This window comes from Oncorhynchus clarkii, unplaced genomic scaffold (assembly GCF_045791955.1).
Source record: "Oncorhynchus clarkii lewisi isolate Uvic-CL-2024 unplaced genomic scaffold, UVic_Ocla_1.0 unplaced_contig_12657_pilon_pilon, whole genome shotgun sequence".
Taxonomy (NCBI): domain Eukaryota; kingdom Metazoa; phylum Chordata; class Actinopteri; order Salmoniformes; family Salmonidae; genus Oncorhynchus; species Oncorhynchus clarkii.
Genome location: NW_027258432.1, coordinates 134 through 72,222, shown reverse-complemented (window position 1 = coordinate 72,222; position 72,089 = coordinate 134). Strand labels below are relative to the sequence as shown.

Genomic DNA, 72,089 nt, shown 5'->3' with positions numbered 1-72,089 from the left:
ATAGCCATGTTATTACCTGGTACTTCCTGTATGTACCCATGTTATTACCTGGCACTTCCTGTATATAGCCATGTTATTACCTGGTACTTCCTGTATGTAGCCATGTTATTACCTGGTACTTCCTGTATATAGCCATGTTATTACCTGGTACTTCCTGTATGTAGCCATTTTATTACCTGGTACTTCCTGTATGTAGCCATGTTATTACCTGGTACTTCCTGTATGTAGCCATGTTATTACCTGGTACTTCATGTATGTAGCCATGTTATTACCTGGTACTTCCTGTATGTAGCCATGTTATTACCTGGTACTTCCTGTATGTAGCCATGTTATTACCTGGTACTTCCTGTATGTAGCCATGTTATTACCTGGTACTTCCTGTATATAGCCATGTTATTACCTGGTACTTCCTGTATATAGCCATGTTATTGCCTGGTACTTCCTGTATATAGCCATGTTATTTCCTGGTAATTCCTGTATATAGCCATGTTTTACCTGGTACTGGCATTTCCTGTATATAGCCATGTTATTAGCTGGCACTTCCTGTATATAGCCATGTTATTACCTGGTACTTCCTGTATATAGCCATGTTATTACCTGGTACTGGCACTTCCTGTATATAGCCATGTTATTACCTGGTACTTCCTGTATGTAGCCATGTTATTACCTGGTACTTCCTGTATATAGCCATGTTATTACCTGGTACTGGCACTTCCTGTATATAGCCATGTTATTACCTGGTACTTCCTGTATGTAGCCATGTTATTACCTGGTACTTCATGTATGTAGCCATGTTATTACCTGGTACTTCCTGTATGTAGCCATGTTATTACCTGGTACTTCCTGTATATAACCATTTTATTACCTGGTACTTCCTGTATGTAGCCATGTTATTACCTGGTACTTCCTGTATATAGCCATGTTATTACCTGGTACTTCCTGTATGTATCCATGTTATTACCTGGTACTTCCTGTATATAGCCATGTTATTACCTGGTACTTCCTGTATATAGCCATGTTATTACCTGGTACTTCCTGTATGTACCCATGTTATTACCTGGCACTTCCTGTATATAGCCATGTTATTACCTGGTACTTCCTGTATGTAGCCATGTTATTACCTGGTACTTCCTGTATATAGCCATGTTATTACCTGGTACTTCCTGTATGTAGCCATTTTATTACCTGGTACTTCCTGTATGTAGCCATGTTATTACCTGGTACTTCCTGTATGTAGCCATGTTATTACCTGGTACTTCATGTATGTAGCCATGTTATTACCTGGTACTTCCTGTATGTAGCCATGTTATTACCTGGTACTTCATGTATGTAGCCATGTTATTGTTGCTCATTGTGTATTTTTTTAAACTTTATTATTAAGTGTTATTACTTTTCTATTAGTTATCTGTTGTCTTTCTCTCTGCGTTGTTGGGAACGGCCTGTAATTATGCATTTCACTGTTAGTCTTCATCTGCTGCTCATGAAGCATATGAAAAATAAACTTGTTTTTTGATTTAATAATAAGCTGTGGTGGATGTGAATGAATACCAGCACAGATGGCTGACATTTTGGCTCAGAATGTGTCAGTTTCACCCACCATATATCAGCGATCACAGTCCAATATTCAACTCAGTTCTTCACATTTTCTTTTGGGAGCCTTCATCACTAGAGAGCTCTTCACTTGAATCACAGGAGAACTGAATGGGGAAGAATACTGGCGTAGCACACACTGTTGGCTGACTGTGGATCTATCTCCCAGATGTGTTTGGGCCAGGTCAGGGCAGATTCCAAACACACACACACACACACACACACGACACACAAACAGACACACAGACACACAGACACCCAACACACACACACACACACACACTCACATGACACACACACATACGACACACAAACAGACACACAGACACACAACACACACACACACACACGACACACACACACACACACACACACGACACACAAACAGACACACAGACACACAACACACACACACACAGGCCCTCCCCTACTTGACAGCAGTTTGGAAACAGTAATGATTTATAGAGTGAATCACAGAGCCACTGATTATGTGAAAACAGTCACAGAGTTAGAAAGACAACACTGATTCTAACTAGGTGGACTTCACTTCTCCAGTCACAGAGTTAGAAAGACAACACTGATTCTAACTAGGTGGACTTCACTTCTCCAGTCACAGAGTTAGAAAGACAACACTGATTCTAACTAGGTGGACTTCACTTCTCTAGACACAGAGTTAGAAAGACAACACTGATTCTAACTAGGTGGACTTCACTTCTCTAGGCACAGAGTTAGAAAGACAACACTGACTCTAACTAGGTGGACTTCACTTCTCCAGGCACAGAGTTAGAAAGACAACACTGATTCTAACTAGGTGGACTTCACTTCTCCAGGCACAGAGTTAGAAAGACAACACTGATTCTAACTAGGTGGACTTCACTTCTCTAGACACAGAGTTAGAAAGACAACACTGATTCTAACTAGGTGGACTTCACTTCTCTAGACACAGGGTAAGAAAGACAACACTGACCCAGTTTAGATATGCACGGCACATTCTTCTGGACTTCATTTGGTCAGTGATTGGTGACTTCGACAAAGGCCACGGTATCTTACAGCTGGACCAGCTTTACCACAAGGTCCTGAAGAAGGAACCAACTCTGGTAGAATCAAACAAAGAGACAAAGCAGTGTTTCCCCCCCCATGTGTTCTCTAGTGTTGTTTCAACTAAATCGTCAGTGGCGCAGCGGTCTGAAAAACACTGCATCTCAGTGCGAGAGGCGTAACTACAGTCCCTGGTTCGAATCTAGGCTGCATCACATCCGGACAGTGATTAGGAGTCCCGTAGGGTGAGCCACAATGGGCCCAGCGTTGGTCAGCGGGAGGCCGTCATCGTAAATAAGAATGTGTTCTTAACTGACTTGCCTGGTTAAATAAAGATTAAATAAACATAACAACAGAACCTGACGGAAGGTGTCTACATCGCTTATGAACATGAACAGGAAGATGATTCCTCACTGAGCCATTGATGAACAGGAAGATGATTCCTCACTGAGCCGTTGAACAGGAAGATGATTCCACACTGAGCCGTTGAACAGGAAGATGATTCCTCACTGAGCCATTGAACAGGAAGATGATTCCACACTGAGCCATTGATGAACAGGAAGATGATTCCTCACTGAGCCGTTGAACAGGAAGATGATTCCTCACTGAGCCGTTGAACAGGAAGATGATTCCTCACTGAGTCGTTGAACAGGAAGATGATTCCTAACTGAGCCATTGATGAACAGGAAGATGATTCCTCACTGAGCCGTTGAACAGGAAGATGATTCCTCACTGAGCCGTTGAACAGGAAGATGATTCCTCACTGAGCCATTGATTAACAGGAAGATGATTCCACACTGAGCCATTGATGAACAGGAAGATGATTCCTCACTGAGCCGTTGAACAGGAAGATGATTCCTCACTGAGCCGTTGAACAGGAAGATGATTCCTCACTGAGCCGTTGAACAGGAAGATGATTCCTCACTGAGCCATTGATGAACAGGAAGATGATTCCTCACTGAGCCGTTGAACAGGAAGATGATTCCTCACTGAGCCGTTGAACAGGAAGATGATTCCTCACTGAGCCGTTGAACAGGAAGATGATTCCACACTGAGCCATTGATGAACAGGAAGATGATTCCTCACTGAGCCGTTGAACAGGAAGATGATTCCTCACTGAGCCATTGATGAACAGGAAGATGATTCCTCACTGAGCCGTTGAACAGGAAGATGATTCCTCACTGAGCCATTGATGAACAGGAAGATGATTCCTCACTGAGCCATTGATGAACAGGAAGATGATTCCTCACTGAGCCATTGATGAACAGGAAGATGATTCCTCACTGAGCCATTGATGGACAGGAAGATGATTCCTCACTGAGCCATTAACCAGGTGAAGAGGAGCTGAGCGAAGTCATTAACGATGTGATTACCAGGTAGAAGAGACATGAGAAATCAGTTATCAGTATGGTGAGCTGGACTAACAGGCCAATAGTTATCAGTATGGACTAACAGGCCAATAGTTATCAGTATGGACTAACAGACCAATAGTTATCAGTATGGTGAGCTGGACTAACAGGCCAATAGTTATCAGTATGGTGAGTTGGACTAACAGACCAATAGTTATCAGTATGGTGAGCTGGACTAACAGACCAATAGTTATCAGTATGGTGAGCTGGACTAACAGGCCAATAGTTATCAGTATGGTGAGCTGGACTAACATGCCAATAGTTATCAGTATGGTGAGTTGGACTAACAGACCAATAGTTATCAGTATGGTGAGCTGGACTAACAGACCAATAGTTATCAGTATGGTGAGCTGGACTAACAGAACAATAGTTATCAGTATGGTGAGCTGGACTAACAGGCCAATAGTTATCAGTATGGTGAGTTGGACTAACAGACCAATAGTTATCAGTATGGTGAGCTGGACTAACAGGCCAATAGTTATCAGTATGGTGAGCTAGAATAGTTATCAGTATGGTGAGCTGGACTAACAGGCCAATAGTTATCAGTATGGTGAGCTAGACTAACAGACCAATAGTTATCAGTATGGTGAGCTGGACTAACAGGCCAATAGTTATCAGTTTGGACTAACAGGCCAATAGTTATCAGTATGGACTAACAGGCCAATAGTTATCAGTATGGTGAGCTGGACTAACAGGCCAATAGTTATCAGTATGGACTAACAGGCCAATAGTTATCAGTATGGTGAGCTGGACTAACAGGCCAATAGTTATCAGTATGGACTAACAGGCCAATAGTTATCAGTATGGACTAACAGACCAATAGTTATCAGTATGGTGAGCTGGACTAACAGGCCAATAGTTATCAGTATGGTGAGTTGGACTAACAGACCAATAGTTATCAGTATGGTGAGCTGGACTAACAGACCAATAGTTATCAGTATGGTGAGCTGGACTAACAGGCCAATAGTTATCAGTATGGTGAGCTGGACTAACATGCCAATAGTTATCAGTATGGTGAGTTGGACTAACAGACCAATAGTTATCAGTATGGTGAGCTGGACTAACAGACCAATAGTTATCAGTATGGTGAGCTGGACTAACAGACCAATAGTTATCAGTATGGTGAGCTGGACTAACAGACCAATAGTTATCAGTATGGTGAGCTGGACTAACAGAACAATAGTTATCAGTATGGTGAGCTGGACTAACAGGCCAATAGTTATCAGTATGGTGAGTTGGACTAACAGGCCAATAGTTATCAGTATGGTGAGTTGGACTAACAGGCCAATAGTTATCAGTATGGACTAACAGGCCAATAGTTATCAGTATGGACCAACAGGCCAATAGTTATCAGTATGGTGAGCTGGACTAACAGGCCAATAGTTATCAATATGGACTAACAGGCCAATAGTTATCAGTGTGGTGAGCTGGACTAACAGGCCAATAGTTATCAGTATGGTGAGCTGGACTAACAGACCAATAGTTATCAGTATGGACTAACAGGCCAATAGTTATCAGTATGGTGAGCTGGACTAACAGGCCAATAGTTATCAGTATGGACTAACAGGCCAATAGTTATCATTATGTTGAGCTGGACTAACAGGCCAATAGTTATCAGTATGGACTAGCAGACCAATAGTTATCAGTATGGTGAGCTGGACTAACATGCCAATAGTTATCAGTATGGTGAGTTGGACTAACAGACCAATAGTTATCAGTATGGTGAGCTGGACTAACAGACCAATAGTTATCAGTATGGTGAGCTGGACTAACAGAACAATAGTTATCAGTATGGTGAGCTGGACTAACAGGCCAATAGTTATCAGTATGGTGAGCTAGACTAACAGACCAATAGTTATCAGTATGGTGAGCTGGACTAACAGAACAATAGTTATCAGTATGGTGAGCTGGACTAACAGGCCAATAGTTATCAGTTTGGACTAACAGGCCAATAGTTATCAGTATGGACTAACAGGCCAATAGTTATCAGTATGGTGAGCTGGACTAACAGGCCAATAGTTATCAGTATGGACTAACAGGCCAATAGTTATCTAACAGTATGAGCTGGACTAGTTATCAGTAGGCCAATAGTTATCAGTATGGTGAGTTATCAGGACTAACAGGCCAATAGTTATCAGTATGGTGAGCTGGACTAACAGGCCAATAGTTATCAGTATGGGCCAATAGTTATCAATAGTTATCAGTATGGTGAGCTGGACTAACAGGCCAATAGTTATCAGTATGGACTAACAGGCCAGACCAATAGTTATCAGTATGGTGAGCTGGACTAACAGACCAATAGTTATCAGTATGGACTAACAGGCCAATAGTTATCAGTATGGTGAGCTGGACTAACAGGCCAATAGTTATCAGTATGGACTAGCAGACCAATAGTTATCAGTATGGTGAGCTGGACTAACAGACCAATACTAACAGGCCAATAGTTATCAGTATGGACTAACAGGCCAATAGTTATCAGTATGGTGAGCTGGACTAACAGGCCAATAGTTATCAGTATGGACTAACAGGCCAATAGTTATCAGTATGGTAAGTTGGACTAACAGGCCAATAGTTATCAGTATGGACTAACAGGCCAATAGTTATCAGTATGGACTAGCAGACCAATAGTTATCAGTATGGACTAACAGGCCAATAGTTATCAGTATGGTGAGTTGGACTAACAGGCCAATAGTTATCAGTATGGACTAACAGGCCAATAGTTATCAGTATGGTGAGCTGGACTAACAGGTCAATACAAAGGCCCTTCACACAGATACATGACATTGTATTGTAATTTACGTCACGATGAATACTGTTATTGTTCTCAGTGAGTGACTGACTGAGAAGGATGAACTGTATCTCTCCAACTCTCTTAATGAGTGTTGTATTTAGGGATCAGAGTGATGACCTGACTGATTGATAGGGGTGATAGGTGCGGTTTTACACGGATGAATTTCACCAATGGAGGCGTGAACTGAAAGGAACTATTTATAAAGATTTGCCTTTGTTTAGAAAGTGAAGCGTCTCCATTAGAGAACAGGATGGTTTCACTAACTGATACTTTCACTGGGATTTAAATAAATATTTAAGATTAAGATTAAGATTTAAAAAGAATACATCTATATTTCTTCCTGTGTGTGTGTGTGTGTGTGTGTGTGTGTGTGTGTGTGTGTGTGTGTGTGTGTGTGTGTGTGTGTGTGTGTGTGTGTGTGTGTGTGTGTGTGTGTGTGTGTGTGTGTGTGTGTGTGTGTGTGTGTGTGTGTCTTAATGCCTAATCCATCACACATATATATATATCGGCCCAATTTAAATAGTTCTATTTGTTATTTTCTGTTTTCTGTTTTATTATTTGTCCCTTCGAATGTTTGCTGCTGTAGATTTGTATTTGTTTCGTTTAGAGGGTTATTTCACGGGGGTCATTTTCACCTATTCAAAAAAAAGATAAATAAAAATGAATGATTTAATAGCACTGTCAGTCGTGCTTGATAAGCGCCGTCTCCAGACGAGTGTAATCTTTCATGGAGCTGAAGGACGTGATGAGCGGTAAGTGAGACAGTGAAGATCTGTCGTCAAAAGTGGGTATTCTAGCTTCTTCTTATCGTATCCAATCGTTTTACTTAACTTGATAATGACCCACTTTCAATCATTAACGCCAGGGGGTCCAAGGTCCACTGAGTGTCCTGAACGAATCCTGTACGGAATGCTGTGGTCTGTGGAATGCAGACTGGTATCCAACGAACTGTAGCCTAATCCTAAATGCAGATTCAAATGGTGGAAACCCTTTGTGTAAAACACATCAAACCAAGACCAAATGTTCCAATGAGACGATGCTCTTTTATTATAATTCATAATGTTTTTTGGCATTCATCATATAGGTTCATTTTACATTTTAAACATGTTTCTATAACATTGGCAACATTGGCATTGTAAAAAAAAAAAAACGTTAAAAAGTGCTTCCTTTTCCTTTAATGTAAAAGTCTCTATATCTTAGCATTTGTTTAATAGAATCCAATAAGAGTCTAGAACATTCTAGAACATGTATAGAAGCCAATAAGAGTCTAGAACATTCTAGAACATGTATAGAATCCAAGAAGTCTCAGCCAGTGGTAAAGTCCAAAGTCTCACTTCACAGAGAGAGAGAGAGAGAGAGAGAGAGAGAGAGAGAGAGAGAGAGAGAGAGAGAGAGAGAGAGAGAGAGAGAGAGAGAAGTCAAAAAGGCACTGCATGATGACATCAGGCTTGTAAAGGGAAGGGTGCTCAGGGAAAAAGAACAGTGACAGTCGAGTTGACACTGTGGAGAAGCAAAGCTCCAAACAGTATTTCACAGCTGAACCAGTGAGAAAACAGGTCAAAGGGTGGGATCTTCTTCGTGTGAAATCATCAGACAGAAGATGAGGGCAACAAACATTGCATAGTTATACTTTCCTTGAAGAAGAAAAAAAAAAGGTGCAATCTAGAACCCTTTGAAGAACCCTTGTTGATTCCAGGTAGAACCCTTTCGGTTCCAAGTAGAACCTTCCACAGAGGGTTCTACAGTACATGGAACATAAAAGGTTTTTTTACCTGGAACCAAAAATGGTTCTCCTATGGAGACAGCCGAAGAACCCTTTTGGAACCCTTTTTTCTAAGAGTGAAGAGGAACCCTTTTCACATTTAAAAAATAAAATCACTTATACATAAATAGAAAGCTATACTTTTGAGTTTATAAAGAGTTTTTATTTACACTGAGAGGCGTGTTCAGATTAGTACCCAAAAACATATGGAAGAAATACAAAATGTGCCTCATTCCGTTGTATTTTGAAGACATTTACAAAACTGCTCGTGAAGAAGCAGGTACCACAGTATAACACGTTTGCAGTCGTTTGCTGCGGCGTTGAATTCCGTCCAGAGATCTCCCCGATGTGTGAATGCTGACACAGCAGACAGCAGCAGGATACGTGTTCTAGCTGTCACCTTTACATGATCTTAATGTCTGAACAGCAAATACATGGAAACACTCTGATCACCGCTCAGATTGGGTTTTGTTTTGCATAAAAAATAAACTCATGTGGAAAGCTGTGTGCACTTTGCAGTTGAATAATACACTGTAGCTCTATAAGTCAAATGCACACATGTTTAGTTTAGTAAGACAAGAACATGGTATTGAGATGCTAACGTTAAAACATGAACATCGAGCAGGCTAGTGATTATTGTGAAAATCATGCCCCTGTTCCTTCAGCTGCACTGATATGTTGTTTTTGCGTGGCTAAACACACAATGTTATATAATAAAAAGGCACACACGCGCGCACGCACACACACACACACACACACACACACACACACACACACACACAAACAACACAGGTCCACTGTTAAAACGTGGAGAAATGAGCTTATTGTTTAAAGTACAGAAGGCGTGTATACCTCAGCTGCCCTGTCTCTCCTGAAGAAACAAACTGTTGCAGTCACAATCTGTCAGATCAATCTATAGCGTGTAGGCTATATCCAGGAGACGTGTACAAGTAAGTGTTTAAAAGTCCCCAATGTAAAAGCTACTATAGTCCGTGTTCACTGGCAGTTGGCCAATGGTTTGAAAGATCCATCGGGAAGTTGTCTGAAGATGCCCCTTAACGTGTCCAGTTCTCGGGTAAGATGTTCCACTCTCTTCCGCAGTCTTTCGTTGTCCGACGCCAGCTCGATCACTTTATGCTGCGTCTCAACATTGCGCATTTTCGCCTTGTCTCTACTCTTCCTCACCGCGACGTTGTTCCTCTCCCGCCTCAACCGGTACTCCGTGCTGGCCTTGTCGACGCGTTTTTTGGATTTACCCCGGTCTCGGTCTCGGTCGTCGCGTCCCATCATCTTCATGGATCCAACGGAGGACATGCTGCCGTCCCTGTGGTGTGGACTCGGGACGGGCGTCGGTGGAGGCGTCGGGTGTCCCGGTTGGAGATGCATGGTCGTCTGCGCGCAGTGCGCAATCTGGTACTGAAGATGGGATAGGTGCTGTGGCAGATGCTGGTGGGAATGGTGGTAGGTTGGAGGCATAGAATGGCTCATTTCATCTTCTTCTCTGGGCTCTTGCTTTATCGCCACAGGTCTGATTCTCGTGGACTGGTTATCGTAAATGGGTTCAAGTTTAGATGTGTCCATATACCCGGGAATACAACCATAGCCCTGCTGCTGATGCTGCTGCTGCTGCTGTTGGTGGTGCGCCCCCGAGCCAGAGCTCACCCCGTGGGGGTAGGATTCGTACTCACTGTTCGCCAGCTTGAGTTTCTCTTGCTTCGAGCTGTTGTGGAATAGATCAGCCAGGAACTCGTCGTTGAAGGCTGCAGGGTCGATGTAAGCGCTGATGTCAATGGAGTTTTCGTTCTCACAGATCTCGCCGAGGTCTCCTCCTGCTCCGGGTCCAGCAGCGGAGGGGTCTTTGTAGCAGTAGGCGCTTTGCTGACTCTGACTCTGGGCTAGGCTGGTCATTAGGGGTCGTGGGGCGACCTCATAGAGGTTTGGTTGCTCCATGGAATATCTATAACCCGCCAGACATGGTGAGGAGCTGCGGGAATCCAGCTTGCTCACAGTACCGGAGGAAGCCGCACTGGCTAGACGAATAAACAGGACAGCTCCTTCACAGGTGCGCTCTCCAGGTATGAAGTAAAACTCTAACTCGCCACGAGAAGCTATAAACTAAATGTCTTGAATAAAGCCTAGTGACTTTCCCTGGTACGACTGGTTTCTCGAGACTATAGTTCTAACGGACACTGTTTTAGCTGCAGGTTGAACTACTCCAGGCTGCTGAACCTCACAACTGTCAAAGAACTCTCCTCTCTCCTATATATGCAGAGGGAAGGGGGCGGACGCGCAGCACGCAGGGTCCTATTGCGCGCCTTTAGGCAGCAGTAGGTTATAGTAGACTAGACTGGCGATCCAAGGCCAAATCACTTTACACCTTGGGTGACTTAAAAATGATTTTGAAATACATAATAATATATTAATATTAGCAAAACACATTTGATTTGACATTATTTAAATATGTTTTAATTTGTATGACAAATGGATTTATTTTCATGATATATAATCTCATTCGAACAGTTTCCCCTTGTGCATTTGAACACCACACGTCCCCAGCAGAGCCACGCAACAGCCTCATTTCAATATATAAGACAAGCTATTTTGATAATTGAGTGTCCCAAAATATTTAGCATATTTTACATGAACTATTATTTGGTTATTAAACCGCTGTTCCATCGACGCTTCTACATCGACGCTTCCCTCCACTCGAACCACTAGTCTACCTGCCTCCCCTACTAGCCGTTAAAGTGACGTTAATAATATATATACCATCGACGCTTCCCTCCACTCGAACCACTAGTCTACCTGCCTCCCCTACTAGCCGTTAAAGTGACGTTAATAATATATATACCATCGACCCTTCCCTCCACTCGAACCACTAGTCTACCTGCCTCCCCTACTAGCCGTTAAAGTGACGTTAATAATATATATATACTATTTAAACATAAGTTATTTCATAACGTATTAATACAAAATATATTGTATTTTATTTTATCCACATATTCCCTTTCTCTTTCATATGTATCAATACGATGGAGGTGGAGGGTTAACGCCAGTTTCACAACAGATTTGGTAGAAACACAATAAATATTGGGCACATAATAAATTAGGCCTAATTGTCAAAAGGCCAATATGCAAATACACGTGCACGGTGCCACTCATTTATCAATTCACAATCTTTAAATCAATACTTATATTGGATTCTATGTGCAAAGTGCACCGATGAGAATCATACATGATAATACACAGAGCAGTTAATCTCTCTCAGCTCTTCACAGACTCGATACCTGAGACATCAACTGACAGTGTCCGCAGCACGGACAGCAGCACGCGACTCGCTGCTTCCTCTGCGGAAGAGCAGGCTCGGCTACCTGTTGCGCGCTTTCCGATAGACTAGGGGATTAGCCAATACACCGGATCCGGAGGGGGCAGAGCGCTCGTCACCCGGCGTCGTGAGTTTACTATTTTAGGGGGGGGCTTGCTTCGCTCCATAATGGATAAATACCTGATCAAATGTGAGAGATAGATAGATCGCCCTGTTTTAACTGACGCATTAACATTCCAAAAGTAAAGAGACGCTGACAGATCGAGTCCAGTGGAGGCTGGCGAGGGGGAGGACGGCTCATAATAATGTCTGGAAACGGAAAAAATGAAAATGGCATGTTTGATACCATTCCACCAAAATTCTGCTCCAGCGGTTACCACGAGCACGTCCTCCCCAATTAAAGTGTTAGCAACCCCCCTCCCCTGTGCTTGAGTCCGATCTGAACCGCGTCGAATTGTTAACAATAAAGAGAGCCGCATAGTTTATTAGTAAGGCTAAACGACATAGAAGGATACAATACTTTGGTGTTTTACAAGGTTTTTACATTTAGGATTAAAAGGGTTTATGTGCATACTTTCATTTACATCATAAACTTGTTCTTGCGATGTAACGTTATGCGGAATGAAGTAGGCTACTCGTGTAATAACGCGTCATGGGTTGTGTGAGCGTGCATGTTTAACCAAGGCACAGAGGAACCACACCAGGCACCAGACAGAAGACTCATGTCAACGGGCAGGGAGCTCCCTCTGTTGTTGCAGCAAGGAAACCCTTCCAACTGAGCACAAACGGAGAGCGGTGTTTCATAGCTCTCGTCCGGGGCGTTAGGAGCAGCTCGCTTAACGGCTCAGCGACAGCAAGCCGCATGTAACACCCTGGACCAAAGCTAGATATTTCTCGCAGTCGCATATAACGAACCAAAGGCAACAGGCTAGACCTATTCAATACGTCTAGTCTACTTGGAATGTCTTGGCTCAGTATTCTATACCTTCTACACATTAAAGCTTTTCCAAAATAACCTAAATCTTTAATACTAGTGGAAAATTGAAATCAGACCAATAAAGAAAGACTGATTGAAGGCCAGGCACAGCAAGCCAATTTATTTACCTTTATCTTGACTAGGCAGGTCAGTTATGAACAAATTCTTATTTTCAATGACGGCCTTCTGGGGAACAGTGGGTTAACAGCCTTGTTCAGGGGAACAGTGGGTTAACTGCCTTGTTCAGGGGAACAGTGGGTTAACTGCCTGGTTCAGGGGAACAGTGGGTTAACTGCCTTGTTCAGGGGCAGAACGACAGATTTTTTTACCTTGTCAACTCAGGGAATTAGATCTTGCAACCTTTCAGTTACAAGTCCAACGCTCTAACCACTAGGATACCTGCCGCCCCTCCACTCTAACCACTAGGCTATCTGCCTCCCCTCCACTCTAACCACTAGTCTACCTGCCTTCCCTCCACTCTAACCACTAGGCTACCTGCCTTCCCTCCACTCTAACCACTAGTCTACCTGCTTCCCCTACACTCTAACCACTAGACTACCTGCCACCCCTCCACTCTAACCACTAGTCTACCTGCCGTCCCCCCACTCCTACCACTAGTCTACCTGCTACCTACCCACCAATGTCAGCACACTGGCCACAGCGGACTGACCCCATTATCAGATCTGTGTAGATGTTCATACACACCTCAGTCTACATCTCTAAATGGAAGATACACATCGTCCCTCTGAGCAGGAACATGGAGAGAAGACCTTCCCAACTGGACGGCTGCAGGCAGACTCTCTACTGTTGTAGTAGACAGTATTGAACCATATCTCAGGTCTATTTAGGGTTGGTCTGAATAGTACTGCGTCAATGATTCAACTCATTATCTTGACTGAGCGATAAAGATTTGTCCTCCATTCCTTAAACATGATTTATAAGTTTAGGGAGGGGGTAGGGGCACCGAGAGGGAGGGAGGGGCACCGAGAGGGAGGGGGAGGGTGATTATTGGCAAGTAGATCTTGACAGGGCATCACCACGAAGAGATACAGAGTGAGGTAGATGACTGAGAGGTGAACCACTGCAATGAATGTTTGCTTTGTGTCGAGGCTGTTAAAGGTAGGTGATGTACTATTGTCCCTCCCCATGCCCCGAGTGGTGGCTCCACCCTGTTCTCTCTCTCTCTGGGTGTTTGCACAGGTCTTTAAATAAGCTGTGTTCATTGACTCAGCCTTCAGAGCAAGCCAAACAGAAATAGAACTTGGCACTGTGCTCACCTAGTGACAGAATGACAGGCTAGCCAATCAAAGGCCTCACTGAACAAAGCTGGCTTGCTCCCCTCTCCATACAGAGCTGTTTACTGAGCTCTGGTTAGAACAGTGAGTCAGGACTGAGTTAGATAACCAAGTCCCCCTCGATAAGTACCAAATGGCACCCTTTATCCCTATATAGTGCACTACTTCAGACCAAAGCACATAGGGAGACCCATTGTGCTCTGGTCTAAAGTAGTGCACTATATAGGGAATAGGGTGTCATTTGAGTGTGTGATGAGTCCAGTTGAACACCTTGTTCTGTGTTTGGGGGGGGGGGGGGGGGGGGCATGGTCATATTGGTAACCAGGTTGGTAACCAGGTTTATCTGTCATTTCTCATCCATTTCCTGCTTTGTAATTGTTTGGAATCAGACAGTCCATTAAATGGATCATATATAGTCTAGAAGCTGAGCTACTGAACCAGTAGATCTCATGTGAAGAGACATGTAGTTCAATCCTTTATATCTAGATCTGTAGAATGACCATCCATATCACTCAGACAGACCGTCCGCACTGAAATCAACCTCTATTCCAACTGGGATCCCCCCCCCCCCCCCCAAGGTCTCTGAGCAAAAAAAACATTTTTTTTTGTTGTTGGACGTAAAAGACTAAAATAATTAATTTATTACTAAAAACACCAGCCAATCAGCTCCAAGTGATTTAAATATTGTAAATCTGTTCCCGTGTATAATAAAGAGATGTGATCATGAAGTGCCTTGTAAAAGTATTCATCCCCCTTGGCGTTTTTCCTATTAAGCTGCATTACAACCTGTAATTAAAATTGATTTTTATTTGGATTTCATGTAACGGACAAACACAAAATAGTACAAATTGGTGAAGAAAAAATATGTTGTTATAACTTAATTAATAACTTAATTCCCCCTCCCTTCTAAATAACATCTGGTGCAACCAATTACCTTCAGAAGTCACATACTTAGTTAAATAAAGTCAACCTGTGTGCAATCTAAGAGTCACATGATCTGTCACATGATCTCAGTATATATACACACCTATTCTGAAAGGCCCCAGAGTCTGCAACACCACTAAGCAAGGGGCACCACCAAGCAAATGACACCATGAAGACCGAGGAGCTCTCCAAACAGGTCAGGAAGAGAAAGAGTCCAAAGATAACCCTGAAGGAGCTGCAAAGCTCCACAGCGGAGATTGGAGTGTCTGTCCATAGGACCACTTTAAGCCGTACACTCCACAGAGCTGGGCTTTACGGAAGAGTGTCCAGAAAAAAGGCATTGCTTAAAGATAAAAATAAGCAATTATATTTGGTGTTCGCCAAAAGGCTTCCAAAACATATGGAAGAAGGTACTCTGGTCAGTTGAGACTAAAATGTAGCTTTTTGGCCATCAATGAAAATGCTATGTCTGGCACAAACCCAACACCTCTCATCACCTTGAGAACACCATCCCCACAGTGAAGCTTGGTGGTGGCAGCATCATGCTGTGGGGATGTTTTTCATTGGCAGGGACTGGGGAAACTGGTCAGAATTGAAGGAATGATGGATGGCGCTAAATACAGGGAAATTCTTGAGGGAAACCTGTTTCAGTCTTCCAGAGATTTGAGAGTGGGACAGAGGTTCACCTTCCAGCAGGACAATGACCCTAAGCATACTGCTAAAGCAACTCTCGAGTGGTTTAAGGGGTAACTGTACATGTCTTGGAATGGCCTAGTCAAAGTCCAGACCTCAATCCAATTGAGAATCTGTGGTATGACTTAAAGATTGCTGCACACCAGCGGAACCCATCCAACTTGAAGAAGCTGGAGCAGTTTTGCCTTGAAGAATGGGCAGAAATCCCAGTGTCTCGATGTGCCAAGCTTGTAGAAACACACCCCAAGAGACTTGCAGCTGTATTTGCTGCAAAAGGTGGCTCCACAAAGCATTGACTAGCATAGTAGTTAGTATAATGGTTATGTACACTTGTTTCTTGTTTGTTTTACAATAGAAATAACATTTTGCATCTTCAAAGTGCATGTTGTGTAAATCAAAGGATACAACCCCCCCCACCCAATAAAATCAAATCTATTTACATTTTAGGTTGTAAATCTATTTAAATGTGAGGTAAGGTATGGCAACAAAATAGGAAAAATGCCAAGGGGGGGTGAATACTTTTGTATACAAATGTAACCAAGGTTTGAAATGATTATGTTTTAGTCTTTTATTATTATTTTGGGCTTCTTGTGGTTCACTAATGATTTATTTCATTATGTTCTAGCCCTGACCATCCGTCCAGAAAGAATGGGCCCGCAGCTGAATTTAGTTCCTGATTCCTGCGCTATTCCATATATATATATATATATAATAAATCTAAATTCAATTGAGATGCAGCCTAGTGTGTGTTTACAATTCCCATAAAACATTGATTACACACACACAAAAACAAAAATGCTTGGTTGAAAGTTTGTACTCAATTTTAATTTACAAATGCACGTTACCCCAATATAATCTTATATAAAAAGAGCAAGTCTAGCTAAGAGAAAATGCTGCCCAGCAACATGCAAACCAAAAAACAAATATTCATGGAAATATTTATCAAAATTTGTCACATTTTTTTAAAAAATTTTGTACAAAATATTTTGCTATTGAATTTCAGACATTATTTTCAATTGTAGATCTTCTGTTCAACAACACAGAACAACATGAAGAGAATGGTTTCAATATGCCAATATTTGCTATCGTTTCTCTTTGCTGTAGTGCAACAAAATAAAAACAACACATATTTGAACAGTGCCCCCCCCCCCCCCCCCCCCCATGCAAACCACTTCCATCATGCTGCTTTTTAAAAAATACAAGTTGTAGAAAAAACAAAGATTACAAAACAAAACAAAAACAACAATTGAAAAGATGCTTCAGAGGTTCTGAGAAAGAAAAAGGCCCTGTTTGGTGTGGCTAATACTGGTAGCCTGAGGTACAGACGGCTACAACAGCACTCCAAGAGACACCCTAGGTGTTATATAGTGCACTGCCTGTTGACAAGGCTCTACTCAAAACAAAAAGTAGTGCACTATAAAAAAAATCGGGGGACAGGGTGCCATTGGGGACGCATCCTATAAATAACAGACACTCAATGTCGACTCCTCTGGCCAAATACGCATCCACATCATCATCATCATCCACATCACATCAGAATATGCCGTTGTTTCAGAGGAGACAATCCTACAGCTGGATAATAACTCAAGTCTGACAACAGAAACAAAACACACAAAATATACATTCTGATAGCCTCTGACTGAGCCTGCCTTTCTGTCTACACATTCTGATAGCCTCTGACTGAGCCTGACACCACTGGAGGCGGGAGCCAACGTGCCTCGCTCTGTTCTAGCTAGCCGGGGCTAATTAGGAGGTGATTTAGCATCCCCAACGCCCAGACAGACAGAATGGCTCATTGTCCTGTTGTTCTGTCTTTCTCTCCAGGTTTTAGGGTTGGTTTGGAGAAAGGCTTAACTTTGAATTAGCAGCGGCCTGTGACGCCGTGCGAAACGTCTGGAGTTTAATCCCACGGAGGTTGCATGATAGTCTGGGCTGTCTAGTCTGGGCTGGGACACTCCTTAACTGCGAACACACCTCTGTCCCCCCCTCTCTGTCTGTATCCCAAATGGCATCCTAATTCCTTATTTAGCGAACTACATTTGTACCTTTTTTTTTTTGACCAGCGCCACATAGGGGATCGAAACTAGTGCACCGTCTAGGGAACAGGGCGCTGTTTGAGACCTCTGTCTCTCTGGGTCTCTGACTGAAAGGGCTGGTCTGAGGCCTGTTGGAACTATGGGTAAATAAACACAGTGACTGACTGTATCTCACACAGGCCTGAAAACTCGAGATTATGAAAAGCTGACGTCAACAACACAACATGTCTTGAGCAACAACCAAAAAAAACAAGAGAAGAAGAAGGTTTAAGCTGATCTTAAGTTTTGGGTCCAATCTCATCTCACCTCTTTGTATTTGACTCTTGATATTTACAGTCCTCTTCTACCCAAAACAGCTCAAAGCAGAAGTAAAGCCATTCGATTAGGACACAAAAAAATGATATATATATATATTTAAAAATAAAATGTACAACGTGTGCATATCTGAAGCCAACAGATGCATCCAAAAAAATAAAAAAACAGGCATCATTCTGACTAACTTCAACCGTAGTGAATGTACTGACAATACTACAAACCAAAATAATAAAATATATACTTTCCCCCCCTCACATCATCTTAACTAGTGAATAGTTTATCTTGTGACTCAACACAACAGGGTCTCTTTAGAAAATGTCTCCAAATTGTTAAAAAAAAATAAAAAAAAAATGGACAATTCCTGACCTGAAACTCTTAAAAAAAAAATCATTGTGAACCAATCGGAACGCACAAAGAAGACAACAGTGAAATCTCTCTGCCAGTATATATCATCTCTGGGAGGAGCGAGAGGAAGAAACTCCAGTATGGTTAAGAAGCAATGGCGAGCTGTCTATTTACCATCACCCTGGTTGACTCAAAATGGCACCCTATTCCCTTCATAGTGCACTACTTTAGACCAGGGCCCTATGGGGAATAGGGTGCAATTTGGGAAGTACACAACCACGAGGTTTCATATTTCATGTCCCTGCCCTCTTCTCACTGGCTGTTGTTGTTGTTGTTACACGCTCCATTGTTGTTGTTGTTGTTGTTGTGGGCGGGGCTGGCCCCCTCCGCGCCAGGCGCTTGGACGTTGTCGGCCAGGTTGTGGGCGTGTTCCAGGAAGAGGTCCTTGAGGACAGACAGCTCTTTGCTGAGCAGCTTGATCTTGGCCTCCAGCCTCTCGTTCTCCTCTTTCAGCTCGTTGACACGTTGCTGCGTGTCCTGGGCCTTCTGCTTGGATCTCATCCTGCTCTTCTTCACCGCCAGGTTGTTCCGTTCCCGCCGTTGACGGTACTCGTCACTGTCCTTGTCCCCCGACGTCTTCTTCATCTTGGCCTTGCCTCCTCCTCCTCCTCCTCCGGCTGGGGTCGCAGGGACTAGCTGGGGTACCAGCTGTAAGCTTCCTCCTGGTGGTCTTGATGTTGTTGTTGTTGTTGTTCCACTAGCCTGGCCCTGGATCACACTAACAGTCCCCCTGTTCTGCTCCGTGTTTATCGTCTGCTGCGACCTCTTGCTCATTTGGTTCGGATCTGCTGACCGCTCGCCTCACCGTCCGTCTGCTATGACTGGCGTGCTGGTTGGGTGGCACTCTGGATGAATGGGTGTCTGGACGCACTCCTGTAGACTGGAGTTTCTGGAGTCTGGAAGGACAACGGAAATATGTTAGTTTTTCCCCGAGAAGAGAAAAAAGGTAAGAAACACATTGATAGGGGATTCATTATTAAAATAGGCTACAAACAGGTGACAGTTAAGAACATTCTAGACTATGAGCTTTTAGTCGGAACTAATTGAGTCAGGGTAGTCAGGGAAATAGCAGGACTCAACATCAGTAGCACAATTTATTATTTTTTTTACATTTAACTAGGCAAGTCAGTTAAGAACAAATTATTATTTACAATGACGGCCCACCCGGGCCATACAGTCTCCCAATCATGGCCGGTTGTGATACAGCCTGGAATCGAACCAGTGGCTGCAGTGACGCCTCTAGCACTGAGATGCTGCGCTACTCGGAGCCCCATATCCTTTCTAGTAATCTTGATTTCACCATAAATAAATTAAGATCTGGGTCCACATGGGTTATGAGAAGAGATGCTAGAACGAGGAACTCCACCCTCTCTATTTACAAGTTAAGGACAAGTCTACGGGTCAAATGCCTCCCCCCCAATCAGAAATTCTAAATATTCTATCCATCTGTGAAATCGTGATTTGTCCAAATAACCAGTGAGGGAAAATCCAAGCACTGGAACTATTGGTGCCCATAGTATGAAGACGGATCTACAGTCCCATGTATGTTCACAGTCTGACCCACCAGAGATCACGTCTATTGTAAAACACACGATGGGGGATTTATGAAAACAAGCTACATTGATGCAAACACATATCTAGAATATGTAGCTAAATAATATTGCGCATTTCATACTGACGGATTTTGTTGTTGTTGTGTAAACAGATCTGAGACAAAGTGGTGGTCTGGTTTAAGCCCCTCCCCCAATTTGCATTCATTCACCCAACATTTATCTGTCATCACAAACATATGTTATTCTCCTTGAGGGAATTCACCCACCAAAAACATGTATCTATCATCACCAGCATGTTATTCTCCCTGAGGGAAAGTGAAAAAATCATAGTTAAATGTTAGTCTGATAAGGTCACACAGGGAGTTGTGTGTCTGTGACATCTCTCTCTCTCTCTCTCCCCGTCGGTCAGTTCTGCTGTCTGCTAGTTAACGGTAGTGTTGCCGGTGATTGCATCATCGCATCCCTCCCTCCGTACATGGCAGATCTGCTTTGTGCCACCGGAGAGGAACTCCGTAGCCATGCAGTGGTAAGCAACAAAAACCCAGACGTTTTGGGATAAAATAAAATAATTATACCGGTGAATTCACTAAAAAAAACACTAACACACAACGTTTTGACGTGAGACTAACTAGTTAACTAATTAGAACGTGTATGGAAATAGACAAACAAAGAGCCTATATAGAGAGATTTGGCAATAGCAGGAGGCGTGGAGCTTGGCTAACTAGACAACTGGCTAACAGCTAGCTAGCATTTCCTTACAACCGAAAATAACCTCACCTAACGTCAAAAAACACACACTTTGAACGCCACGTCACTATATACTTTTAACATAGTTCATCACACCGCTGTTTAGTAAACTAAACTTTTATTTTAAGCATACCTGGCCACAGTTGGTGTCTAAATTAGCACGAATATGCCGTACAGTTTGTGGAGTCCATTTAGCCTAGCTAGCTATTACCCTTTTTCCCCCCCATAGAAGATGACTTGGGAAAAAACATACCAAATCAACGACGTTACCTTGTCTGCTTTTTGTTTTAGGTGTCGTCAAAAGTATAACAAGTTGGGAGTAAATGTCCGTATTTTTCGTTGACCAAATAAGTTAGTTGATGAAGTCTTGTGTATGTTTTGTTGCTGCTCCAAGTATTGCGAAATCGTTTTGACCATATAGGGGCATCTACCAGCCCAGCCAATGAGCTTCGGCGGTGAGGATGGGTGACGCAATAAACTGCTTGAGTGAAAGGTTGAACAACCAATGGGATGAACTATATTTGCATTTAGCTAGTGTTATTTATGTCATATGAAGAAGGAAAAAATATGTCGTGAGTTCACACAATGAATTCGTTACCACTATTCGTTCATTGCTAATGACCTGTTTCGGGGAAGAGACGCACAATTCCAACAGTTGACATGAGTTAAAAAAAAAAAAATTAGTTCAATTATTTTTTTAAATACTTAAATATACAAAATTGCTCTTGATATATCATATAATAACGCAGTTGTGCATGTAAATAGCCTGCCATGTGTGATCTCCACATCTTTGGTGCGGTAGCATCATCTTGGATCATCCACATTGTGCAGCACAGACACAGATTCACACAGACACAGATTCTTAAAGTCGCCTTCAACTAAAACATTGTACTCTTTTTAGCCAAACAAATCCTTTTCAAATCATGTTGGGAAGCATAGATTCCAGCTTTTTTATTACAAATCTCTCTCTCTCTCTCCTTCCTGTTCAGTACATTCCTGTGAACAACAGACCATAAAAGTATAGTTTTAATAGACGTATAAGAGGAAGTGTTTAGTTTGGCTAATATGATTGGACAGAAGTGGTCGACCCATGTGGGAATCAATCCAATAACAATCTCAACATTATAGAATATTTCTGTGTGACAGACCACTAGGTGGTGCTAGACTACGCCACCACTTCAATTGATAAGGAGCCAAGGGGAACTCCAAAACATATAAGCCTTCAATTGAATGAAGATAATCAATATGGGGCGGCAGGGTAGCCTAGTGGTTAGAGTGGAGGGGAGGCAAGTAGACTAGTGGTTAGAGTGGAGGGGTGGCAGGGTAGCTTAGTGGTTTGAGTGGAAGAGAGGCAGGGTAGCCTAGTGGTAAGAGTGGAGGGGCGGCAGCGTAGCCTAGTGGTTAGAGTGGAGGGGCGGCAGGGTAGCCTAGTGGTTAGAGTGGAGGGGCAGCAGGGTAGCCTAGTGGTTAGCGTGGAGGGACGGCAGGGTAGCCTAGTGGTTAGAGTGGAGGGACGGCAGGTAGACTAGTGGTTAGAGCATTGGACTGGTTACCGAAAGGTTGAAAGATCAAATCCCGAGCTGACAAGGTAAAAAATCTGTCGTTCTGCCCCTGAACAAGGCTGTTAACCCACTGTTCCTAGACTGTCATTGTAAATAAGAATTTGTTCTTAACTGACTTGCCTAGTTAAATAAAGGTATAATATCACATCTGATTATACATATGTATCCCTTTCTCCCACCTGCTCTCTCTCTCTCTCTTAGTGAACCTTTTGCACCTGGTATTCCGTTTGTGTCAACAGTGACCAGAGCCACCATGGAAATCGAGGCACCAACAGCATCGATGGATCCCAAGTTTAAGGATGGCATCGTCGTCCGTGCTGGTGAAACGTTTGTTATCCGAGCGGATATCCTGGGGACGCCACTCCCCAGAGTCAAGTGGTTGAAAGACGGAAAAGAAATTGATAAAACCGCCCCGAGAACGGAGGTCGTAAAAACGTTTGAACGTACCGTTCTAACAGTTCTAGATTGCGTCAGAGTGGACGGCGGACAGTTCGTCCTGAGTCTCAGCAATGTGGCCGGAAAGAAAGATATACCTGTCAATGTTAAGGTTCTTGATAGACCTGGTCCACCTGATGGGCCATTGAAGATAACTGGTGTGACTGCAGAGAAAGCCACGCTTCACTGGAGTCATCCGTTACAAGATGGCGGTGCCAGTGTCACCCATTATATCATTGAAAAGAGGGTAACCAACCGCGTGTCATGGACTGTAGTCCAACCGGAAACCCAAGCAGTCAGCTACAAAGTGACTAAACTTGTACCCGGCACTGAGTACATCTTCAGAGTGAAAGCGGTGAATAGGTTTGGCACTGGTGAACCTCTTGAATCAGACCCGGTTACTGCATGTTGTCCTTTCAAGCCTCCCAGCTCTCCTTCCACGCCTGAAGCAAGTGCTATAACAAGCGACTCAATGGTCCTTACATGGAATCGTCCAGAAAACGATGGCGGCTCAGAAATAGATGGTTATATCGTTGAAAAACGCCATAAAGACGGTGTTAGATGGACAAAGTGTAACAAGAGAAGACTTAACGATATTCGGTTCAGGTGCACCGGACTCGCCGAGGGGCATTCCTACGAGTTCAGAGTATCTGCTGAGAATTCTGCTGGTGTTGGAGTGCCAAGTGAACCAACAGGATATATCAAAGCTTGTGACCCCTTATATCCACCAGGTCCTCCTTACAACCCTGGGGTGACAGACCAGTCAACCACAACCGTGTCCATCTCATGGACAAAACCCATCTATGATGGAGGAGCAGCCATCAAAGGATATGTTGTTGAGATGAAGGAAGTAACGCAGGAAGAGTGGACGACCTGTACACCGCCAACTGGTGTTGAAGAAACACACTTCACTGTGAAAACACTGAAGGAAAACGGAGAATACAACTTCCGCGTCTGTGCGATTAACACGGAAGGAGTTGGGGAACCAGCGGATGTACCAGGGACTGTAGTTACATCTGAAAGACTTGAGGCACCTGAGATTGAACTAGATTCAGACCTTAGGAAAATGGTGTCAGTTCGGGCGTGTGCAACACTGCGTCTGTTTGTCCCATTCAAAGGAAAACCTCAACCTGTAGTCAAGTGGTCCAAGATGGAAGGTCCTCTTACTGAGCGTGCACACATTGAGGTCACAAGCACCTACACAGTCCTTGTCATCCACACCGTCAACAGACTTGACACTGGCAAGTATGCGTTGACTCTTGAGAACGTCAGCGGTATGAAGTCTGCTTTCATTAATGTCACAGTGTTGGATTCACCAAGTGCCCCTGAGCACTTTGAAGTCAAGGACATTACTAGAGATTCTGTATCACTGTCCTGGGAGCCTCCACTGATTGACGGCGGAGCTAAGATCACACATTACATTGTGGAGAAGAGAGAAGCTCAAAGACGTGCCTTTACCAGTGTTTCAGAGAACTGTGGAAGAAATAGAATGAAGATTGACAACCTTATAGAAGGGGGACTTTATTACTTCTGTGTACGAGCTGTTAATGAGCTCGGTGTGGGTTTGCCAGCGGAAACACCAGAACCAATCAAGGTATCCCAAGCTCCTTTGCCTCCTGGTAAAGTCACTGTTGTAGATGTTACTCACGACAGTGTGAGTCTGTCATGGCAAAAGCCTGACGACGACGGTGGTAGCAGAATCAAATGCTACGTAGTGGAAATGCAAGCCAAGAGCGATGACAAATGGACTGTGTGTACTGAGATACGGGGATTGAGATCGACTATTGATGGACTCTTAACAGGTGAGCAATATTCATTTAGGATTAGTGCAGTCAATGAAACAGGCAAGAGTGAACCTAAGCTACTGGCAGAGGCTGTCGTAGTAAACGACGACACAGTGGAACCCATCATAGATCTGATGTGTAACACATTCAGTGTCAAGGCAGGAGACGACCTGAAGATCGATGTTCCATTTAGAGGCAGACCTGAACCTGAGGTTTCATGGAACAAAGATGGTGTTGAATTGAAGGAGACAACCAGGGTTAGCTTTCTAACATCTAATAACTCATCACTAATCACTATCAGAAACACAACCAGGGAGGAATCAGGGAACTATGAGATCACCTTAACCAACACAGTTGGTAGAAAATCAGCGATAATAGCTGTGGTCATCTTGGATAAACCTTGCCCACCTGGTGCAATCAAGGTAGATGAAGTCAACGCTGACTATATTTCACTGTCTTGGGATCCCCCACTCTACGATGGTGGATGTCCAATCAGCAACTACGTAGTAGAGAAGAGAGATACTACCACTACAACATGGAAGACTGTTTCATCCACAGTTGCCAGAACGTCTATTAAGGTTCCTCGTTTGACACAAGGCACTGAATATCAGTTCCGAATTGCAGCTGAAAACCGTTACGGAATGAGCCATGCTGTAGAGTCCGCTTCAGTTGTTGCACAGTACCCCTTCGAGACACCTGGCCCTCCCACTACCCTCCATGTTGCCCAGGCTACAAAGTCCTTCATGTTGGTTACATGGAATGAACCAGCCAGTGACGGTGGAAGTCCAATCATCGGTTATCACCTGGAAATGAAGGACTATAGCAGTATTCGCTGGACAAAAACTAACAGAGGACGTCTCATTGCTGAAACAGAATTTAAAGTGAATGGGGTTGAAGAAAACTTGCAGTATGAATTCCGTGTTGCTGCTGAGAATATTGCTGGCGTTGGACCGTACAGCAAAGCCACTGAGCCTATAGCTGCAAGAGATCCATGTGATCCTCCTGCTAACCTTACAGTCACAGACATCACAAGATCTTCAATTTCTCTGACTTGGTCCAAGCCAGAGAATGACGGTGGAGCCAAGGTGACTGGCTACATTGTTGATCACAGGGAGCTTCCAGATGGTTGTTGGCTGAAGTGCAATTTCACCAATCTCCAGGATACTTGCTATGACATTGAAGGCCTTACGGAGGACATTCAATATGACTTCCGTGTTATTGCAAAGAACTCTGCTGGAGTACTCAGTGAGCCGTCGCAATGCACAGGTGCCGTCACAGTCAAGGATAACGTTGTTCTACCTCGCATTGTCTTGGATAACAAGTATAAGAAATTAGTCGTTGTCAAAGCCGGAGATGTTCTGAGAATTGATGCAGATATTTCTGGGTGCCCACGTCCAGTCATTTCCTGGTCAAAAGATGGTGAAAGGATTGAGATCAAGGCAAGAATAGAGATCACTTCAACACACACTACCACCACATTACTAGTCAGAGACACTATCCGAAGAGACTCGGGTCAGTACACTGTAACAGTGCAGAACATTGCTGGTACAAGGTCCCTGTCTGTAAACTGTAAGGTTCTTGACCGCCCTGGATCATCCTCTGGGCCATTGCATGTGACTGGTCTGACCGCAGAGAAATGCACTTTGACCTGGGGACCACCTCAAGAAAACGGTGGTGCGGAAATTCTGCGCTATATAGTTGAGAAATGTGAAACCAGTCGTGTCACCTGGACTTCAGTATATGAAGACACGAAGGCTACAACATGCAAGGTCACCGGACTGCGTAAAGGAAGGGAATACATCTTCAGAGTAAAGGCAGTGAATGAATATGGAGAAGGAGAAGCCTTGGAGAGTGAGCCAACCAAGGCCACAGATCCATTCACTGTCCCTGCTGCACCGACAGATGTTGAAGTCACCAGCATAACAAGTGAGACAATGACAATCTGCTGGAGAAGACCTGAGTCCGATGGAGGAAGCAGCATTTCTGGCTACGTTATTGAGAAACGAGAGAAATCAGGAATGCGCTGGGTACAGGTGAACACAAAGCCTGTGAATGACCTTAGGGTCAAGGCATCCAATCTCTGTGAGGGATGTGAGTATGAGTACAGAGTCTATGCAGAAAATGTTGCAGGCTCGAGTCCCCCAAGTATTCCTTGCAAACTGACAAAAGCGGAGGATCCACAATTCCTGCCGTCCCCACCAGCTAAACCCAAAGTCATTGACTCAACCAAGACTTCTGTAACTCTTTCATGGAATAAGCCGTTGTTTGATGGGGGAGCTGCCGTAACAGGATACTGTGTTGAATATAAGAGAACGGATGAGGAGGACTGGTTCGTCAGTGTTTCAAACACAGAGAACACTGAATCCACTGTCGTTGGTTTGACACCTGGTGCAGAATATATATTTGTCGTCAAATCCATCAACAAGATTGGTGTCAGTGAGCCAAGCCCTCCTACTGATCCACAAGCAGCTGAGGACCGAGAAGAGGAACCACAGTTTAATATCAGCAATGAGATGAGAAAGACTCTTCTTGTAAAGGACGGCAGTTCATTCACCTTAACTGTGCCGTTCAGCGGCAAACCTGTTCCTAACGTTATGTGGGACAAGGCAGATGTTGACCTGAGAGTGAGGGCCAGTATTCATACCACTGATACCGTCACGTCTATCACGGTGGAACAAGCAACAAGAGACGACTCTGGAAAATACACAGTGACTTTACAAAACGTTGCTGGAAAAGTCACATGTACGTTGAATGTCAGGGTACTTGACTCTCCTGGTCCACCGTGCCGTGTTGCTGTCAAGGATGTTACCAAGAGCTCTGCAACAGTTGCCTGGGATACCCCAGAAAACGAAGGTGGTGCTGCTGTCACCAACTACCTTGTTGATATTCGTGAGGTGAACAACAAGAGATGGACCAGAGTCACAGATTCATGTCCTCGTCTGACCTACAGAGTGTCAGATCTACAAGAAGGAGGTGTGTACTACTTCAGAGTCACTGGTGAAAACCAGTATGGAATCGGCTTGCCAGCTGAGACCAAATACGGAGCAATGATTACAGACAAGAGTGACCCGAAGCCACTGGCCAAGCCAGTAAAGGACGACACAATAGAACCCATCATAGATCTAATGAGCAACTCATACAGTGTCAAGGCAGGAGACGACCTGAAGATTGATGTTCCGTTCAAGGGTATACCTGAACCTGAGGTTTCATGGAAGAAAGATGGTGCTGAGTTGAAGGAGACAACCAGGGTTAGCTTTCTAACATCTAATAACTCATCACTAATCACTATTAGAAACACAACCAGGGAGGAATCAGGGAACTATGAGATCACCTTAACCAACACAGTTGGTAGAAAATCAGCCATAATAGCTGTTGTCATCTTGGATAAACCTGGCCCACCTGGTGCAATTAAAGTAGATGAAGTCAACGCTGACTATATTTCACTGTCTTGGGATCCCCCACTCTACGATGGAGGATGTCCAATCAGCAACTACGTAGTAGAGAAGAGAGATACTACCACTACAACATGGAAGACTGTTTCATCCACAGTTGCCAGAACGTCTATTAAGGTTCCTCGTTTGACACAAGGCACTGAATATCAGTTCCGAATTGCAGCGGAAAACCGTTTCGGCATGAGCCATGCTGTGGAGTCCGCTTCCGTTGTTGCACAGTACCCCTTCGAGACACCTGGCCCTCCCACTACCCTCCATGTTGCCCAGGCTACAAAGTCCTTCATGTTGGTTACATGGAATGAACCAGCCAGTGACGGTGGAAGTCCAATCATCGGTTATCACCTGGAAATGAAGGACTATAGCAGTATTCGCTGGACAAAGACTAACAGAGGACGTCTCATTTCTGAAACAGAATTTAAAGTGAATGGGGTTGAAGAAAGCTTGCAGTATGAATTCCGTGTTGCTGCTGAGAATATTGCTGGCGTTGGACCGTACAGCAAAGCCACTGAGCCTATAGCTGCAAGAGATCCATGTGATCCTCCTGCTAACCTTACAGTCACAGACATCACAAGATCTTCAATTTCTCTGACTTGGTCCAAGCCAGAGAATGACGGTGGAGCCAAGGTGACTGGCTACATTGTTGATCGCAGGGAGCTTCCAGATGGTTGTTGGCTGAAGTGCAATTTCACCAATCTCCAGGATACTTGCTATGACATTGAAGGCCTTACGGAGGACATTCAATATGACTTCCGTGTTATTGCAAAGAACTCTGCTGGAGTACTCAGTGAGCCATCGCAATGCACAGGTGCCGTCACAGTCAAGGATAACGTTGTTCTACCTCGCGTTGTCTTGGATAACAAGTATAAGAAATTAGTCGTTGTCAAAGCCGGAGATGTTCTGAGAATCGATGCAGATATTTCTGGGCGCCCACGTCCAGTCATTTCCTGGTCAAAAGATGGTGAAAGGATTGAGATCAAGGCAAGAATAGAGATCACTTCAACACACACTACCACCACATTACTAGTCAGAGACACTATCCGAAGAGACTCGGGTCAGTACACTGTAACAGTGCAGAACATTGCTGGTACAAGGTCCCTGTCTGTAAACTGTAAGGTTCTTGATCGCCCTGGACCGTCCTCTGGGCCATTGCATGTGACTGGTCTGACCGCAGAGAAATGCACTTTGACCTGGGGACCACCTCAAGAAAACGGTGGTGCGGAAATTCTGCGCTATATAGTTGAGAAATGTGAAACCAGTCGTGTCACCTGGACTTCAGTATATGAAGACACGAAGGCTACAACATGCAAGGTCACCGGACTGCGTAAAGGAAGGGAATACATCTTCAGAGTAAAGGCAGTGAATGAATATGGAGAAGGTGAAGCCTTGGAGAGTGAGCCAACCAAGGCCACAGATCCATTCACTGTCCCTGCTGCACCGACAGATGTTGATGTCACCAGCATAACAAGTGAGACAATGACAATCTGCTGGAGACGACCGGAGTCCGATGGAGGAAGCAGCATTTCTGGCTACGTTATTGAGAAACGAGAGAAATCAGGAATGCGCTGGGTACAGGTGAACACAAAGCCTGTGAATGACCTTAGGGTCAAGGCATCCAATCTCTGTGAGGGATGTGAGTATGAGTACAGAGTCTATGCAGAAAATGTTGCAGGCTCGAGTCCCCCAAGTATTCCTTGCAAACTGACAAAAGCGGAGGATCCACAATTCCTGCCGTCCCCACCAGCTAAACCCAAAGTCATTGACTCAACCAAGACTTCTGTAACTCTTTCATGGAATAAGCCGTTGTTTGATGGGGGAGCTGCTATAACAGGATACTGTGTTGAATATAAGAGAACGGATGAGGAGGACTGGTTCGTCAGTGTTTCAAACACAGAGAACACTGAATCCACTGTCGTTGGTTTGACACCTGGTGCAGAATATATATTTGTCGTCAAATCCATCAACAAGATTGGTGTCAGTGAGCCAAGCCCTCCTACTGATCCACAAGCAGCTGAGGACAGAGAAGAGGAACCACAGTTTAATATCAGCAATGAGATGCGAAAGACTCTTCTCGTAAAGGACGGCAGTTCATTCACCTTAACTGTGCCGTTCAGCGGCAAACCTGTTCCTAACGTTATGTGGGACAAGGCAGATGTTGACCTGAGAGTGAGGGCCAGTATTCATACCACTGATACCGTCACGTCTATCACGGTGGAACAAGCAACAAGAGACGACTCTGGAAAATATACAGTGACTTTACAAAACGTTGCTGGAAAAGTCACATGTACGTTAAATGTCAGGGTTCTTGACTCTCCTGGTCCACCGTGCCGTGTTGCTGTCAAGGATGTTACCAAGAGCTCTGCAACAGTTGCCTGGGATACCCCAGAGAACGAAGGTGGTGCTGCTGTCACCAACTACCTTGTTGATATTCGTGAGGTGAACAACAAGGGATGGACCAGAGTCACAGATTCATGTCCTCGTCTGACCTACAGATTGTCAGATCTACAAGAGGGAGGTGTGTACTACTTCAGAGTCACTGGTGAAAACCAGTATGGAATCGGCTTGCCAGCTGAGACCAAATACGGAGCAATGATTACAGGTATGCCAGAACTGATAATCCAAATGTAAGCGTTCCAATATATTTTTTTCATTTTTTTTTTTTTTTTTAAACCACAGTTTTTTTCATTTTTTTCCTTCTTGATTTCAGAAAAACCCAGCCCACCACAAACCATCGAAGTCACCGAGGTCACCAAGGAAAGCGTGTCCTTGTCATGGATTAAGCCCGAGAATGACGGAGGGAGCAGAATCACCAGTTATCGAGTCGATGCTCTCGAGAACGGTCAGGATAAATGGGTGAAGTGTGGTGTCACCAAGACCGTCCACTTCGTGGTGTACGACCTGAAGGAAGCTACTCAATACTTTTTCAGAGTTCGTGCTGAAAACCACGCTGGATTCAGTGACCCTACAGAAATGGCTCTCCCTGTGTTAGTTAAAGGGCAACTTGGTGAGTTGTTGCCCAAACCTACATGTACAGTTACTAAGGGTAGAGAATTGCTGAGCATAAACCAAGATAGATCGTTTCCTACATTCATAATCCAACGATAGGAAGTTTACCACATTCATAACCAAGACACATAGTTTACTACATTCTGGAATACAAATTCTTACATCTAGATTGTTTAATTCAACAAGTCTTCATCTATCTTTCAACAGAACCTCCTGAAATGAACATGAACAAGTTTCCTGACAATATGGTCTACGTCAGAGCAGGATCAAACCTAAAATGCCAGATCCCACTTACTGGGAAACCTGCGCCAAAGATTTCTCTTTCAAAGGACGATGTCGTGTTGAAGTCAACGATGAGATTCAACTCTGAAGTAACTCCTGAATATCTTATCATCAGTCTTCGTGAGAGCACTGCTACTGATTCAGGAAGGTACGACATATGTGCCTCCAACACCAGCGGAGCCTCCAGGTCTTTTGTGACCATCGTGGTCCTGGATAGACCCAGCGCCCCAGTTGGTCCTATTGGAATGTCTGAGGTGACCGAGGACAGTGTGAGTCTGACGTGGCTTCCTCCTCGGTATGACGGCGGAAGCCCCGTCACAAACTACATAATAACCAAACGAGAAACGACAAACGCCGACTGGACCGAAGTCTCGTCGGTCGTTGTGAAATGCACAATGAAAATCATGAAGCTCATAACAGGACTGGAGTACCAGTTCAGAATCAGGGCTGAAAATCGCTACGGCATCAGTGAGTACATCGACTCTGCAACCGTCAGAGTGGATCTCAACTACAGTAAGTTTTATACTACTCTATACACGTTTTATCTTTGTATTTTCTCTCTCTCTCTATATATATATATATATATACATGTATATACATGTGGCGGCAGCGTAGCCTAGTGGTTAGAGTGCTGGACTAGTAACCGAAAGGTTGCAAGATCGAATCCTCCGAGCTGACAAAGAACAAATCTGTCTTTCTGCCCCTGAACAAGGCAGTTAACTCACTGTTCCTAGACCCACTGTTCCTAGACCAGTTAACCCACTGTTCCTAGACCAGTTAACCCACTGTTCCTAGGCCGTCATTGTAAATAAGAATTTGTTCTTAACTGACTTGCCGAGTTAACCCACTGTTCCTAAAGGTAAAATGGTTACATGTTCCTAACAGACCACTGTTCCTAGGCCGTCATTGTAAATAAGAATTTGTTCTTAACTGACTTGCCTAGTTAAATAAAGGTAAAGTACTGGTACATGTAACCACCCCTTGAACTGATAAAGAATACCTGGCAACGTGTTATTGTGACAGACCACTAGGGGGCGCTGTACTATGCCACCCCTTGAACTGATAAAGAATACCTGAGAACGTGTTATTGTGACAGACCACTAGGGGGCGCTGTACTATGCCACCCCTTGAACTGATAAAGAATACCTGCCAACATGTTATTGTGACAGACCACTAGGGGGCGCTGTACTATGCCACCCCTTGAACTGATAAAGAATACCTGGCAACGTGTTATTGTGACAGACCACTAGGGGGTGCTGTACTATGCCACCCCTTGAACTGATAAAGAATACCCGGCAACGTGTTATTGTGACAGACCACTAGGGGGCGCTGTACTATGCCACCCCTTGAACTGATAAAGAATACCTGAGAACGTGTTATTGTAACAGACCACTAGGGGGCGCTGTACCCCTTGAACTGATAAAGAATACCTGGCAACGTGTTATTGTACAGGCTAAAAGACACTGTAAACATACCGATTAACGCTAAATGTTATTTGCTTTCGTCTATAGCCGTCCCTGAATCTCCGTCACCCCCTACCGTTACGTCTGTAACCAGAGAAAGCGTCACCGTCGCCTGGACGGAGCCGACCTGGAATGGAGGAAGACCAGTCGTTGGATACCATCTTCAGATGAAGGACAAGAACAGCATCCTGTGGCAGACGGTTAACAAAACCGTTATCCGTGCCACACACTTCAAAGTGACCAACGTCATCGTTGCTGGTCTCATCTATGAGTTCAAGGTGGCAGCGGAAAACGCAGCTGGATGCAGTCCCCTTAGCAAGATCTCAGACGCTGTACTGGCCATTGATGCTTGTGGTAAGGCGACTTTCGTTACTTTCAGTAGTGGTTGGTCCATCACATTTCTATATCACCTAGTGGTTGGTCCGTCACATTTCTTTATCACCTAGTGGTTGGTCCATCACGTTTCTTTATCACCTAGTGGTTGTCCATCACATTTCTCTATCACCTAGTGGTTGTCCATCACATTTCTCTATCACCTAGTGGTTGTCCATCACATTTCTCTATCACCTAGTGGTTGTCCATCACATTTCTCTATCACCTAGTGGTTGGTCCATCACATTTCTCTATCACCTAGTGGTTGTCCATCACATTTCTTGTCCATCACATTTCTCTATCACCTAGTGGTGGTCCATCACATTTCTTAATCACCTAGTGGTTGTCCATCACATTTCTCTATCACCTAGTGGTTGGTCCATCACATTTCTTAATCACCTAGTGGTGGTCCATCACATTTCTTAATCACCTAGTGGTTGTCCATCACATTTCTCTATCACCTAGTGGTTGGTCCATCACATTTCTTAATCACCTAGTGGTGGTCCATCACATTTCTTAATCACCTAGTGGTTGTCCATCACATTTCTTTATCACCTAGTGGTTGTCCATCACATTTCTATATCACCTAGTGGTTGTCCATCACATTTCTCTATCACCTAGTGGTTGTCCATCACATTTCTCTATCACCTAGTGGTGGTCCATCACATTTCTTAATCACCTAGTGGTTGGTCCATCACATTTCTCTATCACCTAGTGGTTGTCCATCACATTTCTCTATCACCTAGTGGTTGGTCCATCACATTTCTCTATCACCTAGTGGTTGTCCATCACATTTCCTATATTTACAACTGTATTTTAACCTATAAATCTTTGTTGTTGTTGTTTGTTGCAGAGCCTCCAACCAACGTGCGGATCACTCACATCAGAAAGTCTTCCGTCAGACTTGAATGGCTGAAGCCTACTTACGATGGTGGTAGCAAGGTAACGGGATACCTGGTTGAGAAGAAAGAGGGCGAAAGAGACAGGTGGACGAAGGCCAACTTAACCAACGTTTCTGACACACACTACACTGTGACCGAGCTGAACGAGTGTGTGGTTTACGAATTCAGAGTCGCGGCTAAGAATGCAGCGGGATCAGTCAGTGATCCGTCCGTCACTGCCGGCCCGGTGATGTGTGTGGACACGGACGATTACCAAGGAGATTAGATGGTTTGATTTGATTTTGTAATTGTCAGAGGCTTTGCTAGTATTGTTGTTGGGACGGCAGGTAGCCTAGTGGTTAGAGTGGAGGGACGGCAGGTAGACTAGTGGTTAGAGTGTTGCCTCTACTCTCTCAGCAGGTAGACTAGTGGTTAGAGTGGAGGGACGGCAGGTAGCCTAGTGGTTAGAGTGGAGGGACGGCAGGTAGCCTAGTGGTTAGAGCGTTGGACTAGTAACCAGCAGGTAGCCTAATGGTTAGAGCGTTGGACTAGTAACCAGCAGGTAGCCTAGTGGTTAGAGTGTTGGACTAGTAACCAGTAGGTAGTCTAGTGGTTAGAGCATTGGACTAGTAACCAGCAGGTAGCCTAGTGGTTAGAGCGTTGGGTCAGTAACCAGCAGGTAGCCTAGTGGTTAGAGTGTTGGACTAGTAACCAGTAGGTAGTCTAGTGGTTAGAGCGTTGGACTAGTAACCAGCAGGTAGCCTAGTGGTTAGAGCGTTGGGTCAGTAACCAGCAGGTAGCCTAGTGGTTAGAGCGTTGGGCTAGTAACCAGCAGGTAGACTAGTGGTTAGAGCGTTGGACTAGTAACCAGCAGGTAGCCTAGGGGTTAGAGCGTTGGACTAGTAACCAGCAGGTAGCCTAGGGGTTAGAGCGTTGGACTAGTAACCAGCAGGTAACCTAGTGGTTAGAGTGTTGGACTAGTAACCAGCAGGTAACCTAGTGGTTAGAGCGTTGGACTAGTAACCAGCAGGTAGCCTAGGGGTTAGAGCGTTGGACTAGTAACCAGCAGGTAGCCTAGGGGTTAGAGCGTTGGACTAGTAACCAGCAGGTAGCCTAGTGGTTAGAGCGTTGGACTAGTAACCAGCAGGTAGTCTAGTGGTTAGAGCGCTGGACTAGTAACCAGCAGGTAGCCTAGTGGTTAGAGCGTTGGGCTAGTAACCAGCAGGTAGTCTAGTGGTTAGAGCGTTGGGCTAGTAACCAGCAGGTAGTCTAGTGGTTAGAGCGTTGGGCTAGTAACCAGCAGGTAGTCTAGTGGTTAGAGCGCTGGACAAGTAACCAGCAGGTAGTCTAGTGGTTAGAGCATTGGACTAGTAACCAGCAGGTAGTCAAGTGGTTAGAGCGCTGGACTAGTAACCAGCAGGTAGCATATCGGTTAGAGCGCTGGACTAGTAACCAGCAGGTAGTCTAGTGGTTAGAGTGTTGGACTAGTAACCAGCAGGTAGCCTAGTGGTTAGAGTGTTGGACTAGTAACCAGCAGGTAGCCTAGTGGTTAGAGCGCTGGACTAGTAACCAGCAGGTAGTCTAGTGGTTAGAGCGTTGGACTAGTAACCAGCAGGTAGTCTAGTGGTTAGAGCGCTGGACTAGTAACCAGTAGGTAGTCTAGTGGTTAGAGTGTTGGACTAGTAACCAGCAGGTAGCCTAGTGGTTAGAGTGTTGGACTAGTAACCAGCAGGTAGTCTAGTGGTTAGAGTTTTGGACTAGTAACCAGCAGGTAGCCTAGTGGTTAGAGTGTTGGACTAGTAACCAGCAGGTAGTCTAGTGGTTAGAGCGTTGGGCCAGTAACCAGCAGGTAGTCTAGTGGTTAGAGCGTTGGACTAGTAACCAGCAGGTAGTCTAGTGGTTAGAGCGTTGGGCCAGTAACCAGCAGGTAGACTAGTGGTTAGAGTGTTGGACTAGTAACCAGCAGGTAGACTAGTGGTTAGAGTGTTGGACAGTAACCAGCAGGTAGTCTAGTGGTTAGAGCGTTGGGCCAGTAACCAGCAGGTAGTCTAGTGGTTAGAGTGTTGGACTAGTAACCAGCAGGTAGCCTAGTGGTTAGAGCGTTGGACTAGTAACCAGCAGGTAGTCTAGTGGTTAGAGCATTGGACTAGTAACCAGCAGGTAGTCTAGTGGTTAGAGCGCTGGGCTAGTAACTGAAAGGTTGCTGTATTGAATCCCTGAGCTGACAAGGTAAAAATCTTTCGTTCTGCCCCTGAACAAGGCAGTTAACCTACAGTTAACCTACAGTTAACCTACTGTTAACCTACTGTTAACCTACTGTTAACCTACTGTTCCTCCTACTGTTCCCCAGTAGTGCCGTCATTATAAATACGATTTTTTCTTAACTGATTTGACTAGTTAAATAAAGGTTTAATAAATTTTTTTATAAAACTCTCGGCCTCAGTCAGTCTCTGTCTTTCAATTAAATTTAAAGGGTCTCTCTCTTTCTCTTTCTCTCTCTCGGTTGATTTTTCTCTCTCTCTCTCTCTTTCTCTCCTCTAATACCATTCCACTATAATTTGTGAATAATAATCAAGACAATAATAATAATAACAACAGTAATACTAATAATCAATAACAATAATAATAATAATAATAACAATAATAACAACAGTAATACTAATAATCAATAACAATAATAATAATAATAATAATAATAATATTAACAACAGTAATACTAATAATCAATAACAATAATAATAATAATAATAATAATAATAATAATAATATTAACAACAGTAATACTAATAATCAAGACACTAATAATAATAATAACAACAGTAATACTAATAATAGTAAGTAAATGACTGCTTAATATTTGTATGTTGTTATTTAGTGTAACTCAGGCTGGCAGGGAAATAACCATCTGGCTTCAAGAAGAGCCACTGCTCCTGGCAGGTAAATAACCATCTGGCTTCAAGAGGAGCCACTGCTCCTGGCAGGTAAATAACCATCTGGCTTCAAGAGGAGCCACTGCTCCTGGCAGGTAAATAACCATCTGGCTTCAAGAGGAGCCACTGCTCCTGGCAGGTAAATAACCATCTGGCTTCAAGAGGAGCCACTGCTCCTGGCAGGTAAATAACCATCTGGCTTCAAGAGGAGCCACTGCTCCTGGCAGGTAAATAACCATCTGGCTTCAAGAGGAGCCACCGCTCCTGGCAGGTAAATAACCATCTGGCTTCAAGAGGAGCCACTGCTCCTGGCAGGTAAATAACCATCTGGCTTCAAGAGGAGCCACTGCTCCTGGCAGGTAAATAACCATCTGGCTTCAAGAGGAGCCACTGCTCCTTCGCCCATCGACAGTTTATCGTTTTTCCTCTGGGTTTATTAAGAAGATACAATTTTGAATAAATGTAGTAATTTCTTGGTGAGGAATAGTTCTCACAGTAAAGGAAAATGTGCATCTCTGTTTCTACCTCCCGTCGTGCAGCAACCACAAACACAGCAGGTAGCCTAGTGGTTAGAGTGTTGGACTAGTAACCAGCAGGTAGCCTAGTGGTTAGAGTGTTGGACTAGTAATCAGCAGGTAGCCTAGTGGTTAGATTGTTGGGTCTGTCTCTACCTCTGTCTCTATCTCTACCTCTGTCTCTACCTCTATCTCTACCTCTGTCTCTCCCTCTACCGCTGTCTCTCCCTCTGTCTCTCTACCTCTGTCTCTATCTCTGTCTCTACCTCTATCTCTACCTCTGTCTCTCCCTCTACCGCTGTCTCTACCTCTGTCTCTATCTCTGTCTCTACCTCTATCTCTACATCTGTCTCTATCTCTACCTCTATCTCTACCTCTACCTCTACCTCTGTCTCTATCTCTACCTCTGTCTCTATCTCTACCTCTGTCTCTACCTCGCTCTGTCTCTACCTCTGTCTCTACCTCTGTCTCTACTTCTACCTCTGTCTCTACCTCTGTCTCTATCTCTACGTGTCCCTGCATCTCTCCTCAGTGGGTCCTGCCAAAGAGAGAGATCCATCCTGCCAGTATCATCCTCCCTCCCATTCGCCCTCCCTCCCACCCGGTGTGTTCTCACAGCTGGGCTGATAAGTCATCTTTAAGGAGTGGAGGACAGCTGATAAGTCACCTTTAAGAAGGAGGACAGCTGATAAGTCATCTTTAATGAGGAGGACAGCTGATAAGTCATCTTTAAGGAGTGGAGGACAAATCTCTGGCTCTCAGACCAGAGTATGAATCAAAGGAATTGTGCATTTTGATTAGTCAAACCAGTTATTGGACTTGGAGGGCCCATTTGATGCTATGACCTATGAGTCAGAATACCTGTATAACCCTCACCCTGCAGAATAACTGGAAACCTGGCTGGGACTGTGTGTACAATATCAAGCATCTCAGAATAGTGGTGCTGATCTGGGATCAGGTCTCCCCTTGTCTGTGTAGTCTTTTTAACAATGATCTAAAAGGCTAAACTGATCCAAGATCACCACTCCTACACTGAGACCTGATCCTACATCAGCACTCCTACCCTGAGACCTGATCCTAGACCACCACTCCTACCCTGAGACCTGATCCTAGACCTGATCCTAGACCACCACTCCTACCCTGAGACCTGATCCTAGATCACCACTCTTACCCTGAGACCTGATCCTAGATCACCACTCCTACCGTGAGACCTGATCCTAGATCACCACTCTACCCTGAGGCCTGATCCTACACCTGATCCTAGATCACCACTCTTACCCTGAGACCTGATCCTAGATCACCACTCCTACTCTGAGACCTGATCCTAAATCACCACTCCTACCGTGAGACCTGATCCTAGATCACCACTTCTACCCTGAGGCCTGATCCTAGATCACCTCTCCTACCCTGAACCTGATTCTAGACCTGATCCTAGATCACCACTCCTACCCTGAGACCTGATCCTAGATCACCACTCCTACCCTGAGACCTGATCACCACTCCTACCCTGAGACCTGATCCTAGATCACCACTCCTACCCTGAGACCTGATCCTAGACCACCACTCCTACCCTGAGACCTGATCCTAGATCACCACTCCTACCCTGAGACCTGATCCTAGATCTGATCCTAGACCACCACTCCTACCCTGAGACCTGATCCTAGATCACAACTCCTACCCTGAGACCTGATCCTAGACCACCACTCCTACCCTGAGACCTGATCCTAGATCACCACTCCTACCCTGAGGCCTGATCCTAGACCTGATACTAGATCACCACTCCTACCCTGAGACCTGATTCTAGACCTGATCCTAGATCACCACTTCTAACCTGAGACCTGATCCTAGACCTGATTCTAGATCACCACTCCTACCCTGAGACCTGATCCTAGACCTGATCCTAGATCACCACTCCTACTCTGAGACCTGATCCTAGATCACCACTCCAACCCTGAGACCTGATCCTAGATCACCACTCCTACCCTGAGACCTGATCCTAGACCTGAGATCACCACTCCTACCCTGAGACCTGATCCTAGACCTGATCCTAGATCACCACTCCTACTCTGAGACCTGATCCTAGACCACCACTCTTACCCTGAGACCTGATCCTAGATCACCACTCCTACCCTGAGACCTGATCCTAGACCACCACTCCTACCCTGAGACCTGATCCTAGATCACCACTCCTACCCTGAGACCTGATCCTAGACCTGATCCTAGACCACCACTCCTACCTTGAGACCTGATCCTAGATCACCACTCCTACCCTGAGACCTGATCCTAGATCACCACTCCTACCCTGAGACCTGATCCTAGACCTGATCCTAGACCACCACTCCTACCCTGAGACCTGATCCTAGATCACCACTCCTACCCTGAGACCTGATCCTAGACCACCACTCCTACCCTGAGACCTGATCCTAGATCACCACTCCTACCCTGAGACCTGATCCTAGACCACCACTCCTACCCTGAGACCTGATCCTAGATCACCACTCCTACCCTGAGACCTGATCCTAGACCACCACCACCACTCCTACCCTGAGACCTGATCCTAGATCACCACTCCTACCCTGAGACCTGATCCTAGATCACCACTCCTACCCTGAGACCTGATCCTAGACCTGATCCTAGACCACCACTCCTACCCTGAGACCTGATCCTAGATCACCACTCCTACCCTGAGACCTGATCCTAGACCACCACTCCTACCCTGAGACCTGATCCTAGATCACCACTCCTACCCTGAGACCTGATCCTAGACCTGATCCTAGACCACCACTCCTACCCTGAGACCTGATCCTAGACCACCACCCCTACCCTGAGACCTGATCCGAGACCACCACTCCTACCCTGAGACCTGATCCTAGATCACCACTTCTACCCTGAGGCCTGATCCTAGACCTGATCCTAGATCACCTCTCCTACCCTGAGACCTGATTCTAGACCTGATCCTAGACCACCACTCCTACCCTGAGACCTGATCCTAGACCACCACCCCTACCCTGAGACCTGATCCGAGATCACCACTCCTACCCTGAGACCTGATCCTAGACCTGATCCTAGACCACCACTCCTACCCTGAGACCTGATCCTAGATCAGAATTCCTACTCTGGAACACTTGGGTTCATACAGTTGTTACCCAGAAACACAAGGTTAGTCCTGACTCTCTCTAGGTAATAATTAGCATACGATGAAACAGAAGTACAGTAATTAGATGCATGCTAAGTACGTGCCTATGAATATTGATAGTGGTGCTGTCGTCCCTGGGGTGTTTTGTTTCTGGGTTAAATGGAGGGAAGGGGGGGGGGTATCCCTGCTTTACCCGAGGCTGTCACAAGACAAGAATCTAACCAGCAACTAGCTAACACTTCTGCAATAAAACTCCTGAAGTCCTAACTCATTCACTAATGTAATGCTTTTCTCAAAAGCCCTTATACACAATATACCCAACATTCAATTCTACCCAGCAACTAGCCTGTACTAGCCTTTCCAAACAACAACCCATTGATAGGGCTACACAATGTTGGAAACTCCAGAGACACCCAGTAACTACCATATAGCAATAACTCCTGGAATCTAGAGACACCCAGTAACTACCATGTAACAATAACTCCTGGAATCCCATATAGACACCCGGTAACTACCATGTAACAATAACTCCTGGAATCTAGAGACACCCAGTAACTACCATGTAACAATAACTCCTGGAATCTAGAGACACCCAGTAACTACCATGTAACAATAACTCCTGGAATCTAGAGACACCCAGTAACTACCATGTAACAACAACTCCTGGAATCCAGAGACACCCGGTAACTACCATGTAACAATACCTCCTGGAATCTAGAGACACCCAGTAACTACCATGTAACAATAACTCCTGGAATCTAGAGACACCCAGTAACTACCATGTAACAATAACTCCTGGAATCTAGAGACACCCAGTAACTACCATGTAACAATAACTCCTGGAATCTAGAGACACCCAGTAACTACCATGTAACAATAACTCCTGGAATCTAGAGACACCCAGTAACTACCATGTAACAATAACTCCTGGAATCTAGAGACACCCAGTAACTACCATGTAACAATAACTCCTGGAATCTAGAGACAGTAACTACCATGTAACAATAACTCCTGGAATCTAAAGTAACTACCATGTAACAATAACTCCTGGAATCTAGAGACACCCAGTAACTACCATGTAACAATAACTCCTGGAATGTAACAATAACTCCTGGAATCTAGAGACACCCAGTAACTACCATGTAACAATAACTCCTGGAATCCAGTAACTACCATGTAACAATAACTCCTGGAATCCAGAGACACCCAGTAACTACCATGTAACAATAACTCCTTGAATCTAGAGACACCCAGTAACTACCATGTAACAATAACTCCTGGAATCTAAAGACACCCAGTAACTACCATGTAAAAATACCTCCTGGAATCCAGAGACACCCAGTAACTACCATGTAACAATAACTCCTGGAATCCAGAGACAACCAGTAACTACCATGTAACAATAACTCCTGGAATCCAGAGACACCCAGTAACTACCATATAGCAATAACTCCTGGAATCTAGAGACACCCAGTAACTACCATGTAACAACAACTTCTGGAATCTAGAGACACCCAGTAACCACCATATAGCAATAACTCCTGGAATCTAGAGACACCCAGTAACTACCATGTAACAATAACTCCTGGAATCCAGAGACACCCAGTAATTACCATGTAATAATAACTCCTGGAATCCAGAGACACCCGGTAACTACCATGTAACAATAACTCCTGGAATCTAGAGACACCCAGTAACTACCATGTAACAATAACTCCTGGAATCCAGAGACACCCAGTAACTACCATGTAACAATAACTCCTGGAATCTAGAGACACCCAGTAACTACCATGTAACAATAACTCCTGGAATGCAGACACCCAGTAACTACCATGTAACAATAACTCCTGGAATCCAGAGACACCCGGTAACTACCATGTAACAATAACTCCTGGAACCCAGAGACACCCAGTAACTACCATGTAACAATAACCCCTGGAATCTAGAGACACCCAGTAACTACCATGTAACAATAACTCCTGGAAGCCAGAGACACCCAGTAACTACCATGTAACAATAACTCCCGGAATCTAAAGACACCCAGTAACTACCATGTAACAATGACTCCTGGAATCCAGAGACACCCAGTAACTACCATGTAACAATAACTCCTGGAATCCAGAGACACCCAGTAACTACCATGTAACAATAACTCCTGGAATCTAGAGACACCCAGTAACTACCATGTAACAATAACTCCTGGAATCTAGAGACACCCAGTAACTACCATGTAACAATAACTCCTGGAATCTAAAGACACCCAGTAACTACCATGTAACAATAACTCCTGGAATCTAGAGACACCCAGTAACTACCATGTAACAATAACTCCTGGAATCTAGAGACACCCAGTAACTACCATGTAACAATAACTCCTGGAATCTAGAGACACCCAGTAACTACCATGTAACAATAACTCCTGGAATCTAAAGACACCCAGTAACTACCATGTAACAATAACTCCTGGAATCTAGAGACACCCAGTAACTACCATGTAACAATAACTCCTGGAATCTAAAGACACCCAGTAACTACCATGTAACTATAACTCCTGGAATCCAGAGACACCCAGTAACTACCATGTAACAATAACTCCTGGAATCCAGAGACACCCAGTAACTACCATGTAACAATAACTCCTGGAATCTAGAGACACCCAGTAACTAACATGTAACAATAACTCCTGGAATCTAGAGACACCCAGTAACTACCATGTAACAATAACTCCTGGAATCTAGAGACACCCAGTAACTACCATGTAACAATAACTCCTGGAATCTAACTACCATGTAACAATAACTCCTGGAATCCAGAGACACCCAGTAACTACCATGTAACAATAACTCCTGGAATCTAGAGACACCCAGTAACTACCATGTAACAATAACTCCTGGAATCTAGAGACACCCAGTAACTACCATGTAACAATAACTCCTGGAATCTAGAGACACCCAGTAACTACCATGTAACAATAACTCCTGGAATCTAGAGACACCCAGTAACTACCATGTAACAATAACTCCTGGAATCTAGAGACACCCAGTAACTACCATGTAACAATAACTCCTGGAATCTAGAGACACCCAGTAACTACCATGTAACAATAACTCCTGGAATCCAGAGACACCCAGTAGAGACACCCAGTAACTACCATGTAACAATAACTCCTGGAATCTAGAGACACCCAGTAACTACCATGTAACAATAACTCCTATAATCTAGAGACACCCAGTAACTACCATGTAACAATAACTCCTGGAATCTAAAGACACCCAGTAACTACCATGTAACAATAACTCCTGGAATCCAGAGACACCCAGTAACTACCATGTAACAATAACTCCTGGAATCCAGAGACACCCAGTAACTACCATGTAACAATAACTCCTGGAATCTAGAGACACCCAGTAACTACCATGTAACAATAACTTCTGGAATCTAGAGACACACAGTAACTACCATGTAACAATAACTCCTGGAATCTAAAGACACCCAGTAACTACCATGTAACAATAACTCCTGGAATCCAGAGACACCCAGTAACTACCATGTAACAATAACTCCTTGAATCTAGAGACACCCAGTAACTACCATGTAACAATAACTCCTGGAATCTAGAGACACCCAGTAACTACCATGTAACAATAACTCCTGGAATCCAGAGACACCCAGTAACTACCATGTAACAATAACTCCTGGAATCTAGAGACACCCAGTAACTACCATGTAACAATAACTCCTGGAATCCAGAGACACCCAGTAACTACAATGTAACAATAACTCCTGGAATCTAGAGACACCCAGTAACTCTGGAATCCAGAGACACCCAGTAACTACCATGTAACAATAACTCCTGGAATCTAGAGACACCCAGTAACTACCATGTAACAATAACTCCTGGAATCTAGAGACACCCAGTAACTAACATGTAACAATAACTCCTGGAATCTAGAGACACCCAGTAACTACCATGTAACAATAACTCCTGGAATCTAGAGACACCCAGTAACTACCATGTAACAATAACTCCTGGAATCTAGAGACACCCAGTAACTACCATGTAACAACAACTCCTGGAATCCAGGACATACCCTCTACTGTAAATGCTTCCCACACAAAACTTCAGTCTTCTCAGAGACAGACACACCAGGTCACCTGCTGAAACAGTCTTCCCTAGAGACAGACACACCAGGTCACCTGCTGAAACAGTCTTCCCCAGAGACAGACACACCAGTTCACCTGCTGAAACAGTCTTCCCCAGAGACAGACACACCAGGTCACCTGCTGAAACAGTCTTCCCTAGAGACAGACACACCAGGTCACCTGCTGAAACAGTCTTCTCCAGAGACAGACACACCAGTTCACCTGCTGAAACAGTCTTCTCAGAGACAGACACACCAGGTCACCTGCTGAAACAGTCTTCCCCAGAGACAGACACACAAGGTCACCTGCTGAAAGTCTTCTCAGAGACAGACACACCAGGTCACCTGCTGAAACAGTCTTCTCAGAGACAGACACACCAGGTCACCTGCTGAAAGTCTTCTCAGAGACAGACACACCAGGTCACCTGCTGAAACAGTCTTCTCCCAGTTCACCTGCTGAAACAGTCTTCCAGAGACAGACACACCAGGTCACCTGCTGAAAGTCTTCTCAGAGACAGACACACCTGTTGCTGTGTGGAAACAGTCTTCCCCAGAGACAGACACACCAGGTCACCTGCTGAAACAGTCTTCCCCAGAGACAGACACACCAGGTCACCTGCTGAAACAGTCTTCCCCAGAGACAGACACACCTGTTGCTGTGTGGAAGAGTTCTGTACAGGAGATAAGAAATGATGACGTCACCTCCAGTACAATACACCGGTGTCCTTTCCAGTCAGCTAACTGTCTCAGTGCCAAGATGTCAGGCTGGTGAATAGCTGCCAGTCTAGCTGATAGTCCCCAGGTTCTAGATCATAGATAAAGTGTGTGCCAAATGTCACTCACCCTATGGACCCTGCTTCAAAACTAGTGAACTAGATAGGGAATAAGGTTGTCATTCTGGGACCAGGTCGTTAGCTATGTGCCAGTTTTTTTTGAGGTATTACAGAGAGATGAGGTGTCTGTTTCGGATTACATTATAACAGATGAATGACCATTAAAATCAGCCTTTCTCCTGATGGTCACCTGGTATTACAGAGGTGTCCTTTCACCTGATGGTCACCTGGTATTACAGAGGTGTCCTTTCTCCTGATGGTCACCTGGTATTACAGGAGGTGTCCTTTCACCTGATGGTCACCTGGTATTACAGAGGTGTCCTTTCACCTGATGGTCACCTGGTATTACAGGAGGTGTCCTTTCACCTGATGGTCACCTGGTATTACAGGAGGTGTCCTTTCACCTGATGGTCACCTGGTATTACAGAGGTGTCCTTTCTCCTGATGGTCACCTGGTATTACAGGAGGTGTCCTTTCACCTGATGGTCACCTGGTATTACAGAGGTGTCCTTTCTCCTGATGGTCACCTGGTATTACAGGAGGTGTCCTTTCACCTGATGGTCACCTGGTATTACAGAGGTGTCCTTTCACCTGATGGTCACCTGGTATTACAGAGGTGTCCTTTCACCTGATGGTCACCTGGTATTACAGAGGTGTCCTTTCTCCTGATGGTCACCTGGTATTACAGGAGGTGTCCTTTCACCTGATGGTCACCTGGTATTACAGAGGTGTCCTTTCACCTGATGGTCACCTGGTATTACAGGAGGTGTCCTTTCACCTGATGGTCACCTGGTATTACAGGAGGTGTCCTTTCACCTGATGGTCACCTGGTATTACAGAGGTGTCCTTTCTACTGATGGTCACCTGGTATTACAGGAGGTGTCCTTTCACCTGATGGTCACCTGGTATTACAGAGGTGTCCTTTCTCCTGATGGTCACCTGGTATTACAGGAGGTGTCCTTTCACCTGATGGTCACCTGGTATTACAGAGGTGTCCTTTCACCTGATGGTCACCTGGTATTACAGAGGTGTCCTTTCACCTGATGGTCACCTGGTATTACAGGAGGTGTCCTTTCACCTGATGGTCACCTGGAATTACAGGAGGTGTCCTTTCACCTGATGGTCACCTGGTATTACAGGAGGTGTCCTTTCACCTGATGGTCACATGGTATTACAGGAGGTGTCCTTTCACCTGATGGTCACCTGGTATTACAGGAGGTGTCCTTTCACCTGATGGTCACCTGGTATTACAGAGGTGTCCTTTCACCTGATGGTCACCTGGTATTACAGGAGGTGTCCTTTCACCTGATGGTCACCTGGTATTACAGGAGGTGTCCTTTCACCTGATGGTCACCTGGTATTACAGGAGGTGTCCTTTCACCTGATGGTCACCTGGTATTACAGGAGGTGTCCTTTCACCTGATGGTCACCTGGTATTACAGGAGGTGTCTGCTTTGCTTTGATTATGTATGACAAATGAAGTCTGACATAGACAAATGAAGTCTGACATAGGACATAGACAAATGAAGTCTGACATAGGACATAGACAAATTAAGTCTGACATAGGACATAGACAGATGAAGTCTGACATAGGACATAGACAAATGAAGTCTGACATAGGACATAGACAAATGAAGTCTGACATAGGACATAGACAAATGAAGTCTGACATAGGACATAGACAAATGAAGTCTGACATAGGATATAGACAAATGAAGTCTGACATAGGACATAGACAAATTAAGTCTGACATAGGACATAGACAGATGAAGTCTGACATAGGACATAGTCAAATGAACTCTGACATAGGACATAGACAAATTAAGTCTGACATAGGACATAGACAAATGAAGTCTGACATAGGACATAGACAGATTAACTCTGACATAGGACATAGACAGATTAAGTCTGACATAGGACATAGACAAATGAAGTCTGACATAGGACATAGACAGATTAACTCTGACATAGGACATAGACAGATGAAGTCTGACATAGGACATAGACAGATGAACTCTGACATAGACAAATTAACTCTGACATAGGACATAGACAGATGAACTCTGACATAGACAAATGAACTCTGACATAGGACATAGACAGATGAACTCTGACATAGGACATAGACAGAGGATGTCTGACATTGGACATAGTCAGATGAAGTCTGACATAGGACATAGACAAATGAAGTCTGACATAGGACATAGTCAGTCAGACTGTTAATGAGTAACAGGGCTTTGCTTTGATTATGTATGACAAATGAAGTCTGACATAGACAAATGAAGTCTGACATAGGACATAGTCAGTCAGACTGTTAATGAGTAACAGGGCTTTGCTTTGATTATGTATGACAAATGAAGTCTGACATAGTCAAATGAACTCTGACATAGGACATAGACAGATGAAGTCTGACATAGGACATAGACAAATGAAGTCTGACATAGGACATAGACAAATGAAGTCTGACATAGGACATAGACAAATGAAGTCTGACATAGACGAATGAAGTCTGACATAGGACATAGACAAATGAAGTCTGACATAGGACATAGACAGATTAACTCTGACATAGGACATAGACAGATGAAGTCTGACATAGGACATAGTCAAATGAACTCTGACATAGGACATAGACAAATGAAGTCTGACATAGGACATAGACAAATGAAGTCTGACATAGGACATAGACAGATTAAGTCTGACATAGGACATAGACAGATGAAGTCTGACATAGGACATAGACAGATGAACTCTGACATAGACAAATTAACTCTGACATAGGACATAGACAGATGAACTCTGACATAGACAAATGAACTCTGACATAGGAAATAGACAGATGAACTCTGACATAGGACATAGACAGAGGATGTCTGACATTGGACATAGTCAGATGAAGTCTGACATAGGACATAGACAAATGAAGTCTGACATAGGACATAGTCAGTCAGACTGTTAATGAGTAACAGGGCTTTGCTTTGATTATGTATGACAAATGAAGTCTGACATAGACAAATGAAGTCTGACATAGGACATAGACAAATGAAGTCTGACATAGGACATAGACAGATGAAGTCTGACATAGGACATAGACAAATGAAGTCTGACATAGGACATAGACAAATGAAGTCTGACATAGGACATAGACAAATGAAGTCTGACATAGACGAATGAAGTCTGACATAGGACATAGACAGATGAAGTCTGACATAGGACATAGTCAAATGAACTCTGACATAGGACATAGACAAATGAAGTCTGACATAGGACATAGACAAATGAAGTCTGACATAGGACATAGACAGATTAACTCTGACATAGGACATAGACAGATGAAGTCTGACATAGGACATAGACAGATGAACTCTGACATAGACGAATGAAGTCTGACATAGGACATAGACAGATGAAGTCTGACATAGGACATAGTCAAATGAACTCTGACATAGGACATAGACAAATGAAGTCTGACATAGGACATACACAAATGAAGTCTGACATAGGACATAGACAGATTAACTCTGACATAGGACATAGACAGATGAAGTCTGACATAGGACATAGACAGATGAACTCTGACATAGACAAATTAACTCTGACATAGGACATAGACCGATGAACTCTGACATAGACAAATAAACTCTGACATAGGACATAGACATATGAACTCTGACATAGGACATAGACAGAGGATGTCTGACATAGGACATAGTCAGATGAAGTCTGACATAGGACATAGACAAATGAAGTCTGACATAGGACATAGTCAGTCAGACTGTTAATGAGTAACAGGGCTGTGACATCACAACCTAGTGGTTACTGGAACAATATGGGGTGTTTTATTTAAGGTCAACAGAGAACAATGTAGCCATGTCATTAAACGACTAAACTAACCTGTCATAAATGTGAATTGAAGAGAAAAACCTCTGTCTATCTCACACCCACACCCATCCTCCCATGTACCATGGTACTATAAATATCCTGGCCAGATCTTTCAACATCGAGTCTAAAAATAAAACATGCTCTATCACTGTTTTCCCCCTCACAAGAATGTTTCCTTGACTGTGTCCTGAATGCCACCCTGTTCCCTATGTAGTGCACTACTTTTGACCAGGGCCCAAAATTAGTGCACTATATATAGGGAATAGGGTGCCATAGGGCTCTGGTCTAAAGTAGTGCACCATATAGGGAATAGGGTGCCATAGGTCCCGGTCTAAAGTAGTGCACTATATAGGGAATAGGGTTCCATAGGGCTCTGGTCTAAAGTAGTGCACCATATAGGGAATAGGGTGCCATAGGTCCCGGTCTAAAGTAGTGCACTATATAGTGAATAGAGTGCCATAGGTCCCGGTCTAAAGTAGTGCACTATATAGGGAATAGGGTTCCATAGGGTCCTGGTCTAAAGTAGTGCACTATATAGGGAATAGGGTGCCATAGGTCCCGGTCTAAAGTAGTGCACTATGTAGGGAATAGGGCTCTGGTCTAAAGTAGTGCACTATATAGGGAATAGGGTGCCATAGGGCTCTGGTCTAAAGTAGTGCACTATATAGGGAATAGGGTGCCATAGGTCCCGGTCTAAAGTAGTGCACTATATAGGGAATAGGGCTCTGGTCTAAAGTAGTGCACTATATAGGGAATAGGGTTCCATAGGTCCCGGTCTAAAGTAGTGCACTATATAGGGAATAGGGCTCTGGTCTAAAGTAGTGCACTATATAGGGAATAGGGTTCCATAGGGTCCCGGTCTAAAGTAGTGCACTTTATAGGGAATAGGGTGCCATAGGTCCCGGTCTAAAGTAGTGCACTATATAGGGAATAGGGCTCTGGTCTAAAGTAGTGTACTATATAGGGAATAGGGTGCCATAGGTTCTGGTCTAAAGTAGTGCACTATATAGGGAATAGGGTGCCATAGGTCCCGGTCTAAAGTAGTGTGCACTATATAGTGAATAGGGTGCCATAGGTCCCGGTCTAAAGTAGTGCACTATATAGGGAATAGGGTTCCATAGGGTCCTGGTCTAAAGTAGTGCACTATATAGGGAATAGGGTGCCATAGGTCCCGGTCTAAAGTAGTGCACTATGTAGGGAATAGGGCTCTGGTCTAAAGTAGTGCACTATATAGGGAATAGGGTTCCATAGGGTCCCGGTCTAAAGTAGTGCACTTTATAGGGAATAGGGTGCCATAGGTCCCAGTCTAAAGTAGTGCACTATATAGGGAATAGGGCTCTGGTCTAAAGTAGTGCACTATATAGGGAATAGGGTTCCATAGGGTCCCGGTCTAAAGTAGTGCACTTTATAGGGAATAGGGTGCCATAGGTCCCGGTCTAAAGTAGTGCACTATATAGGGAATAGGGCTCTGGTCTAAAGTAGTGTACTATATAGGGAATAGGGTGCCATAGGGCTCTGGTCTAAAGTAGTGCACTTTATAGGGAATAGGGTGCCATAGGGCTCTGGTCTAAAGTAGTGCACTATATAGGGAATAGGGTGCCATATAGGGTGCCATAGGGCTCTGGTCTAAAGTAGTGCACTATATAGGGAATAGGGTGCCATAGGGCTCTGGTCTAAAGTAGTGCACTATATAGGGAATAGGGTGCCATAGGGCTCTGGTCTAAAGTAGTGCACTACATATAGGGAATAGGGTGCCATAGGGCTCTGGTCTAAAGTAGTGCACTATATAGGGAATAGGGTGCCATTTGGGACGTAGGCCTTGTAAACATACCATGGACGTAGATGTGATATTTGCTCCGCTTGCTTGTCTTATCCCATGTCTGTCCAGCGATAACTGTGTTTAACAGGGAGTCAGAGCTGCCAGGTGTTCACGACGACGACTTACGTAGATAAAGCAGGATCTGGAAACACAGGACCTCACCTATTGATTAACTTAAATTTCACGTTTTAAAAGGTGCTCTTATATAATCGGCTATGTTTTAAACTCTGTTGTTGTTGTATGTGTCGAACTGCTGTGCTTCTACCTTGGCCAGGTCGCAGTTGTAAATGAGAACTTTGTTGTCAACTGGTTTACCTGGTTAAATAAAGGTGTTCTCAACTAGCCTACCTGGTTAAATAAAGGTGTTCTCAACTAGCCTACCTGGTTAAATAAAGGTGTTCTCAACTAGCCTACCTGGTTAAATAAAGGTGTTCTCAACTAGCCTACCTGGTTAAATAAAGGTGTTCTCAACTAGCCTACCTGGTTAAATAAAGGTGTTCTCAACTAGCCTACCTGGTTAAATAAAGGTGTTCTCAACTAGCCTACCTGGTTAAATAAAGGTGTTCTCAACTAGCCTACCTGGTTAAATAAAGGTGAAATAAAATACGTCAGGCATTTTACAGTAGAAACCTGCTACAAAAAAAACAGACTTCTCAGATTTCAATGTAATTTTTAGTGTTCTTCCAGTGCATTCAGACACCTTTCCTGTTTCCACATCCTGTTGCATTATTATAATGGACGTCATGTCACCATTTCCTCGTCAATCTACACACAATAACGGCAACGTGAAAACAAGTTTTTAGAAATTTGTGCAAATGTTTAATTTAAAAAAATAAAAAATTAAACAGAAATACTTTATTTACATAAGTATTCATACCCTTTGCTATGAGACTCTAAATTGAGCTCAGGTGCATCCTGTTTCCATTGATCATCCTTGAGATGTTTCTACAACTTGATTGAAGTCCACCTGTGGTAAATTCAATTGATTGGACATGATTTGGAAAGACACACACCTGTCTATATAAGGTCCCAAAGTTGACAGTGCATGTCAGAGCAAAAACCAAGCCATGGGGTTGAAGGAATTGTCCGTAGAGCTCCGAGACAGGATGGTGTCGAGGCACAGATCTGGGGAAGGGTACCAAAACATTTCTGCAGCATTGAAGGTCCCCAAGAACACAGCGTACTCCATCATTCTTAAATGGAAGAAGTTTGGAACCACCAAGACTCTTCCTAGAGCTGGCTGCCCAGTGAAGGGCCTTGGTCAGGGAGGTGACCAAGAACCTGGTGGTCACTTTGACAGAGCTCCAGAGTTCCTCTGTGGAGATGGGAGAACCTTCCAGAAGGACAACTATCTCTGCAGCACTCCACCAACCAGGCCTTTATGGTAGAGTGGCCAGACGGAAGCCACTCCTCAGTAAAAGGCACACGACAGCCCGCTTGGAGTTTGCCAAAAGGCACCTAAAGAATCTCAGACCAAACTCTTAGGCTTGAATGCCAAGTGTCACGTCTGGAGGAAACCTGGCACCATCCCTATGGTGAAGCATGGTGGTGGCAGCATCATGCTGTGGGGATGTTTTTCAGCGGCAGGGACTGGGAGGCTAGTCAGCATCGAGGGAAAGATGAACGGAGCAAAGAACAGAGAGATCCTTGATGAAAACCTGCTCCAAAGCGCTCAGGACCTCACACTGGGGCGAAGGTTCACCTTCCAACAGGACAACGGCCCTAAGCACACAGCCAAGACAACGCAGGAGAAGCTTCGGGACAAGTCTCTGAATGTCCTTAAGAGGCACAGCCAGAGCCCGGACTTGATCGAACATCGCTGGAGAGACTTGAAAATAGCTGTGAAATGACGCTCCCCATCAAATCTGACAGAGCTTGAGAGGATCTCTGGAGAAGAATGGGAGAAACTCCCCAAATACCGGTGTGCCAAACTTGTAGCGTCATACCCAAGAAGACTGGAGGCTGTAATCGCTGCCAAAGGTGCTTCAACAAAGTACTGAGTAAAGGGTCTGAATACTGATGTAAATGTTATATTTCCGTTTTTATTTTTTATAAATGTGCAAACATTTCTACAAACCTGTTTTTGCTTTGTCATTATGGGGTATTGGGTGTAAATTGATGAGGAAAAAAACTATTTCATAAATGTTAGGAAACTACATGTGGAAAAGGTCAAGGGGTCTGAATACTTCCTGAATGCTCTGTATACTGCATACGCAGGTATGTCAGATGGGCTTTTCTTAGAGCAATAACCTGGTATATACAAAGGGTTTAGGTTAGTAGTTAGGGTTAGTGGTTAGGGTTAGCAGTTAGGGTTAGCAGTTAGGGATAGTAGTTAGTAGTTAGGGTTAGTGGTTAGGGTTAGTAATTAGGGTTAGCAGTTAGGGATAGTAGTTAGTAGTTAGGGTTAGTAGTTAGGGTTAGCAGTTATGTGTTAGCAGTTAGGGTTAGCAGTTAGGGATAGTAGTTAGGGTTAGCAGTTAGGGATAGTAGTTAGGGTTAGTAGTTAGGGTTAGCAGTTAGTAGTTAGGGTTAGTAGTTAGGGTTAGCAGTTAGGGTTAGTAGTCAGGGTTAATAGTTAGGGTTAGTAGTTAAGGTTAGCAGTTAGGGATAGTAGTTAGTAGTTAGGGTTAGGGTTAGCAGTTAGGGATAGTAGTTAGTAGTTAGGGTTAGTAGTTAGGGTTTGCAGTTAAGGTTAGTAGTTAGGGTTAGCAGTTAGGGTTAGCAGTTAGGGATAGTAGTTAGTAGTTAGGGTTAGTAGTTATGGTTAGTAGTTAGGGATAGTTAGGGATAGTAGTTAGTAGTTAGGGTTAGTAGTTATGGTTAGTAGTTATGGTTAGTAGTTAGGGTTAGCAGTTATGGTTATCAGTTATGGTTAGCAGTTATGGTTATCAGTTATGGTTAGCAGTTAAGGTTAGTAGTTAGGGTTAGCAGTTAGGGATAGTATTTTGGGTTAGTAGTTAGGGTTGGCAGTTAGGGTTAATAGTTAGGGTTAGTAGTTAAGGTTAGTGGGTTAGGGTTAGGGTTAGTAGTTAGGGATAGTGGTTAGGGTTAGTAGTCAGGGTTAGTAGTTAGGGTTAGTAGTTAAGGTTAGTGGTTAGGGTTAGTAGTTAACGTTAGTAGTTAGAGTTAGTGGTTAGGGTTAGTGTTGAACCTAAACCCATGTTATTGTAGAATGTGCTGAAGGTGTCTGAGTGTTGACCCTAAACCCATGTTGTGGTAGAATGTGCTGAAAGTGTCTGAGTGTTGAACCTAAACCCATGTTGTGGTAGAATGTGCTGAAGGTGTCTGAGTGTTGACCCTAAACCCATGTTGTGGTAGAATGTGCTGAAGGTGTGCTGTGTGTCTGACCATTGAACCTAAACCCATGTTGTGGTAGAATGTGCTGAAGGTGTCTGAGTGTTGACCCTAAACCCATGTTGTGGTAGAATGTGCTGAAGGTGTCTGAGTGTTGAACCTAAACCCATGTTGTGGTAGAATGTGCTGAAGGTGTCTGAGTGTTGACCCTAAACCCATGTTGTGGTAGAATGTGCTGAAGGTGTCTGAGTGTTGACCCTAAACCCATGTTGTGGTAGAATGTGCTGAAGGTGTGCTGTGTGTCTGACCATTGAACCTAAACCCATGTTGTGGTAGAATGTGCTGAAGGTGTCTGAGTGTTGACCCTAAACCCATGTTGTGGTAGAATGTGCTGAAGGTGTCTGAGTGTTGAACCTAAACCCATGTTGTGGTAGAATGTGCTGAAGGTGTCTGAGTGTTGACCCTAAACCCATGTTGTGGTAGAATGTGCTGAAGGTGTGCTGTGTGTCTGACCATTGAACCTAAACCCATGTTGTGGTAGAATGTGCTGAAGGTGTGGTGTTGAACCTGTCTATGAGGAATGTGAGGTATGTAGAGGCTGTTTACTCCTAGTCCCTCCCTGCTGTCTAATGTTTGATAGTCTCATTACTCTACCACCACAACTAATACCATTCCTAGAACCCTCTACCGCAGTCCCAAATGGCACCCTATTCCCTACATAGTGCACTAGTTTTGACCAGGGTAATGTGAGGAATGTACAGGCTGATTACTCCAGGCCTCTCCCAAACAGCCCATCAGTCTAGTGTTAAATACTGAGGTAATTACTGTTCCCTCTACGGACAGCTCTACTAATCCCTCTACCATACCCCCTCTACCATACCCCCTCTATGGACAGCTCTACTAAACCCTCTACCATACCCCCTCTACCATACCCCCTCTACCATACCCCCTCTACGGACAGCTCTACTAAACCCTCTACCATACCCCCTCTACCATACCCCCTCTATGGACAGCTCTACTAAACCCTCTACCATACCCCCTCTACCATACCCCCTCTACGGACAGCTCTACTAAACCCTCTACCATACCCCCTCTACCATACCCCCTCTACGGACAGCTCTACTAAACCCTCTACCATACCCCCTCTACCATACCCCCTCTATGGACAGCTCTACTAAACCCTCTGCCATACCCCCTCTACCATACCCCCTCTATGGACAGCTCTACTAAACCCTCTGCCATACCCCCTCTACCCTATATAGTGCACTACTTTTGACCAGAGCCCTGTGGACCCTGGTCTAAAGTAGTGCACTATGTAGGGAATAGGGTGCCATAGGGTTCTGGTCTAAAGTAGTGCACTATATAGGGAATAGGGTGCCATAGGGGACTTACAATATATTTTCTCTTCCCCCTCAGCAGTTATCTAAATCCCCTGGACTAAACTGACCTCTAGGGATAAACACACTGGAGTCCACTGGGCTGGAAGGCCTGTAGATCTGGCACCATCCAATCAGGAGTCGACAACAGAAATGGAATGCCAAGTATTTAACAGAGCTGTGTGCATCATTTGTTATAAAGTTACTATACAGTTGCATTTGATCTTGTCTTCTCATTGACCCAGTGGAGGACATCCCATAGATCAATGTAGAGGTCCTCTTGAAGACCAGGTGGATGACATGGATGACCTAGTGGATGACATCCCATAGATCAATGTAGAGGTCCACTAGTAGACCAGGTGGATGACATGGATGACCTAGTGGATGACATCCCATAGATCAATGTAGAGGTCCTCTTGAAGACCAGGTGGATGACATGGATGACCTAGTGGATGACATCCCATAGATCAATGTAGAGGTCAACTAGTAGACCAGGTGGATGACATGGATGACCTAGTGGATGACATCCCATAGATCAATGTAGAGGTCCACTAGTAGACCAGGTGGATGACATGGATGACCTAGTGGATGATATGCCATAGATCAATGTAGAGGTCCACTAGAAGACCAGGTGGACGACATGCCATAGATCAATGTAGAGGTCCACTAGAAGACCAGGTGGATGACATGGATGACCTAGTGGATGACATGCCATAGATCAATGTAGAGGTCCACTAGAAGACCAGGTGGATGACATGGATGACCTAGTGGATGACATGCCATAGATGAATGTAGAGGTCTACTAGAAGACCAGGTGGATGACATGCTATAGATGAATGTAGAGGTCTAATAGAAGACCAGGTGGATGACATGCTATAGATTAATGTAGAGGTCCACTAGAAGACCAGGTGGATGACATGGATGACCTAGTGGATGACATCCCATAGATCAATGTAGAGGTCAACTAGTAGACCAGGTGGATGACATGGATGACCTAGTGGATGACATCCCATAGATCAATGTAGAGGTCTACTAGAAGACCAGGTGGATGACATGCCATAGATCAATGTAGAGGTCCACTAGAAGACCAGGTGGATGACATGGATGACCTAGTGGATGACATGCCATAGATGAATGTAGAGGTCCACTAGAAGACCAGGTGGATGACATGCCATAGATGAATGTAGAGGTCCACTAGAAGACCAGGTGGATGACATGGATGACCTAGTGGATGACATGCCATAGATCAATGTAGAGGTCCACTAGAAGACCAGGTGGATGACATGGATGACCTAGTGGATGACATGCCATAGATGAATGTAGAGGTCCACTAGAAGACCAGGTGGATGACATGCCATAGATGAATGTAGAGGTCTACTAGTAGACCAGGTGGATGACATGGATGACCTAGTGGATGACATGCCAGAGATCAATGTAGAGGTCCACTAGAAGACCAAGTGGATGACATGCCATAGATGAATGTAGAGGTCCACTAGAAGACCAGGTGGATGACATGCCATAGATCAATGTAGAGGTCCACTAGAAGACCAGGTGGATGACATGGATGACCTAGTGGAGGACATGCCATAGATCAATGTAGAGGTCTACTAGAAGACCAGGTGGATGACATACCATAGATTAATGTAGAGGTCCACTAGAAGACCAGGTGGATGACATGGATGACCTAGTGGATGACATGCCATAGATGAATGTAGAGGTCCACTAGAAGACCAGGTGGATGACATGCCATAGATGAATGTAGAGGTTCACTAGAAGACCAGGTGGATGACATGCCATAGATGAATGTAGAGGTCCACTAGAAGACCAGGTGGATGACATGGATGACCTAGTGGATGACATGCCATAGATCAATGTAGAGGTCCACTAGAAGACCAGGTGGATGACATGGATGACCTAGTGGAGGACATGCCATAGATTAATGTAGAGGTCCACTAGTAGACCAGGTGGATGACATGCCATAGATGAATGTAGAGGTCCACTAGAAGACCAGGTAGATGACATGCCATAGATCAATGTAGAGGTCCACTAGAAGACCAGGTGGATGACATGGATGACCTAGTGGATGACATGCCATAGATCAATGTAGAGGTCCACTAGAAGACCAGGTGGATGACATGCTATAGATTAATGTAGAGGTCCACTAGAAGACCAGGTAGATGACATGGATGACCTAGTGGATGACATGCCATAGATCAATGTAGAGGTCCACTAGAAGACCAGGTGGATGACATGGATTACCTAGTGGATGACATGCCATAGATCAATGTAGAGGTCCACTAGAAGACCAGGTGGATGACATCCCATAGATGAATGTAGAGGTCCACTAGAAGACCAGGTGGATGACATCCCATAGATGAATGTAGAGGTCCACTAGAAGACCAGGTGGATGACATGCTATAGATGAATGTAGAGGTCCACTAGAAGACCAGGTGGATGACATGCCATAGATCAATGTAGAGGTCCACTAGAAGACCAGGTGGATGACATGCCATAGATCAATGTAGAGGTCCACTAGAAGACCAGGTGGATGACATGCCATAGATCAATGTAGAGGTCCACTAGAAGACCAGGTGGATGACATGCCATAGATCAATGTAGAGGTCCACTAGAAGACCAGGTGGATGACATGATATAGATGAATGTAGAGGTCTACTAGAAGACCAGGTAGATGACGTGATATAGATGAATGTAGAGGTCCACTAGAAGACCAGTTGGATGACATGCCATAGATCAATGTAGAGGTCCACTAGAAGACCAGGTGGATGACATGCCATAGATGAATGTAGAGGTCCACTAGAAGACCAGGTGGATGACATGGATGACCTAGTGGATGACATGCCATAGATTAATGTAGAGGTCTACTAGAAGACCAGGTGGATGACATGGATGACCTAGTGGATGACATGCCATAGATCAATGTAGAGGTCCACTAGAAGACCAGGTGGATGACATGCTATAGATGAATGTAGAGGTCTACTAGAAGACCAGGTGGATGACATGGATGACCTAGTGGATGACATGCCATAGATCAATGTAGAGGTCCACTAGAAGACCAGGTGGATGACATGCCATAGATGAATGTAGAGGTCCACTAGAAGACCAGGTGGATGACATGCCATAGATTAATGTAGAGGTCCACTAGAAGACCAGGTGGATGACATGCCATAGATGAATGTAGAGGTCCACTAGAAGACCAGGTGGATGCCATGGATGACCTAGTGGATGACATGCCATAGATCAATGTAGAGGTCCACTAGAAGACCAGGTGGATGACATGGATGACCTAGTGGAGGACATGCCATAGATTAATGTAGAGGTCCACTAGTAGACCAGGTGGATGACATGCCATAGATGAATGTAGAGGTCCACTAGAAGACCAGGTAGATGACATGCCATAGATCAATGTAGAGGTCCACTAGAAGACCAGGTGGATGACATGCCATAGATGAATGTAGAGGTCCACTAGAAGACCAGGTGGATGACATGGATGACCTAGTGGATGACATGCCATAGATTAATGTAGAGGTCTACTAGAAGACCAGGTGGATGACATGGATGACCTAGTGGATGACATGCCATAGATCAATGTAGAGGTCCACTAGAAGACCAGGTGGATGACATGCTATAGATGAATGTAGAGGTCTACTAGAAGACCAGGTGGATGACATGGATGACCTAGTGGATGACATGCCATAGATCAATGTAGAGGTCCACTAGAAGACCAGGTGGATGACATGCCATAGATGAATGTAGAGGTCCACTAGAAGACCAGGTGGATGACATGCCATAGATTAATGTAGAGGTCCACTAGAAGACCAGGTGGATGACATGCCATAGATGAATGTAGAGGTCCACTAGAAGACCAGGTGGATGACATGCCATAGATGAATGTAGAGGTCCACTAGAAGACCAGGTGGATGACATGGATGACCTAGTGGATAACATGCTATAGATGAATGTAGAGGTCCACTAGAAGACCAGGTGGATGACATGCCATAGATCAATGTAGAGGTCCACTAGAAGACCAGGTGGATGACATGCCATAGATCAATGTAGAGGTCCACTAGAAGACCAGGTGGATGACATGCCATAGATGAATGTAGAGGTCCACTAGAAGACCAGGTGGATGACATGGATGACCTAGTGGATGACATGCTATAGATGAATGTAGAGGTCCACTAGAAGACCAGGTGGATGACATGGATGACCTAGTGGATGACATGCCATAGATGAATGTAGAGGTCCACTAGAAGACCAGGTGGATGACATGGATGACCTAGTGGATGACATGCCATAGATCAATGTAGAGGTCCACTAGAAGACCAGGTGGATGACATGGATGACCTAGTGGATGACATGCCATAGATGAATGTAGAGGTCCACTAGAAGACCAGGTGGATGACATGCTATAGATGAATGTAGAGGTCTACTAGTAGACCAGGTGGATGACATGGATGACCTAGTGGATGACATGCTATAGATGAATGTAGAGGTCCACTAGAAGACCAGGTGGATGACATGCTATAGATGAATGTAGAGGTCTACTAGAAGACCAGGTGGATGACATGGATGACCTAGTGGATGACATGCTATAGATGAATGTAGAGGTCCACTAGAAGACCAGGTGGATGACATGATATAGATCAATGTAGAGGTCCACTAGAAGACCAGGTGGATGACATGCTATAGATGAATGTAGAGGTCCACTAGAAGACCAGGTGGATGACATGCTATATATCAATGTAGAGGTCCACTAGAAGACCAGGTGGATGACATGCTATAGATGAATGTAGAGGTCTACTAGAAGACCAGGTGGATGACATGGATGACCTAGTGGATGACATGCTATAGATGAATGTAGAGGTCCACTAGAAGACCAGGTGGATGACATGCTATAGATCAAAGTAGAGGTCCACTAGAAGACCAGGTGGATGACATGCCATAGATGAATGTAGAGGTCCACTAGAAGACCAGGTGGATGACATGCCATAGATGAATGTAGAGGTCCACTAGAAGACCAGGTGGATGACGTGATATAGATCAATGTAGAGGTCCACTAGAAGACCAGGTGGATGACATGCTATAGATGAATGTAGAGGTCCACTAGAAGACCAGGTGGATGACATGCTATAGATCAATGCAGAGGTCCACTAGAAGACCAGGTGGATGACATGCTATAGATGAATGTAGAGGTCTACTAGAAGACCAGGTGGATGACATGGATGACCTAGTGGATGACATGCTATAGATGAATGTAGAGGTCCACTAGAAGACCAGGTGGATGACATGCTTTAGATCAATGTAGAGGTCCACTAGAAGACCAGGTGGATGACATGCCATAGATGAATGTAGAGGTCCACTAGAAGACCTAGTGGATGACATGCTATAGATCAATGTAGAGGTCCACTAGAAGACCAGGTGGATGACATGCTATAGATCAATGTAGAGGTCCACTAGAAGACCAGGTGGATGACATGATATAGATGAATGTAGAGGTCCACTAGAAGACCAGGTGGATGACTTGCTATAGATGAATGTAGAGGTCCACTAGAAGACCAGGTGGATGACATGCTATAGATGAATGTAGAGGTCCACTAGAAGACCAGGTGGAGGACATGCTATAGATGAATGTAGAGGTCCACTAGTAGACCAGGTGGATGACATGGATGACCTAGTGGATGACATGGATGACCTAGTGGATGACATGCCATAGATTAATGTAGAGGTCCACTAGAAGACCAGGTGGATGACATGCTATAGATGAATGTAGATGTCCACTAGAAGACCAGGTGGATGACATGCTATAGATGAATGTAGAGGTCCACTAGAAGACCAGGTGGATGACATGGATGACCTAGTGGATGACATTCCATAGATCAATGTAGAGGTCTACTAGAAGACCAGGTGGATGACATGATATAGATTAATGTAGAGGTCCACTAGAAGACCAGGTGAAAAAAAATTTATCTTTCTTCACCTGTCTTCATAGCCTCATATAAATAACATTAACACCATCACCATATAAATAACATTAACACCATCACCATATAAATAACATTAACACCATCACCATATAAATAACATTAACACCATCACCATATAAATAACATTAACACCATCACCATATAAATAACATTAACACCATCACCATATAAATAACATTAACACCATCACCATATTAATAACATTAACACCATCACCATATAAATAACATTAACACCATCACCATATAAATAACATTAACACCATCACCATATAAATAACATTAACACCATCACCATATAAATAACATTAACACCATCACCATATAAATAACATTAACACCATCACCATATAAATAACATTAACACCATCACCATATAAATAACATTAACACCATCACCATATAAATAACATTAACACCATCACCATATAAATAACATTAACACCATCACCATATAAATAACATTAACACCATCACCATATAAATAACATTAACACCATCACCATATAAATAACATTAACACCATCACCATATAAATAACATTAACACCAACACCATATAAATAACATTAACACCAACACCATCACCATCACCATATAAATAACATTAACACCATCACCATATAAATAACATTAACACCATCACCATATAAATAACATTAACACCATCACCATATAAATAACATTAACACCATCACCATATAAATAACATTAACACCATCACCATATAAATAACATTAACACCATCACCATATTAATAACATTAACACCATCACCACATAAATAATATTAACACCATCACCATATAAATAACATTAACACCATCACCATATAAATAACATTAACACCATCACCATATAAATAACATTAACACCATCACCATATAAATAACATTAACACCATCACCATATAAATAACATTAACACCAACACCATATAAATAACATTAACACCAACACCATCACCATCACCATATAAATAACATTAACACCATCACCATATAAATAACATTAACACCATCACCATATAAATAACATTAACACCATCACCATATAAATAACATTAACACCATCACCATATAAATAACATTAACACCATCACCATATAAATAACATTAACACCATCACCATATTAATAACATTAACACCATCACCATATAAATAATATTAACACCATCACCATATAAATAACATTAACACCATCACCATATAAATAACATTAACACCATCACCATATAAATAACATTAACACCATCACCATATAAATAACATTAACACCATCACCATATAAATAACATTAACACCATCACCATATAAATGACATTAACACCATCACCATATTAATAACATTAACACCATCACCATATTAATAATATTAACACCATCACCATATAAATAACATTAACACCATCACCATATAAATAACATTAACACCATCACCATATAAATAATATTAACACCATCACCATATAAATAACATTAACACCATCACCATATTAATAACATTAACACCATCACCATATTAATAACATCAACACCATCACCATATTAATAACATTAACACCATCACCATATTAATAACATCAACACCATCACCATATTAATAACATTAACACCATCACCATATTAATAACATTAACACCATCACCATGTTAATAACATTAACACCATCACCATATTAATAACATTAACACCAACACCATCACCATGTTAATAACATTAACACCATCACCATCACCATATTAATAACATTAACACCATCACCATCACCATGTTAATAACATTAACACCATCACCATCACCATATTAATAACATTAACACCATCACCATATTAATAACACCATCACCATAATAATATTAACACATCACCATATTAATAACATCAACACCATATTAATAACATCAACACCATCACCATATTAATAACATTAACACCATCACCATATTAATAACATCAACACCATCACCATATTAATAACATTAACACCATCACCATATTAATAACATTAACACCATCACCATATTAATAACATTAACACCATCACCATATTAATAACATTAACACATCACCATATTAATAACACCATCACCATATTCATAATATTAACACCATCACCATATTAATAACATCAACACCATATTAATAACATCAACACCATCACCATATTAATAACATTAACACCATCACCATATTAATAACATTAACACCATCACCATATTAATAACATTAACACCATCACCATATAAATTTCATTAACACCATCACCATATTAATAACGTTAACACCATCACCATATTAATAATGTTAACACCATCACCATATTAATAACGTTAACACCATCACCATATTAATAACATTAACACCATCACCATATTAATAACATTAACACCATCATCATATAAATAACATTAACACCATCACCATATAAATAATATTAACACCATCACCATATTAATAACATTAACACCATCACCATATTAATAACAATAACACCATCTCCATATTAATAACGTTAACACCATCACCATATAAATAATATTAACACCATCACCATATTAATAACATTAACACCATCACCATATAAATAACATTAACACCATCACCATATAAATAATATTAACACCATCACCATATTAATAACATCAACACCATATTAATAACATCAAAACAATCACCATATTAATAACATTAACACCATCACCATATTAATAACATTAACACCATCACCATGTTAATAACATTAACACCATGTTAATAACATTAACACCATCACCATATAAATAACATTAACACCATCACCATATAAATAACATTAACACCATCACCATATTAATAACGTTAACACCATCACCATCACCATATTAATACCGTTAACACCATCACCATATTAATAATATTAACACCATCACCATATTAATAACATTAACACCATCACCATATAAATAACATTAACACCATCACCATATTAATAATGTTAACACCATCACCATATTAATAACGTTAACACCATCACCATATTAATAACATTAACACCATCACCATATTAATAACATTAACACCATCACCATATAAATAACATTAACACCATCACCATATAAATAATATTAACACCATCACCATATTAATAACATTAACACCATCACCATATTAATAACATTAACACCATCTCCATATTAATAACGTTAACATCATCACCACATAAATAATATTAACACCATCACCATATTAATAGCATTAACACCATCACCATATAAATAACATTAACACCATCACCATATTAATAATATTAACACCATCACCATATTAATAACATCAACACCATATTAATAACATCAACACCATCACCATATTAATAACATTAACACCATCACCATATTAATAACATTAACACCATCACCATGTTAATAACATTAACACCATGTTAATAACATTAACACCATCACCATATAAATAACATTAACACCATCACCATATAAATAACATTAACACCATCACCATATTAATAACGTTAACACCATCACCATCACCATATTAATAACGTTAACACCATCACCATATTAATAATATTAACACCATCACCATATTAATAACATTAACACCAAAGCCATATTAATAACATTAACACCATCTGCATATTAATAACATTAACACCATCACATTGCCTTGTGGAAAGTAGCCCTACTTGGACCAGCTACCCTCAACACACTGGAGACCACTGGGCTGGACAGGAGATATCTAAACTAATACAGCTACCCTCAACACACTGGGCTGGACAGGAGATATCTAAACTAATACAGCTACCCTCAACCCACTGGGCTGGACAGGAGTTATCTAAACTAATACAGCTACCCTCAACCCACTGGGCTGGTCAGGAGATATCTAGACTAATACAGCTACCCTCAACACACTGGGCTGGACAGGAGATATCTAAACTAATGCAGCTACCCTCAACCCACTGGGCTGGACATGAGATATCTAGACTAATACAGCTACCCTCAACACACTGGAGACCACTGGGCTGGACACGAGATATCTAAACTAATACAGCTACCCTCAACCCACTGGGCTGGACAGGAGATATCTAAACTAATACAGCTACCCTCAACCCACTGGAGACCACTGGGCTGGACAGGAGATATCTAAACTAATACAGCTACCCTCAACCCACTGGGCTGGACAGGAGATATCTAAACTAATACAGCTACCCTCAACCCACTGGAGACCACTGGGCTGGACAGGAGATATCTAAACTAATACAGCTACCCTCAACCCACTGGAGACCACTGGGCTGGACACGAGATATCTAAACTAATACAGCTACCCTCAACCCACTGGGCTGGACAGGAGATATCTAAACTAATACAGCTACCCTCAACCCACTGGGATGGACAGGGGATATCTAAACTAATACAGCTACCCTCAACCCACTGGGCTGGACAGGAGATATCTAGACTAATACAGCTACCCTCAACCCACTGGGCTGGACAGGAGATATCTAGACTAATACAGCTACCCTCAACCCACTGGGCTGGACAGGAGATATCTAAACTAATACAGCTACCCTCAACACACTGGAGACCACTGGGCTGGACAGGAGATATCTAAGCTAATACAGCTACCCTCAACCCACTGGGCTGGACAGGAGATATCTAAACTAATACAGCTACCCTCAACCGACTGGAGACCACTGGGCTGGACAGGAGATATCTAAACTAATACAGCTACCCTCAACCCACTGGGCTGGACAGGAGATATCTAAACTAATACAGCTACCCTCAACCGACTGGAGACCACTGGGCTGGACAGGAGATATCTAGACTAATACAGCTACCCTCAACCCACTGGGCTGGACAGGAGATATCTAGACTAATACAGCTACCCTCAACACACTGGAGACCACTGGGCTGGACAGGAGATATCTAAACTAATTCCGCTACCCTCAACACACTGGAGACCACTGGGCTGGACAGGAGATATCTAAACTAATACAGCTGCCCTCAACCCACTGGGCTGGACAGGAGATATCTAAACTAATACAGCTACCCTCAACCCACTAGGCTGGACAGGAGATATCTAGACTAATATAGCTACCCTCAACACACTGGAGACCACTGGGCTGGACAGGAGATATCTAAACTAATACAGCTACCCTCAACCCACTGGGCTGGACAGGAGATATCTAGACTAATATAGCTACCCTCAACACACTGGAGACCACTGGGCTGGACAGGAGATATCTAGACTAATACAGCTACCCTCAACCCACTGGGCTGGACAGGAGATATCTAGACTAATACAGCTACCCTCAACCCACTGGGCTGGACAGGAGATATCTAGACTAATATAGCTACCCTCAACACACTGGAGACCACTGTGCTGGACAGGAGATATCTAAACTAATACAGCTACCCTCAACCCACTGGGCTGGACATGAGATATCTAAACTAATACAGCTACCCTCAACACACTGGGCTGGACAGGAGATATATAAACTAATACAGCTACCCTCAACCCACTGGGATGGGCAGGAGATATCTAAACTAATACAGCTACCCTCAACCCACTAGGCTGGACAGGAGATATCTAGACTAATACAGCTACCCTCAACCCACTGGGCTGGACAGGAGATATCTAGACTAATATAGCTACCCTCAACACACTGGAGACCACTGGGCTGGACAGGAGATATCTAGACTAATACAGCTACCCTCAACCCACTGGGCTGGACAGGAGATATCTAAACTAATACAGCTACCCTCAACACACTGGAGACCACTGGGCTGGACAGGAGATATCTAAACTAATACAGCTACCCTCAACCCACTGGGCTGGACAGGAGATATCTAAACTAATACAGCTACCCTCAACCGACTGGAGACCACTGGGCTGGACAGGAGATATCTAGACTAATACAGCTACCCTCAACCCACTGGGCTGGACAGGAGATATCTAGACTAATACAGCTACCCTCAACCCACTGGGCTGGACAGGAGATATCTAGACTAATACAGCTACCATCAACCCACTGGGCTGGACAGGAGGTATCTAAACTAATACAGCTACCGTCAACCCACTGGAGACCACTGGGCTGGACAGGAGATATCTTGACTAAAAATGTCTTCGTCAGGTCTTTGACTGGTCAGGAGATATCTTGACTAATAATGTCTTCGTCAGGTCTTTGACTGGTCAGGAGATATCTTGACTAATTCGTGTCTTCATCAGGTCTTTGACTGATCAGGAGATATCTTGACTAATTCATGACTTCATCAGGTCTTTGACTGGACAGGAGATATCTTGACTAATTCATGTCTTCATCAGGTCTTTGACTGGACAGGAGATATCTTGACTAATTCATGTCTTCATCAGGTCTTTGACTGGACAGGTCAGGATCATATGTGTTTGCGTACGTAAGGTCTACACCTCGATGTGTTTCCTTCATTCAAGGTCATTGATATGTACCTACCCAAGACGTGAAGACTGGAACAACATCTAGAGTGTTTTTTTTGGTGTTGTGAAACAATGAATAAATCACTAACCATCCTAGCTTAGTGAAGAAGACTGGTTCTCCTGCTGAGGAGCCAAGCTCCAAGTCATGGTATCAACCCAACCATTAATCAGATGTAGGGGGTTTTCCCCCATCCCAATAACATAATTCACTTTGACAACCGTTGAGATGTGTTTCACTTCAGCAACGTCAATCATGCAGACCTTGATTGCTAGCAGACACTTGGAGGACTGGCAGCTTTTCCTCAAACTTCATGACGGTTCTGAAGAGTAAACATGGACCCTAATTAGGCCATGCCTCCCAGGCTTCAGGCTGTGAGTTTGGGCCACATGTGTCCAAATGTTTTTTTTTTTTGCACGACTCTAGTAAACTCTGGGACAAACCAGCCCAACACTGAAGGTCATGTCTATTGATCCACTTCAGTAAACTCTGGGCCAAACCAGCCCAACACTGAAGGTCATGTCTATTGATCTACTTCAGTAAACTCTGGGCCAAACCAGCCCAACACTGAAGGTCATGTCTATTGATCTACTTCAGTAAACTCTGGGCCAAACCAGCCCAACACTGAAGGTCATGTCTATTGATCCACTTCAGTAAACTCTGGGCCAAACCAGCCCAACACTGAAGGTCATGTCTATTGATCCACTTCAGTAAACTCTGGGCCAAACCAGCCCAACACTGAAGGTCATGTCTATTGATCCACATCAGTAAACTCTGGGCCAAACCAGCCCAACACTGAAGGTCATGTCTATTGATCCACTTCAGTAAACTCTAGGCCAAACCAGCCCAACACTGAAGGTCATGTCTATTGATCCACTCTAGTAAACTCTGGGCCAAACCAGCCCAACACTGAAGGTCATGTCTATTGATCCACTTCAGTATACTGTAGGGCCAAACCAGCCCAACACTGAAGGTCATGTCTATTGATCCACTCTAGTAAACTCTGGCCAAACCAGCCCAACACTGAAGGTCATGTCTATTGATCAGTAAACTCTGGGCCAAACCAGCCCAACACTGAAGGTCATGTCTATTGATCCACTTCAGTAAACTCTGCGCCAAACCAGCCCAACACTGAAGGTCATGTCTATTGATCCACTTCAGTAAACTCTGAGCCAATCCAGCCCAACACTGAAGGTCATGTCTATTGATCTACTTCAGTAAACTCTGGGCCAAACCAGCCCAACACTGAAGGTCATGTCTATTGATCCACTTCAGTATACTGTTGGGCCAAACCAGCCCAACACTGAAGGTCATGTCTATTGATCCACTCTAGTAAACTCTGGGTCAAACCAGCCCAACACTGAAGGTCATGTCTATTGATCCACTTCAGTAAACTCTGGGCCAAACCAGCCCAACACTGAAGGTCATGTCTATTGATCCACTTCAGTAAACTCTGGGCCAAACCAGCCCAACACTGAAGGTCATGTCTATTGATCCACTTCAGTAAACTCTAGGCCAAACCAGCCCAACACTGAAGGTCATGTCTATTGATCCACTTCAGTAAACTCTGGGCCAAACCAGCCCAACACTGAAGGTCATGTCTATTGATCCACTTCAGTAAACTCTGGGCCAAACCAGCCCAACACTGAAGGTCATGTCTATTGATCCACTTCAGTATACTGTTGGGCCAAACCAGCCCAACAATGAAGGTCATGTCTATTGATCTACTTCAGTAAACTCTGGGCCAAACCAGACCCCTCTCTCCATATCACCCTGTTGGGCCAAACCAACTCCCTCCACATCCCTTCTCCCACACCCCACACCCCTCTCCCCATATCACCCTCAATACACACCCCTCTCTCCCCAGTCCCACACCCCTATCCCCATATCACCCTCAATACACACCCCTCTCCCCATATCACCCTCAATACACACCCCTCTCCTTCTCTGCCCACCCCAACACACACACCCCTCCACCTCTACCTCGTCCCCCTCCAGCCCTGTTCCCCCCAACATACACCCCTCTCCCCCTCTACCTCGTCCCCCTCCAACCCTGTTCCCCCCAACACACACCCCTCTCCCCCTCTACCTCGTCCCCCTCCAGCCCTGTTCCCCCCAACACACACCCCTCTCCCCCTCCAGCCCTGTTTCCCCCAACACACACCCCTCTCCCCCTCTACCTCATCCCCCTCCAGCCCTGTTCCCCCCAACACACACCCCTCTCCCCCTCCAGCCCTGTTCCCCTCAACACACACCCCTCCCCCCTCCAGCCCTGCTCCCCCCAACACACACCCCTCTCCCCCTCCAGCCCTGTTCCCCCCAACACACACCCCTCTCCCCCTCCAGCACTGTTCCCCCCAACACACACCCCTCTCCCCCTCCAGCCCTGTTCCCCCCAACACACACCCCACTCCCCCTCTACCTCGTCCCCCTCCAGTCCTGTTCCCCCCAACACACACCCCTCTCCCCCTCTCTAAACAGTAAATCTCTCTAAAATTGGAACTGGAGAATCCTCCAAAGTGCGTTGGTCATTAACTTCCCTTGCAGAAGCAGGGGGAGGCTTTCCATTTGAGGGGATCTGAGGGAATTCTGTAAAAGATGGAGTGGGAGATGGGAGATTTGTTTTGTTATGTTGTTGTTGTCCTCCCATTTGGTTTTAGGGACCAAGAGCTCATACCTGCTCTCTGCTCATATGAAGTGAAGTTTGACTGGCAGGCTCACCTCACGTGAGGCTCTTTAGTCTTAGTCTTTAGGGGGACAGGGGGACAGGAAGAGGACAGCCAAGAGAACAGCACACTTAGAAAGGTCAGAGGTCATGGTCCCTAGGGACGAAAAAAACACAATGCAGCCTCTTGCTCCAACACAGCCGCCTACACACAGGCTCCGTCCCAGACGGAACACTATTCCCTTTATAGTGCACTACTTTAGAGCAGGTCCCGTAGGGCTTCTTGGTCTAAAGTAGTGCACTACCCATAGGGCTTCTGGTCTAAAGTAGTGCACTACATGGGGGAATAGGGCTCCATCTGGGACATAAGCAGAGAGATCGTTCACCGCAGGGGCCGAGCCAAGAGCTTGTCCAAATGACATGGCTTTACATAACTCAGAACGCAGAACGCAACATACTGAAATCATCAGCGTTTTAAAAAGATTGATGATAAGATGATCATATTTACATATATATTTCAAGTGTGTGTCACATGATTCTGTGGTTCTGAGTTGAAGTTCAGGTTTTCATTTTTCATCCAGACAGATGTTCATGTTTGATGACTGGACAGGGTTTTGGCCGGAGAGGTCAATAAGAGGTCAAAGACTTGGAAAGTGTTAAAGACAATGAAACAAGAGAAAGGAGAAAAAAAAAGGGGACTCCAGATTTTATTTTTATTTTTTTATTTTTACAGTTGAATTGAGTTGAAATTGTTGGATTGGATCCACGATGCATCCACAATCTGCTCGAGTCATTGTTGTTGGATTGGATCCACGATGCATCCACAATCTGCTCGAGTCATTGTTGTTGGATTGGATCCACGATGTATCCACAATCTGCTCGAGTCATTGTTGTTGGATTGGATCCACGATGTATCCACAATCTGCTCGAGTCATATACATAATCACATGTTCACA

General features: G+C 43.9%; 3 protein-coding genes across 5 annotated transcripts; 1 reads left to right on the top strand and 2 right to left on the bottom strand.

Moving 5' to 3' along the window:
- Positions 1-7,851: 7,851 nt before the first annotated feature.
- LOC139396921 (CCAAT/enhancer-binding protein alpha-like) lies at positions 7,852-10,837 on the bottom strand. The gene has a single exon (XM_071143850.1). It carries the CDS (start codon positions 10,538-10,540, stop codon positions 9,587-9,589), a length of 954 nt encoding a protein of 317 aa, XP_070999951.1. The 5' UTR covers positions 10,541-10,837; the 3' UTR covers positions 7,852-9,586.
- A 5,769-nt stretch (positions 10,838-16,606) lies between these two features.
- Positions 16,607-21,273, bottom strand: LOC139396923 (CCAAT/enhancer-binding protein gamma-like). 2 transcript variants are annotated; one of them, XM_071143853.1, is made up of 2 exons: positions 21,130-21,273; positions 16,607-19,455 (listed from the first exon to the last, which is right to left on the bottom strand). In XM_071143853.1, exon 2 carries the CDS (start codon positions 19,331-19,333, stop codon positions 18,812-18,814), a length of 522 nt encoding a protein of 173 aa, XP_070999954.1. In that variant the 5' UTR covers positions 19,334-19,455; positions 21,130-21,273; the 3' UTR covers positions 16,607-18,811. The 2 variants fall into 2 exon arrangements, with proteins under 2 accessions (XP_070999954.1, XP_070999955.1); XM_071143854.1 differs by having other exon boundaries at positions 21,113-21,270.
- Positions 20,517-34,429, top strand: LOC139396922 (titin-like). 2 transcript variants are annotated; one of them, XM_071143851.1, is made up of 6 exons: positions 20,517-20,638; positions 22,623-30,688; positions 30,797-31,093; positions 31,303-31,890; positions 32,889-33,194; positions 34,066-34,429. In XM_071143851.1, exons 1-6 carry the CDS (start codon positions 20,631-20,633, stop codon positions 34,377-34,379), a joined length of 9,579 nt encoding a protein of 3,192 aa, XP_070999952.1. In that variant the 5' UTR covers positions 20,517-20,630; the 3' UTR covers positions 34,380-34,429. The 2 variants fall into 2 exon arrangements, with proteins under 2 accessions (XP_070999952.1, XP_070999953.1); XM_071143852.1 differs by lacking the exons at positions 31,303-31,890; positions 32,889-33,194; positions 34,066-34,429 and having other exon boundaries at positions 22,623-30,713; positions 30,797-31,087.
- The last annotated feature ends 37,660 nt before the right edge of the window (positions 34,430-72,089 follow it).

What these genes read in the sequence shown, in the direction of transcription:
- LOC139396922 (XM_071143851.1), top strand. An exon ending in ATACGGAGCAATGATTACAG is followed by an intron (nt 30,689 to 30,796) that starts GTATGCCAGAAC and finishes TCTTGATTTCAG; the next exon opens with AAAAACCCAGCCCACCACAA. An exon ending in CAGAGTGGATCTCAACTACA is followed by an intron (nt 31,891 to 32,888) that starts GTAAGTTTTATA and finishes TTTCGTCTATAG; the next exon opens with CCGTCCCTGAATCTCCGTCA.
- LOC139396921 (XM_071143850.1), bottom strand. Translation starts at nt 10,540, where the DNA reads ATGGAGCAACCAAACCTCTATGAGGTCGCCCCACGACCCCTAATGACC.
- LOC139396923 (XM_071143853.1), bottom strand. Translation starts at nt 19,333, where the DNA reads ATGAGCAAGAGGTCGCAGCAGACGATAAACACGGAGCAGAACAGGGGG.